This window comes from Lytechinus pictus, chromosome 3, assembly GCF_037042905.1.
Source record: "Lytechinus pictus isolate F3 Inbred chromosome 3, Lp3.0, whole genome shotgun sequence".
NCBI classification, from domain to species: Eukaryota; Metazoa; Echinodermata; class Echinoidea; order Temnopleuroida; family Toxopneustidae; genus Lytechinus; species Lytechinus pictus.
Genome location: NC_087247.1, coordinates 58,197,453 through 58,269,541, shown reverse-complemented (window position 1 = coordinate 58,269,541; position 72,089 = coordinate 58,197,453). Strand labels below are relative to the sequence as shown.

Here is a 72,089-nt window from a genome sequence, read left to right as displayed (position 1 = left end):
GGAGAATGAAACCCTTGAAACCAGCTGAATCCATATCAAAGAGAAAAATCAAAGAAACATATTGTTGAAAGTTTGAGGAAGATTGAATGAATAATAAGAAAGTTATGAGCATTTGAATATTGAGATCACTAATGCCATGTAGATCCTCCCATTGGCAATGCGACCAAGATCTGTGATGTCACACACGTACAACTCCCTCATTACTTAAGCACTTATTTCACTTATATTCCACTTTTATAGAGTCTATCACAAGGTGAGGTGTTCTCTTTATGAGAGGACAAGTACAGAGGTTTCACAACATTATATCATTGATGAATCGTTTGTCATATGATTAGAATGAGCAAAAAGAGACGTTTTGGGGTATATTTTCAGTGTCCAAAAGGGGAGAGTTGTTCATCTGTGACATCATAGATCTTGGTCGCATTGCCAATGGGAGGATTTCCATAGCATTAGTGATCTTGACATTCAAATGCTCATAACTCTTCTATTGCTAGTCCTATTTTACTCAAACTTTTGTTGATCTTATTCTTTGATTTTTCTGCTTTCACAAAAGCTAACTTGCTCCAAGAGTTTCATTCTCCTTTAACTCGGGCAACCATTATTCCAAAATGCTAAGTTTTGGTGGCCCGAATCAGGCAACCAATAACTTTTAAAGTAGCGCAATTTTTCTCCCAATTTTTCACACATTTATCAAGTTTCCACAGTTCAAATTGCAAGCCCGTTCTTCGTGCGACATTTTCTTTGATCTATACGCAAATACACACACACACTAAATTTGCATTGTCAGGACAGTACATACACGACCGCTTTATAGCATACATGTAGATATCCAGTCGGCAGGCGTGAGCTTATATAGCCATTGCAGCTACATGTATCTACGCACTCGTCAGAGAGCTGCGATACGAAATGTTGCTGCTAAGAAATCTTCCACAGAATTTTGAAAATCAAAGTTAATTTCACATTTTACAACAATGAAATGCCCTTCTACAGTGCACATTGCTAAAATCTGGTGTACCCTGATTATTTGCAAGCATTGAGAGGAGGAATTATGACCTCTCTTTTTACTCAAAAAGATAATGTTAAAAATGAATTAATGCACACAAAAACACATAGGTGAGTATATTACAGTCCCACTTGTGCATTTGTATGTGTGTTGATACTTGGTGTGTTTTTTTGAAGCTATGTCTTTTCTACCCAAAAATAAACATATAATTCTTAATACTATTAATTCTATTCTTTCTTTATTGTTTATAAATGACTTTTTAAACCACTCTTGAGAAAGTATATACTTTGGGAAGGCATTTCATTGATATGAAATATGGATTTTTCTGATATTTTGGCAGATATAGGGAAGGAATTTTCTCACACTTATTTTCCAGATAGACAAGGTCTAGGTCTGCCCTGTTTCGTACATGTACTTATTGTTTTAATAATACAAACTAAAGGATATGAAAATAGAAATGCCCCATTCCAAAAGGCAAGTGAAGATCATTTGCTTGGCTTTTATATTCCAACAAAGATACTAGATCGGACAGTACATAGAGCCATAATGAAATGCTCGGGAAGAGCGCCCCACAGCGTTTAGGAAGTAACGAAGTAACGACCTTTTTTACCTATGCGTATCGCAAGATGGTTGTGTACAAAACATTTGAGAGAAATTGATATCAGCAGAATTTATTTACTTTGAGTGTGCGTCTATATGTACATGTTGATCAAAGAAAAAAGTCCACACAACCTGGGGACAATACAATTCATTTAGGCCTAGATCCATTCTCTTTTAATCATTTTATATTTACAATATCATAGGACAGTTTGTATTTTAATGCAAATCAATTTGCATTATATAATAGCAGCAACAAGGATTGTAACACACAAGATGTACATGTACAACGTGAAAGTAACTTATAGTGGTCGTGGCTGCAGAATTAATATTCTAGAAGTTTTAATCATTAATGCTTTTATTTTTTCGGGTCACCAAACTTTAATATCGAGTCACCAAAAAATATTATGATGGTTTTGTCATTTGGCGGCCCGAACGGGCCACAACCAAAATAAGTTAATGTGGAGATGACAGACCACCTAATTCAACCTCATGACCAATTAAAATCTAACGGTGTCATTAGATTGTTAGAATTTCAGTCATGACCATGTGCGGAAATCCCAGGGGGAACAGGGGGACGTGTCTCCCCTACCCCAAAACAGTAGGGGGACACAATATCAAATGTCCCCCTACTATTTTTGGTCTTTTAGCAAATTTAGGATGGAAAGAAATACATCATTCAAAATCTAAATAAAACATTTTGGACGGTATGACTAAGCCTGAGTCATATCGATTATTTTGAAAACCGGTGTTCGACAGCTTTAATTCGATCGAACTTCGATGCATCAAATTTTGAAGGTGGGGAAACCGAGTCATTTTTTGTTTGCTCCGGCCGTCGCGTCGATGCGCTATGCACGCACCGCATGCACTGACGGTATGCGCTGGCCGGGTGAGCGTTGCACAAGCAGATGACGGAGCAAATTTCGTTTGTATTTTCCATCATCACAAAACACAAAAAGGCCGGGTACCAATGCAGAATTCTTCCCAAAATATCTCCAACAATGATATTTGCAGATGACAACATATAAGTTTAAAATGAAACAATATTAAAGACATGAATCACGCAGAGTCGATCCGAATGATTTTCGGTCAACTAGCACTCGCAGTCCAAACTCGCACACACCAGCCCCGGGCCCGTACACTCACCCTCCCGTAACGACAGGCGTGCTTGCCAGCGCCAGCAAACAAGTGCGACCAGCGGAGAGCGCTGTAACTTGCCTGAGATTGTGTAGTTGGATCCAAAATGAGCTCCAAATAAATTGATGGGAATAAATACGTAATTTTCTCTGGACGGTCATTTGAATTGGTATTCAATGCTGATATAATGATTGTGAGGAAATGTTGTGGAATATGAGTTATGACGATGTTCGAGAATTAATCCTGATAATCCATTCTTTATTTTAGAGTCAGACACAAGAGCATGTGATCGAAATAAATACGAATGTCTCGGATCGATCTCTAAATTCATATAAATTATTATTGGATGTTAAATAATTACGATTTAATAAGATTTTATGGCCATACTAAAAATAATGACGATGTCAGCAAAGTATGTTATGTTCATATGGAAGAATTATACTGGCATTATCTTTATTTTTATTCCATCTCTGGACGACGTCTCCGAGCTCCGAGAAAAGAAGCACAATGCGCATGCGCGTTCGATGACGTATGACATATTTTCCATTCATGAAATCAGAGCCCAAAGTTGAGCACAAACTAGCTTCAAATTGATGGGAAAAAATATCAAACGCAATTTTCTCTGTTTTGTCATGTAAAATTTATTATAAGGTGATATTACGATCTTGAAGTTTCTGCATGTTGACAATGTTCGAGAATCAATCCTGACGTGAAAATTATTTTTTTAGACAAGTGCACTCACTCAAGTCGATCGTCATGTGATGTCCGTCATTGAAAATTGATACGAAATACAAACGTTTCACATCAAGCTCTAAATTCATATTAATGATTATCATATGCGAATTATTGTTAATTATTACGATTAAATCGTGTTCTATGGTCATGATATTAATATTGTTCATGAAAGCAAGATTTATTTTACGTTGATCGCGCCAATTTTCCGGCCATTTTCTGGTTTGATTAAAGCACAGTACCGGTACTGCGCATCGCGATCGATGGCGATGACTTCCATTCATGAATTCATCGTGCATAAATTATCTCGGCGCGGCACGAGCAGACGAGTAAGACTCGAACTATGATCGAAATAAACTTCAAATTAATGGTGAATAGGCATCATAATTACACAATCGGTTTCATTTTGGGGGCTACATAAATCAAGTAAGTAGTAGTCAAGTTGGACATTACTGTTATTTTGATTTTTGATGATTGATTGTGTGAACCAAACGAATCGGCCGGCCGACATATTTTTTTTTTTTTTTCGATGCACCGATTTTGCAAAATCTGCACCGGCGCTCGATGACATCGATCGAACACCGATTTTAAAATCGATTCGACTCAGGCTTAGGTATGACCTTACTTTTTGTGTGATAACCTTTTTTTTTTGCTTGTCAAATTTGTCGAAATGACCTTAGGCTTACATTTGGGTAGACAGCTGGCAGCCGTCTGTTTCGATGAGTTTTTTTAAAGAATTTTTTTTTATATTTCTCCTCGTACACAGACGGCTCGCGATCGTGCAGCCACCATTAGGGGATTAACAATGCAAAATCCCCTGTCGAGGCTCACCGATTTTTGTCTTTATTTCATAAAAATATATACAAAGAACTGGACCAAAATAAAGATTATTATTATGTTTTGGCCTGAAATGCACCAAAACGGGGGGAAAAAAAACAGTGACTTACTTCAGCTGTCACGCAACTATGTTCCTGGTTTATCCGAACTTATAAACATATGGCCAGTGAGTCCCTGTACAGATCAAGTTAGAACTTCGGTCTCTGTAATTGGTGAGTGGAGCCCCGCCCCCCCCCCCCCCACTCAGTGTTATTTAGGATACGCCTATGCTCGTTCCCTCCCTTTGAAAGCACCCCCCTATCTCATGTCTGCAAAATTTCTGAACCCCCTTTCACAGGATTTTCCTGCCTTGGAGACCCCCCTAAATCCGGAACACTGCTCAATGTACCCCCCCCCCCCATCTCAGGTGAGCTCTCATTCCAACCCCCTATCTCAGGACAGACACCCCCCCCCCCTTCATGTCAAGTAAGCTGTCATTACAATACAGCATTACAGGTTCCCTGATGTCATGATGGAGGATAAAATAGCAAAACCATGAAAACAATGACTTTTCATACTTATCATAGTCTGATGCACAGGTTTTTATTGTTCGTCCTCCAATATGTCTGCATGTGGGAACTCTCTTTACCTTGGGAAAGATTTTTAAATTTCTCAGGAGTCCAAGAGAGAAAAAAAAACACCCCCTTTGGCCTTTTTAAAGAAATCTGGTCAATTCCAGCGTAACGGACATGACGTTCAGACAAATTTTTGTAATTCAAAGGTTTATACAGTAGAATTAGCAGTCTTTTGATAATTGTTACTAAGCTTATCAGACACATTTAAGTATCAGTTACATACACATAAAATTTCAAATCGTTTCATTGAAGAGTTGCGGAGAAATTGTACTCTTTGTAAGTGTAACGGACATGACAGGAAATGGAAGCATTTTTACCTCCTATTGCTTATAAAAATTCCTGTGAATTCTTAGGTTGCATGCACCTGACATTGGTGTTAATTTAACCTTAAGATCATGCTCTATCCATAAAATGGTCTTTAACAACAGTTTTGCAGTGAATTCTGTATTCATAGCTCAAAATGTAGCGTAACGGACATGACACACGAAGCGTAACGGACATGACAGTTTCGTCCACTTTTTGTAAGCCAATATAATTATTTTATCACAAGATATGGTACAAGTCTAATTGTTTACATGTTAAGGCTAGAGGTTAGAGACACACATCATAACTGGTAATCTGTAATATCTCTTATTATTTTGCAATTTGAGAGGGGGGCTTTTTGTACAATATTTATAAAACATAAAAACATTTTGAAAAATTTCTTTTACACCAGTTAACAACAGTTAATGAGTATTTTCCAGTTACTACCATCTGCCACACCTAATTAAAAGAGAAAAAGTTGATAGTAAAGATTATTTTTTATCATGGCTTACTATTTGATATTATACACTAGCGTAACGGACATGACACCCTTATGAAGTGAACTTCATCAGCACTTCTTAGTTTCAAAATGAAAGAAATATGAATTATGAATGTAATTATGTAACAGCAAAGTACCTTTACTAAAATTCTTAAGAAAAATATGTCGATATTATTGGCAGGTATCATTAATGTAATAGCTATAGCCTACATGATAATTTTGTATAGAATACAATGTTTATCGTACCACTACGGCACACTGAGAAGACCAAATCTCATTTTTTGTGAGAAGAAAACAAAATGTACCAGACCTGTATAAATCTAAGATGAACATATTATGAAATGTATTTTATGATAAATGTACTAGTATTAATGTCAGTTTTAAGATTAAAAAAATGATATTAAAAAGTATTTTAAAATTTAATAGCAGTACCTGGAAGCCAGTCTTTCATTATCGATAATCGATTATGTATGAGTTGAAAGGTAATCAGAATGTTTGTAAATCGCTTCTGTGACTTTTTTTCATTCAAAATAAATATCATCCTGAGTGTAATCATCCTTTCATCAGATCTTGAATGTTTTAAATCTTACAATCTTGTTTGCTGACAAATGTGGCTGTATCTAATTTTGTTGCATTGTCCGCGCTGCTTGGGTACAAATGAAGATCATCATTCAAATCGTGATTATGGCTGACCAAAATACTATGATGACATAATTTATTGATCGCGCCACATTCCTTCCACAGCCCCTTTGCTTTGTGATATTGCAAAGAAGTGCCACTGTAGATTCATAGAGCTACATCATGTAACACAGATATCTGAATCAATACAAACTTGTTTTTAAATGTGAGCCCGTACCATCACTAAAGAAGTAGAGGTTGGTGAAAAGTCAGATAGTTTGAAGCACTATCATCAATGATCTCATGAATTCACGAGTTGGAGTTTTATCATGCTCCAAACTGTCAGTGCAAACACCTACATGTAAGATAATCAATTGTATTGTTCAAACACAAATGATGCAGATTGTGATCTGAGTATGTTGCCAGATCTAGCTGCATCTTATCCTAATATTATGTGGCATATCCGGTAATTCTCAGAAAAATCTACCAGAACAAGAGCTGAACTTTCATAATTCACCAACTTCTAAAAATAGCTTGAATGACATGCAGATTCTAGGAGTTATTACATCCAGCTATCCTCAAGCAATTGAGACTGACCTCAGTCTGTGACACTGAGCCTAATTATTTTGCTTTTGTGAATGCTTCCATTTGTCATATATAAGGCGTCATGTCCGTTACAGGAATTGTCATGTCCGTTACGCCATTTTTATGAATATGAGAAGTGGTAAGGGAAAATGATTGCTACACATGGTAGGGGGTTTAATTCTAACATAGAATCTGAATCGGCAGTACCTTTAGACAAATTTCCTGTAAGCTGTGAAAACTTTAAGTGAAAAACGTAACGGACATGACACTGATAATGGTAAAGAAATCATACAAATGTGAAGACAGATTTCTCTATAATTGATGAATGGCATAAAATTTAACAATGATTTTCTGTTGATTTAAACAATAATCAACTATTCAAAAGTTAAAAGACACCTCTGGGACCTTATTTGCTTTTAGTAGAGACAGGAAAGATGAATTGTTTAAAAATAGCCACATTTTTTAGATTTTGCAATTTACTGTTCTATTTTTTTGATGATGGAAAAAACTACAAAATTTTATCAATACTGCGATTTTTCTATTGGAAATTTAAACTTTATAGATTACTTTTTAAGAAAATTTGACTGCTTAAGTGAAATCTGAAACTTCATTTTTTTCTCTAAAGTGATCATTTTCCATGGAATTGCCCATCTGCGGATGAAAAGTCAAATACACCCCCTTTTTTACAATTCGCAGGCCGGACCGCAAAAAAAGTACCCCTTTACTCACTCACACTATTGTGAGGTTAGTATATGCTATACGAACCTCGCACAACCAACGTGTTTTTGTAGTGGATTTTAGAGTTGTCGTTAACATCGCTTCATAACGTGAATGATGTTAGCCGAAACCCATTCTGCTACTCACCAGGGCTTTTTCTGGTAGAAAGCGTTCCATTATCAATTTTTAACATATTTTTTTAATTTAAAAAGGACACAAAAAAGAGCAAAATCGCTTACCTCCGCCTGGAAGGTGGCTTCGCACGTCTCTTCCACGGAAATAAAAGGAAGGTCGTTGGTGGCGCTAATACAGTTCGCAACCTTAATTCAGCTTGGTGGTATTTTTTAAACTAGATTCATGATTCATTGTATGCGCAATTCCAATAATTGTTTGATAAAATAGAGACCCCAATAAATGCAATAACTTAAAAAACATACTTTTTTATTATTTTTGCTGACGATAATACTTTTTGGAAAATATTCATAACGATGACAAATTAAACAAAAAATATAAAAATTCTATGTACCTTGAACAAAGCCCCGCAAGTGCTACCGTTCGTTTGTCAATTAACGTTCCACCAAAGTCTTTACAGTAAAAAGATTGAACACTTTGCCGACTTCGCGTAACACTTTGCATCGATTTACGTGTAAGATAATTTCTGTGTCTAGTCTTTCAATTGTAGTGTCTTTGATATGAAGATAAATCGCGCGCCCTCTTTCGCTCATTAGATGAAAAATTTGAGAGCTAGAAAGGTAGCTCTCGTATTTTGTCAACGAGAAGAAAAATCAACGCTTAAATGACGCATTTTGAGGGATATTCATCAAATTATGAGGAATTGACTTCACATCGTTTTGTAAGTTTCGTAGGAGGACTTCATTCTGTAAGTCCTCGTATTAATTTTTCGTAAATTAACGTTATTTGTTGAATGCGCCGTGCCTTCAATTATTCTGTAGTCGGCGGCTGAGATGTAGCCGTGGGTGCCCTTTACTGGACATTTTGGGAACACGCATGCGGTCCCGGAGTGGGGGGGCCGGGAGTGGAGCCAATGGAGTTCAGCGGAACATGCAACATAACAGAGACCATAGACCAAAAGTTTCGGTTTCTGTTAAGTGTTATGTTGGTTGTTCCGCTGAACTCTGTTGGCTCCACTGTACGAGGTCGAGGAGAAATTAAAAAAAAAAAAAATGTTAAAAAACTACTCGAAACAAACGGCTGCCAGTTGTCTACAGAGACCAAAGCTTTTGATCTAGTAGAAATTACCTTTATATTCGGGGTGATCACCTCTTTTTTTCAGCCCCTGGACGTGGAGCCAAATGCAATAACATTAACAATGACAATGAATGGTTATCACGCGCACTCGACTCGCGCTCGCAGGTCGTTGCATCGTGAGTCTAACGTTACACTCGCATGAATCCCACCCGAAGTTACGGCACAAGAAAGATTCAGTTACCGCACTTATGACGCTACTTATGGCCACTCATTCAATGAACAATTTGTTTTGAACAAGGTTATGGCTAGCTGCTCATCATTGTCACACTCACACAGTCATGATCTATTCTATTTCTATTACGGTACCGTAACGTAAGCAACTTAGATAAGCGAAGGAAAGAGAAGATTAGATACCATCATACCCGTATAAAAAGTAATCAAAATCAACTACTTACCGTACCGGTACGTCGCTTCTCGTATGAGTCAGGGGCCAAACCGGCCAATTGCACGAAAGGGTCTTTCCAATTCAAGGACAGTCTTTCGTGTCGCCCATCTTTTATGATACGCCATGTGAAACGCATTTCAAATAAATTATCTGCAAATATATTTTATTTGTCCGTTAAAATAAACAAAATATTTGTTTATAAAATGATGTGATATCTCTTGAAATTGTATAAAATTTGATTTAAAAGCAAACTTACGAATTTTATTTGCTTATCATAAATTTCAGAAACACCCCGCTTATAGCGCATCATAAAAGATGGGCGACACGAAAGACGGTCCTTGGAAAGACCCTTTCGTGCAATCGGCCCCAGGTGCGTTGATCTAACGTTTAGTACGGTACCAGCTGTGGGTACCAGTAGTCGAGTTTAGCGCGCGTTTCCGTTTTACACCCTGGCGAAGGCATTTTCCGCAAAAATAGCCACAAAGCGACTAGTGAAGAGTCTACACACGTCGCTGGTTGCAGCGTGCGACACAGGCGAGTCCCACACCACCGCATGCAATCTGCACAGTTACTGATCAGAGCATTTCATGTACAGAGAGCAGTCATATGAGTGAAATCCGAACATGCTTTTGCAGTTAGGTTTTTTTTATGAAAAGTTAAGAATTTTTTTTTTTTCTAAATATAAATTATTAACTAAATGAATAGAATGACAGACAAAATAAACAGATACATACAATAGAAAGAAAATTGAAGTTTGATGGATTGATACACTTAGATGCCGAAAGATAGATATAGAAGACTGATAAATAGATAGAGACATAGATAAATAGATAGAAGTAGAGAGAGAGAGAGAGAAAGACAGAGAGATGGATAGATAGATAGATTGATAGATAGATGGGGGGAGAGAACTTGATAGATGGAGAGATGTTATAGATAGATGGATAGATAGATAGATTGATTGATAGATAGATAGATTGATTGATAGATAGATAGATATATGGACGGATAAAGAGAAATAGAGAGAGAGAAAAAAAGACAGACAGATGGATAGATAGAGAGAGAGAGAGAGAATCTGAGAGATAGATATTAGATAGATAGATAAAGAATGAGAGAGACAGAGAAGATGGGCAAATTAACAGATAGATAGATACTGTAGTTACATAGATAGATAGATAGATCTATATAGATATAATTTGAGAGATAGATATATAGACGGATAGAGAGAAAAAGACAGACAGATGGATAGATAGAGAGAATTTGAGATCAAAGACTGAAATAAGTGAATGTTTACATACAAATAGAATCATAACAAAATATAAAGTAAACATTATAAATAAATATCAAATACAATACAAATTCATACAGATGAAAAAGAAATGTATCATAAATAAATACAAAGGGCCAAAAGTAATACAAAGTGTCACCAAAGAAGAAAAAAGCGGAATGAAAGATTAAGAAGAAAGAGGTGGGAGAAGGGAAAGAAATTGGGATAAGAAAAAGAGAAGGGAAAGCAAGAGGGGGAATTTGAAAGAGAATAGGAGGCAACCTTCAGGAAAAAAAACTCATTATGCAATACAAGACATTTAACAATGGTAACAAGTAAATAAAGTAGTAATTGAATCGAATCGAGCACAAAAAAAGGAAAAGTAGAGCTGAGGAAATAGACTCCCGAAGGAAGTCGAGGCAGTGTTGATATTGCACATGAGTAGATTAATAGATGGATAGAGAGAAATAAAAGAGAGACAGATGGATAGATAGAGAATTTGAGAGATAGATGTTAGATGGATAGATAGATAGACAGATAGATAGGTGGATAGAGAATGAGAGAGACAGAGTAGATAGACAAATTAACAGATAGATATATCATGTAGTTCCATAGATTGATTTATAAGATAGATAGTGGATAGACAGATATGATAGATATAAGGATAGATATAATATGAAAAAAGGTAATTATGTGTTTTATTTTTCAATATTTTAGCTATTATTCGTTTTCATTCATATAAACGATCATGTGCGATAAAGTTAAAAAAAATCATGAAGCCAACGTATATAGTTCAGCGGAACAACCAAAATACAGAGACTGAAGCTTTTGGTCTATAAGCTCAGCTGCATTTGCACGTATGTTCTGCGGATATCTTCGGTGCGGACTTTTGGATCGCGCGCCCAGCTGATTATGTAAACAAACGTAGACGTAGACTCTTCACTAGTCGCTTTCTGGCTATTTTTCCGGAAAATGCCTTCGCCAGGGTGTAAAACGGAAACGCGCATACCGCGCGCCGCCGGTAGCGCATTTTCCGCAAAAATAGCCACAAAGCGACTAGTGAAGAGTCTACACACGTCGTTGCAGCGTGCGACACACCACCGCATGCAATCAGCACAGTTACTGATCAGAGCACAGAGTTCCTCGGCAGTACAGAGAGCAGTCATATGCTTTTGCAGTTACGTTTTTTTTAATGAAAGTTAATGACAGACAAAATCAAAATAAACAGATACCTATAATAGAAAGACAAATTGAAGTTTGATGGATTGATACACATAGATGCCGAAAGATAGATATATAGAAGACTGATAAATAGATAGAGACATAGATAGATAGATAGATAGATAGAAATAGAGAGAGAGAGAAAGACATGCAGAGAGATGGATAAATATAGATAGATGGGGGAGAGAACTTGAGAGAGGGAGGGAGAGATGTTATAGATAGATAGATAGATGTATGGACGGATAAAGAGAGATAGAGAAAGAGAGAAAAAAGACAGATGGATATATAGATAGAGAGAGGGGGAGAGAGAGAGCATTAGAGAGATAGATAGATGTTAGATAGATAGGTAAAGAATGAGAGAGACATAGAAGATAGACAAATTAAAAGATAGATAGATAGATAGATAATGTAGTTACATATATAGATAGATAGATAGATAGATAGAGAGAAATGCAGACAGATAGATAGATAGATAGATAGAGGGGGGAGAGAGAGATAGAGAATTTGAGAGATAGGTAGATGTTAGATAGGTAGATAGATAAAGAGGGAGAGAGACAGAGAAGATAGACAAATTAACAGATAGATAGATACTGTAGTTACATAGATAAATAGAAGATAGATAGATAGATGGGGAGAGAACTTGAGAGATGGAGAGATGTTAAAGATAGATAGATATATATATGGACGGAAAAAGAGAAAGAGAGAAAAAAAAAGACAGACAGATGGATAGATAGATAGATAGAGGGGGAGAGAGAGATATAGATAGATAGATATAAGATAAAGAATGAGAGAGCTCAGAGAAGATAGACAAATTAACAGATAGATAGATACTGTAGTTACATAGATAGATAGATAGAGGGAGAGAGAGAGAGATAGATAATTTGAGAGATAGATAGATAAAGAATGAGAGAGACAGAGAAAAAAGGACAGACAGATTGATAGATAGATAGATACTGAAGTTACATAGATAGATAAATAGATATATATATAGATGGGGGAGAGAACTTGAGAGATGGAGAGATATGTTATAGATAGATAGATATATGGACGGAAAAAAGAGAAATAGAGAAAGAGAGGAGAGAACAAAAGACAGACAGATGGATAGATAGATAGAGGGAGATATCTAGAGAATTTGAGAGATAGATGTTCTGCGGATATCTTCGGTGCGGACTTTTGGATCGCGCGCCCAGCTGATTATGTAAACAAACGTAGACGTAGATTCTTCACTAGTCGCTTTGTGGCTATTTTTGCGGAAAATGCCTTCGCCAGGGTGTAAAACGGAAACTAACGGAAACGCGCTACCCGGTAGGAGCTATAGCTCCGTTAATAAGGCCACCCACCGCACACCTTACGACTGTTCGCGATCCGATTTAGGAACAAATCGCATTTTGCTCAATTTGAATACAGTTTTAAAAGAAAAACATGATCGAGGTGTTCCTCTTATTATTGGGGGGATTTTAATAAGGAATATTGACTTAGACTACATGGGAAATAATACAAAACACTTTCAGTCTTCTTTTCAGAAGAACTTTGATAACTTTGTGTGTGATTTAAATTTAGTTGACATTTGGAGGGAAATTAATGGCGTTAAGAGACATTATACTTTTAGACAAATTAACCCCTTTATGCAAAGCAGGTTAGATTATTGGTTTATTACAGAAAGATTTAGAGAAATCGTTTTAACATGTGATATAATCCCGTCTAGCGCCAGATCACTCGGCGGTTGTATTTCAACTCTTTAATAAACCCTCTCAGCCATTTCAAACATCTAAAGGCACTTATTGAAAATTTAACAATAGTCTATATGTACAGACGGTGATTTCACTCGACAAATTAAAGACGAAATTGTCAATTCGAAAGAACTTTTAAAAAAGAAATCAAAGATAAGAGAATTTTGGGGATTTCTTGAAAATAAAAATCAGCAATTTTCTCGGAAATATTCAAAGGAAAAGGCTAAAAAACGAAGAGAGAAAATTAAAGATTTAGAAAAAGAAATTGATGGTATTCTGACCATATTCAAACGAGATTAACTACAAATTATGAATAAACAAGCAATCGATTTATTAGAGAATAAAAAGACAGAATTAAAGGCATGTTATGATTATGTGAGCGAAGGTCTTAAAATCAGATCGAGAGCTTCTTTTGATGAAAGTGGGGATACCAGGTACTTCACTCAGTTAATGGAATCCAACAAAAATAAAACAAATATTCGTAAATTTTCAATAAGAGGTATAGAATAACTTTTGATCAAAATGAAATAAGGAACTTTTATAGCATATTATATGCAAAGAGAGACGATAAGATCCTTGACGATGATTTTTTCTCCGATGTAACAAAATTATCACACATGTGAAGGGAAAATTACCAAAGGTGAATGTTTAGCTGCTTTAAAAGGAATGAAGTTGAATAAATCACCGGGTAATGACGGGCTTAGCGTAGAATTTTATTTAGTGTTCTGGCCGCTGATTGGGGATGTTTTAGTTGATGCTTTAAATAATGCTTTTATAAGAGGAGAACTTTCACCATCACAAAGACAAGCAACTATTACTTTAATTCATAAAGAAGGAAAGGATCCATTACATATTAACAATTATCGGCCCATCTCACTGTTGAATGTAGAGTACACGATTTTAGCGAAGGTATAACAACAAGAATAAAGGAGGTGGTGCATGAAATAATCAATGTCGACCAAGTAGGATATTTAAAAGGAAGAAATACTGGGGAAGCTATGAGACTTATCGATGACATGATCTTTCACTCGGTAAAAAATGACATATCGGCATATCTATTGGCCATTGATTTCGGAAAGGCATTTGATTCTGTTTCACATTGTTTTTTATTTAAAGTAGGTCCTATTGCAAACTTTTGGTTTTGGACCCTCGTTTTGTAAATGGATAAGTATACTATGTATAAAAAAGCTGAAAGTTGTGTTTTTAATGGCAGTATTTCAACAGGTTACTTTGATATAGGGAGAGGGGTAAGACAAGGAGATCCGTTATCCCCCTATCTCTTTATTTTATGTTTATTGAAATTTTGGCTAACAGAATAAGGCTTGAACCAGAAATTCACGGGAATTAAGTTTGGGAATACAGAAGTTAAGCAAATTCTATACGCAGATGATATGACAATTTTTGTAAAAGACACTCAGTTGATTGAAAAGCTATATAGATATGCTGTTCGAATGTTTTGCCGAAACGTCAGGGTTGAGGATGAATAAAGATAAAACCTTTATCATGTTGACACCATGGAATAATAGATCCAATTTTACCTTTTGGTAAAGTGGAGCAGATGGTTAGGATCTTAGGTATATATTTTTCACTATAGATAGAGAAAGTCAAGTAAGAATAAATTACAAAGAAATACTTAGTAGAATAAAGAAAATTTTGATGTGGTGGAAGCAAAGGGACTTGATATTAATGGGCAAAATTCAGTTAATAAAAACATTTGTAAAATACTTATTACCCCCCAAAACTCCTTTTCTTCTTTATAATGTCTTGTTTCTCCCTCACATATAATATTGCAACATAGTTTGGGGTAACTGTGGTAATACAAAACTTAATTCGATTTTCTAATTACAAAAGAGCAGTTCGTATTTGTACAGGATCACAATATCTCGCTAGATCCAGTCCTTTATTTTTTAAATTAAGAACTTTAAAAATTTCAGATATAAATACATATCAAGCTGCTATCTTCATGTTCAAATACAAAAAGGGAATACTTCCCCCTTCCTTTCAAAATATGTTCACAATCAACAACACCATTCACTCGGATCCAACACGAAACTCTGACAAATTTAATCTCACAAATCCAAAACTATAATAGCACACAAATCAATTAGACATTATTTACGGTGCAGATTTATGGAACAATTTATCACCTGAAATTAAGTTATGCTCTACACTTTATTCATTCAAGGCTATTTTGAAGAGAAATACACTGTTAAATTATAATACCTAAAATTTTTGTGTGTTACGTACCAACCGATATTACAACCCCCCCCCCCCCCTCCCCTGCACTTGCACTCTCGCACACTTGCACTTTAACTTTTATCAACATGATTGTAACTTCCTCATTTTAATTTTTCTTTCCCTATCTACTTTTTTGGTAATATTTCTATTATTTTGTGCAATAAAAGATAAGTCTCTTTTATCGCACTATTTGTCTGATTTTCCTTCCTCTTTCCTTTTGAGGCCTTTATCAATTTCAAGCTCTAAGCTTAAGATGAAGGTCTCCCACATTTCAAAATGTATTATTGTTGATATCTGTATATATATATTTTTTTTCTGCTATTTTTTTTAACAATAAAAAAAGAAGAAATTTATCAGGTATAAGTATATTTCAATTAGATTGTATATTATGCATATGTTATTAATTATATCATTTGCTTATTATGTTATGCTAAGAAAAAAAATGATTACACTTGTATATGCTTTTTTTGGAATGTGGAAATAAATAAATCAAATCAAATCAAATCTTTCAAATGCCATTAAAAAAATAGTTTCGTTCATGCTTGAGCAAACACGGAATGTTTTTGTCCGAGGTTAAAAAGGAGGCTTGCGCCAAAATGGCATAAATAGATAAATATGATGATCGGACTTCTCGCTAATCAGCAGACTTCCTCTTAACATTTTCATTATCTTTGCCACCATTTTCGAATTATGCGGTCAAAATTCATTTTCAAATCTGTTTATTTGCTTGAATTGTTCTGTTGTTGTTTCTTTTATGTTCTCTTTTCGCTTTCAATATTTCTTCTTTAATCAAAAACAAAAAATTTTCAACCAAAGCATGGGAGAGCGTGTATTTTTTTATTTAAAATCCTTTCATTGTGTGCTACAAAAGTTATGGTGCCTTTGAACAGTGGCATACAGATGGGCGGGGGCTCGGGGTGTTCCCCCCAATAAAAAAAAGTGAAAGGGAAATAAAAGGAAAGATAGAAAGTGAAATATGATTTATTTTCTGAATATTATGTCAAAATCTATCAAAAAATTTGATATTCCAACACACGACAGAGGTCACATCCTTGATGTTGTCATGGTTACGGACTCTGATGATCGAGCTCTCTTATCGAAGCCTCGAGTCATACCTGGCATCTCAGACCACTCTGCCATCTTATGGAAGGTCAACTTTCCCAAGCCGAGTCGGTCCCATGCAGTCCACTATAATCAGTCGCGACATCAACAACATCGACAGGGTGGCTTTCGCGAACGACATCACTGAATGTGACATCATTGCTCCTATAGGACAGAGAGTGCAGACTTTTGTGTCGACACCGCCGTACATCGTTATAACTCTGAACTGGGAAGGATTCTCGATATTCATGCACCCCGAAAGAAAGGAAAGTCCGGATTCATGTTGACTCTCCATGGTATAATGACAACATCCGCTCTCGGAAGAAAAAACGAAGAAGGCTGGAGAGGCAATGGCGGCAGTCTTCACTTCATATCCACCGGGAACTCTTCTCTGCCCAGCGTGCACCTTGTCAATTCCCTTGTGAAGAGGGCAAAGCGTTCCTATTATGTGGCTATATATCATTGAAGACTGTCACGACGACTCTAAAAAACTCTTCTCTGTAGCTAATCGGCTACTGAACCGTCGACACCCAGAAGGAAAAACCAGTAAGACCAGTAAGACCAGTAAGAATTTTTACTGGTTTCCAGTAGAATTTTACTGGTTTCCAGTATATTTTTACTGGGCCAGTTGATTTTTAACTGGACCAGTAAAAATCAACTGGAGACCAGTTCCAACAGTTGCATTCCAGTTGAAGCAAAGTAGTAATACCAATTAAATTGTTTTTCATCAAACTGGTGTTACTGGTCCAATAAATAATGACTTTATTTCAAGTCAGATCATTTGACGAATTATGGAAAATGAATTTTGCAATTTAGAGAAAGTTATTATCGTTATCATTGTTATCATCATTCTTCTTATAATCATCATAATTATTATTATTATGATAATTATGATCAAAATTGTTGTCATCATTCTTATTACTGTTATCATTGTTATCGATATTGTAATAATCATTATTAATATTATCATAATTATCAAGTATTAACATTATCATTAAAATAATTATTTCCTTTAATTATGATTAAGATCAAAGCAAGATATATTCCTCTGATATAGTCAACTGGTCTAAAGTAATTCATTGTTTGAAATTAAACTGGTCAAGACCAGTAATACCAGTAATTCTGATGATACTGATCACGTGGTTAACCTCATTTGCATATTTCCTATTTTAAAAAGAAAAATCAGGATTTAGAATGGAATATCCTTGCAATGGCACTCATTGTTGTTTAAAAACTTTCCAAATAAGTGTGTGAACTAATTCACAATGAAAATGTGTAATTTCATATATCACATTTAAAATAACAGCAGAAAAATTAATTTACTAACCATCTTTTCCATCACATTTCACTGACAATGGTATATAACAAACCAAATGCATGTAATAAATTGATCCAGTAAGACCAGTACGAGGACCAGTTCGACCAGTTTGAGGACCAGTAGAAAATACAAGTAAAGACCAGCTTGAATTGGATACCAGTATGAAGACCAGTGAGACCAGTAACAACCACCAGAAACAAGACCAGTATAAAATTCCAGTAATTCAAGACCAGTTTAATTTTTAACTGGACCAGTAAAATTTTAACTGGACCAGTATGACCAGTTAGACCAGTAAACCGATGTTCCAATTTCCAGAGTTACCAGTTAAAATTATACTGGTCTAACTGGTCCAGTGGAACTGGTTTTTCCTTCTGGGCAGTCATCACCTCTTCCTTTGCACTCAGACAGCTCGCAAATGGCGTCTACTTTCCTTCACTTCTTCCAGACCAAAGTCAAGATGATCTGCGATAGTTTAGCACCAGATGAGTCTCCACATAGCCAGCTCACTTCCTCTTCCTTTGAAACTATCCAACCTACCACTCCTGACGAGATCATGTCACTTTTACGTAAACTCCCTCCCAAGTCATGTCAGTCAGATCCCATTCCCACTAAATTACTTAAGGATTGTTCCCCTTCTGTTGCTCCAATTCTTTCACATCTAATTAATATGAGTATAGAACAGGCATACGTTCCTCCCTCTCTGCAAGTTGCTCTCATTACCCCACTGTTAAAAAAACCCTCTCTGGACCAAAACTCCCTCCAAAACTACCGCCCAGTTTCAAACTTACCATTTTTATTCAAGATTCTTGAAAGGATTGTGTTCTCTCAATTGTCTGAATACCTTTCGGATAATGATTTGCTCGATCCTTTCCAGTCAGGTTATAGGTCTAATCATAGTGTAGAAACACTACTTCTTGACACATCTAATTATATCCTACCATGGACCTATTATAGGTCCATGATCCTACAAGGCATGGATAAAGGGAACACCACAGCTCTTTTGCTGTTAGACTTGTCCTCCGCCTTCGACACGGTAAATCACACTATCCTTTTGAACATACTTAGTTCACTCGGTGTTAAGGGTGAGGCTTACAAGTGGTTTGAGTTTTATCTCTCATTCCACTCTCAGATCGTTTGTATTAACGGTTATAAATCTGATGCTTTGCCTCTCTCTTGTGGAGTACCTCAGGGTTCTGTGGGCGGGCCAACTCTCTTTTCGATTTATTTATCTGGATTGCGACAAGTTCTGTTGAAACACGACATAAAATACCATATTTATGCAGACGACATCCAACTCATGATTTCCTTTAATTCGGATCAATTAGCTGCAGAAGGTTCCATCCATCGTCTTGAATGTTGCATGGTTGATGTTCACAATTGGCTGACTTCTCACTCTCTTAAGTTGAATCCAGCCAAATGTGAATTTCTTCTTTTTGGCTCCAAAGTACAACTAAGTAAAATCCACATCGACTCCATCTCATTTTCTGGCCTCATTGTAAATTTGTCAAGTTCTTGTCGCAATCTCGGTATAGTTTTTGATTCTCACATGACAATGTCGAATCACATTTCTTTTATTTGTAGATCAGTTCGCTACCAATTGCGAAATATTGGTTTTATTAGGAAATACTTGTCTCGACCGGCCACAGAAAAATTGGTTCACGCTTTAATTTCGTCCCGTCTCGATTTTGGAAACTCCCTTTTGTTTAATCTACCCCAGAATCAGTTAGTCAAAGTTCAGAAACTTCAAAATGCTGCCGCTCGCATCGTTTCTCTATCCACCAGGCGCACTCACATTACTCCTATTTAAAGATCCTTACATTGGCTCCCTGTAAAACAGCGTATTATGTTCAAGATTTTGTTGTTAACTTTTCATTGTGTTCATGGCTCATCTCCCCAGTACCTTATTTCACTTATCAAAAGTTATACCCCTTCAAGATCCTTACGTTCCTCCTTTTCCAATTCTCTTGTTACCCCCAAAATTTCCAAAACCTGGGGTGAAAGATCATTTGTTTACTCATCCTCTTAGCTATGGAATAGCCCCCCTCATAACATCAAACAGTGCTTGACTTCTGAAACTTTCAAACATTACCTCAAAACATTTCTGTTCAATTCTTCTTAATTTCTTTTATAATTTCCTAAAAAGCGCCTTTATTATTATTATCCCCAAATGAGCCTCGTACATGACTATTCAAATAATTCGCTGGAAAGTCAAGCTGACTTTCCAGCGAATGTGCTTTTATGAAATGCAAAGTTGCTAGCATATAGCAAGTAAAAGCTGCTATTCTACCAGATCATAGCAACTCTTTATGAAATAGGCCCCTGGAGTGACTAGTCTCTTGTCTCTCTCTGGGAGGGGTGTGATTGGGGGCCGGAGTGGCTCTTTTGCATTAATTGAGAGTGAAGTTTCAGGTGCGCAAGTTAGATCATGTTTGCCGTACAGAATGAAGATTGAAATGGAGGGTAGGAAGCAGGCCGCGCTTCCTGGGCTTGGATGAGATGGGGGGGGGGGGGAGTTGGGATGGGAGGATGTTTTACTTTCAATACTTATTCAGTTCAATTGCGTCGCTATAAATTCTTTTTTGTTATATCTGTATTTTTTTATTTTTTCTACAGACTAAGTATTTACTTTGTTCTAAATGATTTGAATGTTATATTCTGCATTTTTTTTTAATTATGAATAATGATTTGATTTTGTGAACAGTGTTTTGTTGGTATACTATTACTTGTATAATTTTGAACTGTATGATAAAAACAAAATAAAAAGTACACATACATAGACCGCGTAGTGAAACGCGAAACTCTCGGGAAGAGCGCTATACAGCGTTCAGTAAGTAATACCTTGGTCACATTATTTTGTTCTACGGCGGCCGTACGGCGAGTCGAAAACAGCCGTTTTATTCATTTTTTTTTCAAACCACATATATGTAGCTGGTACAAAAAAAATGTTAAAACGGCTGTTTCTGACTCGCCGTACGGCCGCCGTAGAACAAATGTGACCAAGGTATAACGACCTTTTTTTACCTTTGCGTATCGCGAAATGGTTATGTACAATAAAAGAAACGGTGGAGGGGTGAAGGAATCGACGATTTTTACATTTTGAAAAAAAAATCTTCAATTTTTTTTACCTTAAATTTGAGATAAATATATTTCAGAGGTTTCTGGGTAATGAAAGGTAGAATTATTCCCATGCGCCGCACTTGTATACCTCTCCAAAATATCATCTCTCATTTCCCCATATACAGAGACCCTTTTCATATGAAACAATGATACAGTCCGAAAACAAAATTAATTAACGCATTTAATGTTGAAAGCATAACAATGTTCTTGTACTATAAAGCTTTGCCTACTGATACTTATAATATAGCTACAGTTTGAGGAAGCAAATATTTAGTAGTATCATGGTATTCGTAATAGGTCCATGGTAGTATCGAGTCTGGAATTGATTTTGATTCGTAATAGGGCCTGCGTAACTATGTATACTAACTAGCAGGCTAGCATCGTCTGCTACGTAACCAAATGAGCGAACATGACCGAAACTAACCATTATGAGTCATCATTTTCATAGTTCTTAGAATGTCCCGGTCCTATATAATGTCAAAACTCAAAGTAATAATAATGAAACATAATGCTCTTTTTTAACTGTGATCCATATCCACCTCACAATTTTCCTACAAAGTGCTCGAAATACAGAGCCTAAGTTGACCCTTTTTCAGATCGGAATATCAAATATTTTAAGCTCGCGCTTCGCGCTCGCTTTATTGAATATCATGATAAAAAATAGGTATTTAGAATCCCCAATTAAGATTCTAAGTCGAAATCTGAAACACGAGCGCGCATGTTTATTCAGATACGAAGCTTGTTTTCGAATCATTATCCAGTTTCAGATCACAACATCAAAAAATTTCTGCTCGCGCTTAGCGCTCGCATTATTAATGTAGGAAGATTTCCAATTACTCATCCTTTTCATGATTTACAAAACATTAATAGAGTGTCCAATTTTTAGGTGTAAATCTCGAACTTTTCCGCTCGCGCTTCGCGTTCGCATCAATTGTTTAGTTAGGCCTATATACATATCCTTTTCACGATTATAAAAAAGTGCTTAGAATTTCCATTCTTCAGAGGTAAAAATATCAAAATGTTCAGCTCGCGTTTCGCCCTCGCATTATTTGATTGTTGAAATATGTAACGTCTTAATGGCTAACTGCAAGCAGCCGTAAACAGATCGATCTTTTTTTATCAGATCAAAAGATATATAAAAAATTTCTGCTCGCGCTTCGCACTCGCAGTAATTATCTAGTTGGATACACATCTCGTTTAGGATCACAAACATTGCCCAGAATGTTTAAATTTTAGGACAAAATACATGGAAAATATATATTCATGACGACTGTTTTTCTTATGTTATTACATAAAATCATATTTTTTCATTATTTCATACTTTTTTTTTCATTATTTCATGCGAATAGTATGTCTCCCTGATAATGAAATATGTTGCAGCAATAAATATCTAATGCACTAAATCAGTTGTCAATCCAATTTTTCTAGTTCTTGGAGGAAAAAATCTGAATAAACCTTATTTCGTATAATAAAATACAAATGAACAAGTGGGAATGTGACATCATCAGCCCACCTAATGAATATTCATGACGACTGTTTTCACCAAATATTGCTAAACTTTAAAATTCAATAACTTTGTTATTTGTTATCCGATTTTGATGAAATTTTCGGCATTTTGCTTAGTGAATTCTATACTCTATTTATTAAGCTATAAATACTTTCAGCCTGGACCATCCCTTTAAGAGGTTGACCTAGGTGAAAGGGATGGTGTGGTTATAACGTCAGAAAATGACGTTGCCCAAGGTTGCCAAAGTAGCCTTCATCAGATTCTTAATCTCCACATCCTCAACATAACTTTAAGCCAAAAATGGACCTACATAAATAATACCCAACTTGTTTGTATTTCAAACATGATATAATATATTTTACATTATACTGTTGCATTACTTACATTTGTGGCCCAATTTGACCTTTTATAACTTAAAATGACCTTTAATAGCCCTGGACACGTTTTGAATGCGTAGCAATTCATATTATGTGGATTTTATTTTGCATTTTGATTTCAAACATGCATAATATGTTTATTCCGCTAAATAGAAAAGCGATATTTAAGAGGAATGTAACCGAAAGTTGGTGTTGCTTAAATACGTCAGAAAACCAAAATTCCTCAAGATGCCAAGGTAGCATCAATCGGATTCTTTCCGAGTGAAATAGAAACTCTTTTTCATTATTTTAGTGTTTTTGACACCCTTATTACGTTACGTACGTGCCCCCCCTGAAAAAATTGGCGGAGCAAAAAAAAAAGAGAAATAAGAAAAGAAAAGAAGGGAAAGACAGAAAGAAAAAGAATTAGAGGAAAATAAGAGGAGGAAGACGAGTGAATGAAATAATGTTGTGGGAAGACTTGCAAAACAAAAAATCTTTCATGTTACTAAATAAAATTTTCGCTCGCGCTTCGCGCTCGAATTTCCTGTTTGATGAGATTCATATCTTGCTTTAATAGGCTGATGTGGTGCTTAAAATTTTATCAATTTTTGAAGTCAATATTCAAAACATATTTCATCTCGGACATCGAGTTTTCATTATTTTTTTCCATTAATGTCCGTTAATATAGTCTACATAACGTTTTAAGCTCACGCTCCGTGGTCGCATTATTTGATTTGCCAAGTTCCTATTGTCTTTGTGTATTCCATAAAGTTCTCAAAATATCCATTTTCAGATGTGACTGTCAAAACGTAGGCCGATAAGTTAGCGCTGCGCACTCGCATTTGATTGGTGAGTACTCTCTCAATTCTATATAAGCAAACAAAAACCCCAAGCCTTTTCATTACATTAATTAATTGAAAATATTCAGCTCGCGATTTGCGCTCGCATTGATTGTTAAAAATGTTTTAACCACTGTAATGCGTATTCATTACAAAGTGCTTGAAATTTCTAGTTTTCAAGCCTTAAAAAAAAATTCCACGCTGTCATTACGCATATTAGATAAACAAATAGGAAAATAACATTTTCATGAATACCTGATAACTAAATTTGGTCTTTTCAGAATGGAATATCGACAAGCTTAGGAATAGTATAGGAAGATAGTCACCTTTTTCATATGATGACAAAAATAATGTTCTTAGAATGTCCCGGTCCTTTGTTAAAATAATAATAAAAATATCAGATCGCGCTTCGCACTCGCATCATTCATTAAGTGTGATCCACATCCAATTCACAGTTTTCCTACACAGTACTTGACCCTTTTCAGATCGTAATTTCAAATGTTTTCAGCTCGCGCTTGCATTATTGCCATCTTCATGATTATAAAAATGAATTCAGAATGCCAAGATTCTAGGTCTAAATCTAAAACATGCGCACGCATGTTTATTGAGATATAGCCTGCATGTTCTTTATTTGAAATTATGCTTATCCATGCAGTTTCAGATCAGAATATCAATAATTACAATCAATGTATCTGCTCGCGCTTCACACTCGCATTATCATTGATACCCAATCATATTTATAATTTACAAAATATGAATAGAGTGTCCCGCTTTTAGGTCTAAAATCTCAAGTTTCTTCCGCTCGCGCTTCGCACTCGCATCAATTGTTTAGTTACATACCTATCCCATTTATGATCACAAAAAGTGCTTAGAATGTCCATTTTTTTAGGTCGAAATGTCAAAAAGTTTTAGCTCGCGCTTCGCGCTCCCATTATTGAAATATGTACCGTATTCGTGGGTAGTTGTAAACAGTCCTTAACAGGTCTGTTTCCGATCATGCTAGAACATTTATTAAAAATATCTGCTCGCGCTTCGCGTTTGCAGTAATTATCTAGTTACATACGCATCTTGTTTAGGATCATAAACAGTGCCCAGAATGTTCAATTTTCAGGACAAAATAAATGAAAGATTTAAAAAAAAATTGCTCGCGCTTCGCGCTCGCACTTTTTATATAGGGCTTATGAGATTATTTTATATTTATGTTGTTTTATAAGAATAAAGCTAAGAAGTGACTGATCGGGGGAAATATAGGTGAAGATAATTTCGGGCTCCACCCCCAGTCGGATCTGCCCTTGTGACATAGCATATACACACACACAGAAAAAAAAATGATCATCATCATCATCATCGTCCGGGATCTTCATCCGTGCATCATCATCATCGTCATCATCATTGCCACCAGTGATTTACGGTTAGAATCACCCCCCCCCCCCGGGAATTCCTCAATCGAGCGCCTCCTCCCTTTCCTATCCCCTTTGGCTGGCTGATCCTGCGTTAATAAAGCTACAGAAATTGTGATGTAAATACTAACAAAGAGATACACGATTAGAATCTAGCTGGAAGCCGAAAAGGGTCTTCCTGTGCCTGCATGCCCAATTGAGAGGGCCACGTGCGAGCATTATAATCTCCGCGAAAGCGCGAATTCTTTTGATACTTACCGTGTTTACACTTAATCGGCTTTTGAATCGGCTCGCGGTTCTGAACCGCGAGCCGATGCAGCATCGGCTTTTTCATATCGTGTAATCGCGATTAACTTGCATCGGCTCGCGGTTCAGAACCGGCAATTTGCACCACCAAAGCAGCAGGTTCTGAACCGCGAGCCGATGCAGAATCGGCTTTTTTACTACGTGTAAACAGAAAGCCGATTCTGCATCGGCAATTTGTGCGCATTTCATTTACTTTAACATATACCGTGTTTACACTTAATCGGCATTTGGTTCTGAACCAATTGCCGATGCAGAATCGCCATTTGGATTGCGTTTACACGTTGTTACAGCTCGCGGTTCAGAACCGCGAGCCGATGCAAAAACCTAAAATGATACGCATACCTACAATATACGTCATAATAAAGACAACCCTGGATCAGTGCGCTTACAATTACGTCACAATGGTAAAGTAAATGAAATGCGCACAAATTGCCGGTGCAGAATCGGCTTTCTGTTTACACGTAGTAAAAAAGCCGATTCTGCATTGGCTCGCGGTTCAGAACCTACTACTTTGGTGGTGCAAATTGCCGGTTCTGAACCGCGAGCCGATTCAAGTTGCTCGCGTTTACACGCTATGAAAAAGCCGATGCTGAATCGGCTCGCGGTTCTGAACCGCGAGCCGATTCAAATGCCGATTAAGTGTAAACACGGTAATTGTAAGCACACTGATCCAGCGTTGTCTTTATTATGACGTATATTGTTGGTGTGCGTATCATTTCGCGGTTTTGCATCAGCTCGCGGTTCTGAACCGCGAGCTGTAACAACGTGTAAACGCAAACCAAAAGCCGATTCTGCATCCGCGGCTTTTGGTTCTGAACCAAAAGCCGATCAAGTGTAAACACGGTATTTATTACCGTGTTTACACTTGATCGGATTTTGAATCGGCTCGCGGTTCTGAACCGTGAGCCGATGCAGCAATTTGCACCACCAAAGTAGTAGGTTCTGAACCGCGAGCTGATGCAGAATCTGCTTTTTTACTCCGTGTGAACAGAAAGCCGATTCTGCATCGGCAATTTGTGCGCATTTCATTTACCTTACCATTGTGACGTAATTGTAAGCGCACTGATCCAGCGTTGTCTTTATTATGACGTATATTGTTGGTGTGCGTATCATTTCAGGTTTTGCATCGGCTCGCGGTTCTGAACCGCGAGCTGTAACAACGTGTAAACGCAAACCAAAAGCCTATTCTGCATCCGCGGCTTTTGGTTCTGAACCAAAAGCTGATCAAGTGTAAACACGGTATTTATTACCGTGTTTACACTTGATCGGCTTTTGAATCGGCTCGCGGTTCTGAACCGTGAGCCGATGCAGCATCGGCTTTTTTATAGCGTGTAAACGCTATTAACTTGCATCTCGCGGTTCAGAACCGGCAATTTGCACCACCAAAGTAATAGGTTCTGAACCGCGAGCCGATGCAGAATCTGCTTTTTTACTACGTGTGAACAGAAAGCCCATTCTGCATCGGCAATTTGTGCGCATTTCATTTACTTTACCATTGTGACGTAATTGTAAGCGCACTGATCCAGCGTTGTCTTTATTATGACGTATATCGTTGGTGTGCGTACTACCATTTCAGGTTTTTGCATCGGCTCGCGGTTCTGAACGCGGTTCTGAACTGCGAGCTGTAACAACGTGTAAACACAAACCAAAAGCCGATTCTGCATCGGCTTTTGGTTCTGAACCAAAAGCCGATCAAGTGTAAACACGGTATATATCGATTAGCGCTAGTTAGCGCGCATTAAATGCATGCATAGCGCATGGTACCGGTACTGAAGTCAAGATGATATGAAACTTTGAAAGTTCTCGGCCTGTATGCACGGAGTTGAGAAGTTAGAGATCAAGACAAGGCCAAATTATACTTTGAGTTTGACGGGAGTTTGAATTCATCAAGCCAAGCCAGAAAGCCAGGTACCGGTAAGCCTGCGCGAATGAATATTTTTGTGTGTTATCAAAATGAACAAAACACAAAGATACTTACCGTACTCACTGCCATACCGGTACTGCCTGGTAATGGTGGTATACTATAGGGCCTAGGCCAACCCAGTTGTTGTGCATGTGTGTCCGGACAGGTTGTGTGTTCGGACGATCAATTTTAGAAAGTCATTTGGAAAAATTTACAAGGGAAGTTTTATCAATTTTTAGTACAAAATGTCAGAAAATATTATAGAGAACAAAATAGAAGATTACAACTAACGTTAGGCCCTATTGAATTCGTATTTTTAGTGTAATCCAAAGACAAAAGAAGGCTTTAAAATTATCAAGTGTCCGGACACCCGACCCCCCATCCTACCTAACCCAGGCCAGGGAGCTCCGGCCCGGAAGCGGGCCGGAGCCCAGGACTCGTCCGTTTAATATTAGGCAGACATGGGTACTCTCCAAAATAGGGTAGAATGGGGTCGCAACAGCACTTCAAATACCGGTAAAAGGGGAAAATAAATTATACACTTGATTATAATGGATGAAGGTCTAGTATCGTGACACAGAATCCTGACATCGAGGCACCAACTGGACCCTCAAAAAAAGGAAAAGTTAGACCTCCATGTCGCGTTCGTTCTCGGTATCGATTGGCCATTTTGTTTTCAATTTTGAAAGAAGGTGAACGAACGTGACAGAACTTTTCCTTTTTTTGAGGGTCCAGTTTGTGCCTCGATGTCAGGATTCTGTGTCACGATAGACTTTCATCCATATAATCGAGGTAGATCTAACTTCAAAGTGCATAATTAATTTTTTCCCATTTTATTTGGGGTGCTATTGCGACCCCATTCTACCCCATTTTGGAAATTGGAGAGTACCCTCTGCCTAATATTACATGGACAAGATTTGTACCCATTACCCATTAAAGTCTGATATTGTTTTCAAAATATGCCATTCTGACATTAGTAATACTAATAGTATGGCAAGTTCCCCCAAGTCTGCGCAGTCCCCCTTGTCGTATCTGCGCGATTCTAGTAAAAGAAGATACGCAACGAGCACGAACTCTACACATGCAATACATAGACAGGTATTCATTAAATAAATCCGACTCAAAATGATGGAAAAATAATGAATTTAGGGCATTTCATGTGAAGGCCTCAGAATGCAGCCTTTCTCATCAAAATCCCTGAATCGTGTGCAACGTGAATGAGTGCGCAGACATGGCATGGAGTACCATTTTTTTTTTAATCTGAAAATGACAGCCTGAGGTTTTTCAAGAAAATCCTATATTTTCTTTCATTATTTTAATGAGAAATTTGGTACACTTACTAATAATAATATAAGGAACATTATTAACTGAAAGATTTTGTGAAATAAGAAGAAATCCATGTTAAATTTTAAATCAAATTGTTAGGTGCGCAGACTTGGGGCCCACCATCATAAGGCCTACAGTACAGAGTTTTCAATTCATATTCAAACAGCAATGTCGAGGCTTTTCATCCATATTGGATCATTACCACTTTGTCTACAGCCAGTTGGTCTAATAGACACTTTGTCTAGCATTATTTGGTCTATCATCAATTGGTCTAATAACCAGTAGGACTAGTTATCATTTCGTCCAATTACTATTTGATCTAGCCTAAATCTAATCCTTATTTGGCGTAATTAGGTCTATAGTCCATTCTTTTAATAGCCATTTTTAATTATTTGTTCCAATAGCGATTTGGTCTATTATTTCATTTATTTGGGCATTTTCACCACAGACCACAGATGGACACAGGCAAAACAATCAAATAGATATTCATGTCAAATGCTTTATGTTTTTTAATATTAAGAACTGAAGTTTCTGGGACAATTTTTTTTTCTGACTCTGGCATGCCATTTTCTATTTCAAAATGGCCGCCAAAGTATGGATACAAATTAGTGTTGAAAATTGTTTATTGATACATATTTTGTTTTGAGAGATTTTTTAAGAACAGGTTTGATCATGATGCTTTCCCCTGTGATTTAGCTTGCTACAATAACACTTTATAAAATCCCATAGAAAGAAATGCCAGTAATTCATTATCTGATAAAAAAATATTGATGAAGTATGTAATATGGTATGTAACGTCAGTTACCAAAAACATGAACTTTTTCCCCCATTTCCCAGAAAAGAGGATATATTATATGAAACTTGGTAGATTTCCTCCTTAGTTAACACCCCTCCCTTCTACACCAAAATTAGAATTAATCAATGAACAATCAAGCCATAGGGTACCATTGAATATATGTGTAATGTCAGTTACCAAGTGGAAAATGTAAAATCAGTTACCGAGATGTACTGTCAGTTACCATGATAAAACGTTGGTTACCAATAGTGAAATGCAAATGTCAATTTTATGGTGAAGAAATATTGTGTACTTGTCATTTAAAGGAGAATGAAACCCTTGAAACCAGCTGAATCCATATCAAAGAGAAAAATCAAAGAAACATATTGTTGAAAGTTTGAGGAAGATTGAATGAATAATAAGAAAGTTATGAGCATTCGAATATTGAGATCACTAGTGCCATGTAGATCCTCCCAACGGCAATGCGACCAAGATCTGTGATATCACACATGTACAACTCCCTCATTACTTTAGTACTTATTTCACTTATATTCTCTATCTATCACAAGGTGAGGTGTTCTCTTTATGAGATGACAAGTACAGAGGTTTCACAACATTATATCATTGATGAATCGTTTGTCATATGATTAGAATGAGCAAAAACAGATGTTTTGGGGTATATTTTCAATGTCCAAATGGGAGAGTTGTACGTGTGTGACATCACAGATCTTGGTCGCATTGCCAATGGGAGGATCTCCATAGCATTAGTGATCTCGACATTCAAATGCTCATAACTCTTTTATTGCTAGTCCTATTTTTCTCAAAGTTTTGTTGATCTTATTCTTTGATTTTTCTGCTTTCACAAAAGCTAACTTGCTCCAAGAGTTTCATTCTCCTTTAAGTCTTTCACTTAGTTAAATCACACTAGACGTAGCTTGTTATTGATTTTTAAAAGATATAGTTCACAAGGAATATTATTATGAAGGAAGTTGCATTTCCATCGTGCAAAAAAATTACTGTGAAATTGCATATGTACATGTACTTACCAATTACCTAATTGTTTGTATCAGACAAATATATATATATTTTTTTTTTTCGGGTGAGGGGGTACTTTTTCCAACCTATTTTCTAAATCTGCAACATTTGATAATCTTAACACTGATGAATGGGTGTTTCCAGGGCCCCTTTTTAGTTTCTAGGATTCTTTTGAGCATTGCCGGGCTAAAAGTAAATTCCTGTTTTTTATACCTGGTAGTAGTGTAAATGTGTGATACAATTTTTTGTTTTTGGTTTACAAGTATAGATGAAGGTTGAAATTTGACAGTTCTGATCAATGTTGCATGGATCTAATAAAACTGTGTCTTTTTTTTCTAATTTACAAATAGTTCAGTTTCAGTTTAGAAGCTGGATTTTATTTTTTGTTGACAGCTTAAAAAAGAAATTAGCAAAGAGAATGATTAAACAAATTATTAAGAAAATTTGAATCCGACAGATATGAACAAGCATTACTTGCACTGACCAGAATATAAATCAATAAAACTGCATGGCTACATGAGATTCGGGGGAGGGGTAGCCCAGGGGAGGAGACCCTTATTCATTTTGCCTTTTTTGAGGGGAGGGGGAGGTTGGAGAAGGAAAAGGTTTAAAAAGTCAATATAAAACTATATGTAAATGGGTGTAAAGTCAGAAAATTCCATACATGTGTACAGTCAGTGCAATATTAAATTACTATAGGAATACATAACTGCTATGACCCCCCCCCCACCAGTAAATAAAACATACATTTCTTATCTTTTGATGATTTAAAATGTGAAATATTATGAAACTTTTATGATTTTAAAAAGCCTTACATATAAGTACCAAGAAAATTATGCCTTTGGAAATCATATGACACTGGTAAATGTTAATGTGTAATGTCAGTTACTGACAAGTAATAATAAAATGTTCAAATCAAAGAAAAGGAATTAGGATTCTATTTTTTTTTTTTTTTTCATTGAAATGTTCCCAGAAACTCAGGTATACTTCCACATCAAGCTCACTTTCATGTGAAACCCTGCACAGAAGATACAATGCAATCATTCCACACATTTGACTTCCATGTGCTATCTCTATGGCAAATTAAGTGTACATAACGTCAGTTACCGTAATGTCAGTTACCAGCTTTGTCATGGAGAAATTATCATAGCCCCCAAAAGACGAAAACAAATTATTTAATTTTTTGACACATCTTAACCTAGTAATGAAGGGATATTTACATATTCAAATTATTACTCTATCTACTCAGGGACATGAGATATTTCAATTTTACTGAATACCCTGAAATTACATGACCTTTTTGCGTAATGTCATTTACCGACACATTTTTGCTTGCTGATGCGTAACAAATGTGGTTACATTGAAAAACTTAGTATCAGAGTATACAGCAAAGTTCACTTTATCAACTCTATCAAAAGCAAACTCCCATTATTTGTTGTTTCAGAGATGCACACAATGAAAGGTGCGTAAAATTGTGCCGTGTAACGTCAGTTACCGTGGAAATACCCATTACCATTTTGTCTTTTAAAACCCAGTTTCTGTTGGTCTATCACCCAAAATGTCTAATCACTTAATTACCATTATGTTAAAATCATACTATGGTCTAATTCTCATTTAATAGGAATAACCATTTGGTCTAATGTTAATTTGGTATAATATATATTTGGTCTAATATCCATTTTTCTTTCTTAACTTATAAATCAGTGGCTAATCTAAGTCCAGCTGCTGGGGGAACTGACACAATTGGGGAGGGTCAAGGAACTCTAAATTTTACCCTAATATGAACATCTGTTTTCTCCCTCAATTCAATGGTTAGAGGGTAGTCCAAAGTCATAGAAAAATTAAGGGCAAACCAAAATAGTTGGTCAGTTTAGATGAAACAATGATGAGACCAGGCCTCGAATTTCATGACATTTGGTTCAAGGCCATTTTTCAGGGGGGGGGGGGGGGGCAAATCTACTCTTTTTGGTTGCTCTGTATCCAATCATAAATCCAATTTCCAACCATTTAAAACAAATGACAATACTCCCATCATTTTTTTATGTCAATATTGCATTTCAAATACAATATTAGTCAAGAAAAAGCTCATGAAATAATTCCTAATTCTACAGGAATAATGTTAGGGTCTTACTCCCAATAACAATACAAATTTTTTTCATTTACATTCCAATATTTTGAGCTTATTCACCTAGCAATATTGTGATCCTGGCCGCCGTTTGTGCGATGGTGCTGCAATTTGGCACTCGCATTTCTTACCACACAAACTACAAGCCAGTAAAAAAAAATCCTAAAATAATTTTTTTGTACTTTATTATGAATGAAATATGCAAATTTATTCTTGAAAAATATTATTTAAGAAAAATTGCAAAAGCCAAATTTTCCTTATGTATTTCGTTGAGTTCAGAATTTCTGATTTTTTCTTCCATCTTTTGTTCTTCATTGTTGTCTCGCCTGCGTAGCGGAGCGAGACATAAGTATCACTATTTCCGGCGTCGTCGTCGTCAACAATTGTGTTGTACACCCAATAACTTTCTATAGCTTCGAGGTGGGATCACCAAATTCATACCAGAGGTCCATCTCCTGAAGGCACAGGTCAAGTTCGAATATGAGTCAAATTGGAATAAGGTCAAAGGTCAATGAACTTTCCATGACTGGCACTGTGCTGTGTTGTACACATAATAACTTTGTACACCCAATAACTTTCTATAGCTTCGAGGTGGGATCACCAAATTCATAACACAGGTCCATCTCCTGAAGGCACAGGTCAAGTTCGAATATGAGTCAAATTGGAAGAAGGTCAAAGGTCAATGAACTTTCCATGACTGGCACTGTGCTGTGTTGTACACATAATAACTTTCTATATCTTCGAGGTGGGATCACCAAATTCATACCAGAGGTCCATCTCCTAAAGGCACAGGTCAAGTTCGAATATGAGTCGAATTTGAATAAGGTCAAAGGTCAATGAACTTTCCATGACTGGCACTGTGCTGTGTTGTACACATAATAACTTTCTATATCTTCGAGGTGGGATCACCAAATTCATACCAGAGGTCCATCTCCTGAAGGCACAGGTCAAGTTCGAATATGAGTCGAATTTGAATAAGGTCAAAGGTCAATGAACTTTCCATGACTGGCAATGTGCTGTGTTGTACACATAATAACTTTCTATATCTTCGAGGTGGGATCACCAAATTCATACCAGAGGTCCATCTCCTGAAGGCACAGGTCAAGTTCGAATATGAGTCGAATTTGAATAAGGTCAAAGGTCAATGAACTTTCCATGAATGGCACTGTGCTGTGTTGTACACATAACTTTCTATATCTTCGAGGTGGGATCACCAAATTCATACCAGAGGTCCATCTCCTGAAGGCACAGGTCAAGTTCGAATATGAGTCGAATTTGAATAAGGTCAAAGGTCAATGAACTTTCCATGACTGGCACTGTGCTGTGTTGTACACATAACTTTCTATATCTTCGAGGTGGGATCACCAAATTCATACCAGAGGTCCATCTCCTGAAGGCACAGGTCAAGTTCGAATATGAGTCGAATTTGAATAAGGTCAAAGGTCAATGAACTTTCCATGACTGGCACTGTGCTGTGTTGTACACATAATAACTTTGTACACCCAATAACTTTCTATAGCTTCGAGGTGGGATCACCAAATTCATACCAGAGGTCCATCTCCTGAAGGTACAGGTCAAGTTCGAATATGAGTCGAAATTGAATAAGGTCAAAGGTCAATGAACTTTCCATGACTGGCACTGTGCTGTGTTGTACACACAATAACTTTCTATAGCTTCGAGTTAGGATTGCCAAATTCATACAAGAGGTCCATCTTTTGAAGGTGCAGGTCAAGTTCAAATGTGAGTTGAATTTGATTAAGGTCAAAGGTCAATGAACTTTCCATGACTGGCACTGTGCTTTGTTGTACACATAATAACTTTTTATATCTTCGAGTTAGGATTGCCAAATTCATACAAGAGGTCCATCTTTTGAAGGTGCAGGTCAAGTTCAAATGTGAGTTGAATTTGATTAAGGTCAAAGGTCAATGAACTTTCCATGACTGGCACTGCTGTGTTGTACACACAATAACTTTCTATAGCTTCGAGGTGGGATCGCCAAACTCGTAACAGAGGTCCATCTAAGTCATATAGCATACATGTAGTTTTGACATGCAGTCTCTTCATGACTGCAATATGCAGGCGAGACAACGCTTGGCGTTTGCCTTGTTTTTTAATGGATATTATTACAGACCATTTGCAAACTAACTTCAACCCTTGATTAATTAAGCAGACTAATTACGAAAAATAATCATCCTTTTCTGAAATTCATCTCCCATAGACTTTGTACACAAAGTATAAAAATGAGCCAATTTTGGCACGATATTGTCTCATAAAAAGTCTTTTGGTGTCACGATGCTTTACCCGTATATTGCAAATTTTGGACTTAAAAAGGTTGTACAATTTTGCGAGGCTATCTTTCTGCATTTCGGAAATATCACGCAAAGTTTTGAGGGGGGCCATCCTGGCCCCCTCCCCCAGTCCTATTAAGGTTTAAAGCAGCTGGATCTTAAGCTTGGTAATTTATATTGCGCCATTAAGTAGGCAACAACGTGAAGATAATGTATGCTATATTATTACATGTAGGTTGTGGAATCAGAAATATTCTCAGCATAACAAACAGCAACATGAAAAAGCCTATATATACAGCGCGTCCCCCAAAAAATGTCCCTCTGACATACGGCTGAAGTAATTCCAAAATATAGTATCATATTCAATTAAATGAACAGAACTAGAAAGCTCATTTCATAACCTAACTTCTATAAAAATTTCATCTGTCTCGCTTCAGCGGTTTTGAATACACATTCTGTTATGTAACAGTGGTAAATTTCAGCCCATTCCAAGTTTGCAGCAATGCAGTATTTATGCACTGCCTCTAGCATGTTAACCCCCATTTAACATCCAGGATCTAAGCAGGGACAATTCCCTGATCTGACCAGGCTGATCAAATCACAAACATGAGCATGTTCAGAAGGGAATGAAATATCTATCATGAAGATTTTTTTATGATTGATATGGGGAATAGATGTATCAACCTGAAAAAAATGGATGAGTACAATAAGCTGAACAATGACAGACAAATCACAAGTGTAACTTTGCAAATTCGAACATTACCAGTGGAAATTGACTTTTTTAATCAAATAGGTAAATTAACTTGACCTCAGTAACTTAATAACAAATTATTAATGCAACAAGAATGCAGTACATGTAGTTGAAATGAGTGAAACATTGAACAAGGCCTGAAACAGGCATGACCTATTGTCTCCACCAGTGTTGCATTTAACATTATCAAACTTGCAATGGACTGTCCAGCATTGGTGTTACATTTCTTGACCTACTAAACATGCTCAAGGTTGCGATTTGATGAGCTAGGTTTGATCATGGGGTTCATGGGGACTTCCCTGGTCAGATTAGGGAATTCCTTTGTCAGATTTTTGGAGGATCAAAGGGAGTTGATATGCTAGACAGTGCAGAACATACAGCATTGCTGCATGCAAACTTGGAATGGGCTGAAAAGCACGACTGTTACATAATAGATTGTGTATTCAAGACCGCTGAAGCGAAACCAATGAAATTTTTACAGAAGTTAGAATATGAAATGAACTTTCTAGTTCTGCACATTTAATTCAGAATAATACGTAATTTTAGAATTAATTCAGCCGTTTGTCAGAGGGACATTTTTTTGGGGACGCGCTATATATATATGTATACATCCATTGTAAAAAGTGAAATTTTACTTTTATGTATTTTGTTTTAGATTACCGCAGGATATAACACAATGGCAGAAAGGGGAGATTTCACCTTCCAACCATGGGGGCAAGAGAATACCAAGAGGAGAGGAAGGGGAAGAGGAAGAGGGCAATGCTGGGCTGGAAGCAGAGGTGGTTATCGCTATCGACCTAAACATAATCCAAACAAGGTCGGGCAACCACCACAAAGACCAAGAACTTTTGATTGCATGAATTTAGAGGGCAGAATAACTAATCACCAAGAAGGAATCCACCTGCTACCCAAGCTTGAGTTGGGAATAGGTTCTAAGCCATGCATAAAAGAAGAGGTATTGAGTCCAGGATCCAGCTCATCATCAAAGAGAAGTTGCACAGAAATGGAAGAAAATGAGGAGAATGAATCAAAAGTACACATTAAGAAAAGATGCAAGAAAAACCTTGCTGGTACTTTCCCCTGTTCTCAAGAAGATAATGACATATCTATGGTAAATTTGAATGGAAATAAAGTAAGATCTGAAGTAAAAATAACTGCAGTGGATAGAGAGGACTGGGATGAAGAAATACGGATTGCTAAGTTAAATTCTAAGCAGAATACTCTATGTGAAGCAGTGGATATGGTCAAAGAGAAAGATGATGGTGAAAAAACAACTGCAGGGAAAATTGATGGATTGATGTTATTACAGGGGTCATACACATCTTCTAGTAGTACTGGTACTCAGCAGTCCATGAACCTGGATTGGGAAGTTGGGCTACCAAGTGATGGTGAGGTCAAACTGACGTCACCAAGGAAATTTGTCAGAGATAAAGTGGTTGACTGTCTTTCAAGTGCTGTTACTGAGAACTGTACTTGCACATCAGATGAAGATTCATTCAAGATAAAAGAAGGGAAGCAGGACCATGCTTTGTGTAATCCTAAAGGAGGGAGAAGCTTCAGCAGTCCAACAGCTGGTTCACTAAAAGGGCCCTTGATACCAAATAAATCAAAGTCAGATTCTTGGACCGGTTCTGTTTTTTCTCAAGGGAGTGCAAAGAAAAAGGGTAAACTTAAAAAGAAGCAAAGGGCAGCAACAATTCCAGAATATCAAGGCAGTACTGATGATGACACTGATGAAAATATGCAGGGAACACTTCTTAAAGGTGAGAGGTCCAAAAGCTGTAGACAAAAGAAAGGATATAATTCTGCTTCTAAATCCTTGAAAGATGCTGAAAGGAAATTTGGCTTCGCCACAGCTGAGGTAGAAAAGAGTGATGAGACCCAAGTCAAACAAAAAACTAAGGATAAACTTAGTGCCGAAGATGATGACGGTTGTCAAGCTGATGATTCATTATCAGATGATGAAAACTGGAAGAAGGTTGTCAAAAAACTTTCCGCTGATGGTGTGGATGCAGAGGAAATCCAAGATAGGCGCCCACTTCCACCAGATTTACCAACAGATAAAAGTCACACTGATGAAAGCACATCAATGGATGCCCCCTTGTCCTTTAGGCAAGATTACAGAGCTAGATTTACTTATCCCCCACCCGCATACATGCCTTACAATCATGCTTATCCTTCAATGAGACCGCCTATCCCCTATTGCCCTCCTATGTGGCCAATGATGCAAGATCCTTATTTCTATGGACCAGCTATGATGAGAGGTTTTCATCCAGATGCCATTGCCAGATACCCTATCATTCATCGATTTCCTCAATGTGTTCAACAAGCAGCTGAGACAGTTTCTCCTACCCACATTGCTCAATCTCCTGGCAGTGAATGTCAGGACAGGTTCTACACAGTAAACGAGTCGGGACCAGAAAGGGAAGGTTACCTGCACAATATGAATCAAACTTGCGGTATGAATGCATTTGATGGCACAGATTATACCTTCCAAGAAAATACAGTGGAGGAAGATGAGACATATAGTGAAAATGTCTTTGATTCCTCTGGAAGTCAAATATATATTTCCCAGGAACTGAATTGTGAGACTTCAAAAAGAGAACCAAATGTATCATTTGATGAAAATGTACCTTTTCTTCAGACTACCCTACCAGACATCTGTGAACACCATAAGAGCTTTGATAACCAGAGTGATTTCATATCTACTGAAGATGAGGATTACTTCTATCCCAGAGTTTGTGAACCACCATCACCCAAATGTACTGATTCTAGTGTATCAGTTCAGATAGAGAGGGGGTCGCGGGATCAGCCAAACTATAACTGGTATCAAACCCCTCCGACTGGTGTTGGTCCTACTCGTACGAAAAGCAAAGTGTGGGGACTGAATTTCAAGCAGATGAAATATGACAGTTCTGGGCAGAAGAAAGAGGAAACAAGTTTTTCAATCCCAAGTAATTCAAATGATTCCAGCCAACAGCCACCGTCGTATGCTGCTGCAGTGTGTGCTGGTAGACAAGAGCCACCCGGTGGTCAGAATAGAGTAACTTACATTTCAAGTGCCCATCTTGAAGAGAGGAGGAGGAAGTCGTATTCTGGGGTGATAGCTCCTCACAGTGGATGGGCATCTGGTCATCCTCTTGTAAAATTTGTCAGTCCACAAAATAATAAAGGGCCAGCCAAAGAAAAGCCTCAAGAAAGTCCTTTCTGGCAGTCAACTCCTCGTCCTGAAGCATTCAATGCTGATACTAGTAGCAAATTCAAGAGTTGGTCTGCAGGATCTCAAGGATGGGGTAGCTACAATATCACACGAGTTCCCCGTCCAGTCTCGGCACCTCCTAAACCAAAGATGTTTGCAGAAATTCTGCAGCGACCAAGACGACTGACCCTTGAAGATGAGGTGAGAGGGGAGACAATACCAACGATTAACTCATGGCGATCATCAACAGAGATTGAAGACTCTGCAGAAATCCAATACCCAACCAGTGATATAGACTATCTGGACACTCATGCCCACATTGACCTACTCTTTCAACGGCACATGTTCAAGGGAACCTTTGCAAAGTTCTGCTTGGTAAATAATTTCCCAACCAATTTTGCTGGATGTGTGGCCATCTTCTGTTATCCTGTCAACTTTTCAAATAGTTACTCTCTTGCTGATAACCTACTGAAAGAAAGTAACATCTGGGGATCATTTGGATGTCATCCACACCAGGTGAAGCACTATGATGGCATCATGGAACAGAAGATTAAAGACTGGATGAATCATCCAAAGACTGTTGCACTTGGAGAAATTGGATTAGATTACTCTGACAGGTGAATAAAAGACTTTAATAATTTTTTTTTATAATGTGAAGACTTGAATGTTCTGGGTTTTTTTCCAAGATAGTTTGTTTTTATAGAGATTCATCATAGGGGCAATTCCATAGGTTGGTGGACATGAGCTCAATGTGTCTTTGTACTGTATAGCCCATCTAAACCGTAACGTGAGTAACCACTCTATCTGCACCCCTAGTAAAAACCATGTGTTCTTTATTTTTGAATTATATACAAAGTTTGTCTCCCTAATATACTTCTTTGAAATGAAAATAATCAACTTTCATAAAAGCCTTGTATGAGGACACTTTTCACTTATGTCAACTTTTCATTTTATGCATGTCCAAATCATGTAACATGAGTAACCGACAAATTTCAAAGATTTGCCAGGAGCATAATAAGATTTCCCAAGTTTTGTTTTTATACAAAGGATAGTCAGACTGCGTATTTTGTTGTGATAAAGAGATGTTTAGTTCCTATCAATAATAATGGAGTTACAGCTCCAAGTATGAGTCAAGGTGTCTCCTAATGTAACGTGAGTAACCGTGGAATAGCCCATAGGCAGTTTAAAAAATATTGTAAGAGATTTGGAAAGATGTGTGATTTTGAAAATTTATCAGTTGTGGTTGGTTCAGTTTGCTTTGCTAAAAATGTCTTCATGTGCAGCACTTGTACCAAAATGTAGTTTGAGAGACAAGCAAATCCATGATGTAATAACTAGATTTATTCAACTTTGTATTGCATAGCTGTGCAAAGAAAATTACATAACTTAGGTTTCAGGAAATAATGTTTGTGTGAAGTTAATGACATGTTTGTATATCTTGAACAATTGTTTTCTGTTTTTAGGCCAGCAGAGATCACATCAGATCATGAGCTTCAGAAGGTGATCTTCCAACGTCAATTGCAGATTGCCCTGGAAACAAAGAAGCCCTTAGTCATCCATTGCAGGGATGCAGAAGAAGACACCCTCAGCATCATGTCCAAGATGGTGCCCAGAAATCACAAGATACACCGTCACTGTTTCACAGGACCTCCCCAGGATGCCATGTAAGAGTGTTTTCTTAATTTTAAACATATTAATTTCTTTATAGTGATACTTGTTTGTCATCCTCAGTCACTATTCTATCCTCCCAAGTTCATCCTTTCAAATTGTTCCAAATACTATATCATATCCTTTATGATAAATTCCTAATGCATGCCAGTACCGTTTATCAGGAAATATCATTCTAAAGAGAATATTTTGGGTAGAGAAATTTCCATTACTAATACCAGGCTAAATGTACCTGGAGAGAAACTGTTAATCATCTGGTTTTATTCTTCCATATTGTTTATACTTTTGTATATTGTGAAAGAATATATACATGTACATGTAAGAGGAGACTTTATATTTGGTGTAATGTATCTTACAATATGACCTCACTTAACCAGATGTTTTGGGATTATATGGACTGCTGTCTGTCATGATTTATACCTCGGTTGCTGCATGCGTGTAAATTTGTTTGACTATTTTTTTGTGTGTGACTATCTTAACTGGGCTATTTCAGACCATACAGGGGGGTCAATTTGACCCCCCTCAGATCTCTGCTGCTGATTGTGTGATCGCCACAAAATTTTGCACGCGCATAGAGCCGGATGTTAACTACAAGACTATAGTGAAATTTTCAAAAATTATTTGTTTATGTTTTTTTATTAATTAATTATGCAAATAAGCATATGAAATTTGCCCTAAATTTTTTTTTTTTTTATGTGTTGTTGCCTTTAACTCAATTTATATAGCTAGTAGAGTGCTAGTTTTTGGTGAGAGTATCAATTTTTACATTTCTAAGAAATCAAAAAAAAAATTGCAAAAATGAAATTAATTTCTTATGTATTTTATTGTTTTTAAAATTCTTATGTATTTCTTTGTTTTTAATTGTTTTTTCTGATGAAATTTGTCAGGGACCCTTTCGCGATCACGAATAGCATAAAATAAGTCAATTTAAACCAAACAATCATACATTTATGATTTTTGGGTGAAAAACACAATTTGCATTGACAGAATCACGTTTTTGAGCAATTTTGGGTCTGACATGCACTTACGAAATGTTACGTAATTTCTGAACCGTGTACCCAGGCATCGCAAATTTGATCTCAAAAGATGAGCAAGACTTGAAAGTAAAAAGTCAGCGAGCGGCGAGGTCAAACAAATTTGCGCAACGGCGTAGTGATGAAATTTTTTTGCAGTTTAATAAGGGTTAAACTGGATGAAGAATTGAAGAGGGACACTGGCTGGGAAATGCAGTCAGTTGATAAAAATCCAGACGAGTGATATGACTAGCGACTCTTATTTTTGTATATTTCTCATGGCCAGTACACCCTTTGTCTAATATGAGGAGTGAGGGTGCAGTTGTGTTTGTATGATTTTTTGTTGTTGAAAACCTTGATAAGTTATATTCTCTATTTTCTGCTTGAATTTAGAAAATTTCTGAGGGCTTTTCCGAACTCCTTCATCGGTCTGACAGCTCTAGTGACCTTCCCTACGGCTACCAACACCCATCAGACTGCCCGGGCTATCCCGCTCAATAGACTTCTGTTGGAAACAGATACTCCCTACTTTCTTCCAAGGAAGGTTTGTTTATGTTATTGTTCATTTAGAATGGTCATTTATAGAAAAAAGGTTGGGTCTACAATAAAAAAACAAGGTTCAATATGATGAATACCGGGTGGGTGTTTCATAAAGCTGTTCATAAGTTATTTAAGAGCGACTTCAAGAAGGACTGGTGATCCTTTCTTGTGGTTAATGGTATTTTCATTGGCAATGCTCTAGCGTGTAAGAAAGGATCACCAGTCGTTCTTAAAGTCGCTCTTAACTTACAAACAGCTTTATGAAACGGCCCCCGGTAATGTATTCTTATGTCATGTGGAGCAGTAGCAAAATTTTGTTGTACTTCTTTCTCTTGTTTTTTTTATTTTTTATATAGTTTCCATAGGTTTTTTAAATTCTTTATGAAACATATTTTATTAAAGAAACAACCTAATGTAATACTAATAAATCTTAATTTTGATATTTTTTACTGTTAAGTTCCCTTGTATTCATGTCTAATATACGCCAACATGTGAAGTTATTCATTGTGAATAGCATATTTAAGAATATGTTAAATAGACCAATGTGGATTTCTATCCAAAATCTATCAAGGAGGTGGACAAAGAGCCATGAAATGTATTTGATCTTTCTTCATTATTTTTTGCTTTATGTTTTTCTATCTCATTAGGTTAGGTGTCAAAAATGGTCTCACCCAGGCATGGCCCTCCTGGTTGCAGAACGCATTTCCCAGCTGAGAGGAACCACTCTTGATGATGTCCTTTCCAATGTAAGAGCCAATACAATGACAATGTATGGAATTTAGTAAATACCGTCATCGTGCTTTCCAATCTGAGATTTAATACATGGCAAGTATGGATTTACAAGTGAATGGTTGACCTTAATACCACACGTGATGAGTTTCTTTCAAAAGTAAGATCCTAAGCAAGAAATCAATCAAATTTTGTAAATTCTCGCTTCCACCGTTGATAATGTACTTTTTTTTATATAATATGATATTAAAGGGGAATGAAATCTTTGGAACAAGTAGGCTTGCCTCAAAACAGAAAAATCAAAGAATAAGAACAAAGAAAGTTTGAGAAAAATCTGGTAAATAATGAGAAAGTTATGAGCATTTGAATATTGCAATCATGAATGCCATGGAGATCCTCCCATTGGCAATGCGACAAGGATGTGTGATGTCACATGTGAACAACTTTCCGTTTGATGGACTATAAAATACCCCAAAAATGTCTATTTTTGCTTTTTCTTATGGTGATACAAACTCTTTATCCATGATGTATTCTTTGAAAGTCTGCATTACAAGCCCTCCTATAGAAAGAACACATGATCTACTGATAGATGTGATAAAAGAGGCAGTTTAAGTGAAATATATACTAAAGTAATGGGGAGAGTTGTTCACAAGTGACATCACACATCTTTGTCGCATTGCCGATGTAAGGATCTCCATAGTATTAGTGATCGCAATATTCAAATGCTCATAACTTTCTCATTATTTGTCCTATTTTTCTCAAACTTTCGTTTATCTGTTTCTTTGATTTTTTTGTTTTCACACAAGCTATCTTGTTCCAAAGGTTTCATTCTCCTTTAATAACATTTTGGGGGCTTTAGAAAATATAATTGGTGGCAGGCTTTTCAATGTCAAATTCAAATGCATTTACAAGTATGACATTGACTTTTGTGGTTGGTTGAATCACTCTTCATTACTTTCTTTCCCATGTAAGATCTAGAAGAATGACAATTCAGATGATTTGGTCAATTCAGTGATGAATCAATGTATTTTCTGATATTGGTATCAATATAATGGCAATGTATGAAATCAAGTTTGATATTCTCGCATTCTAGCACCCATCATTGATATGCTTTCTAATACGAAATCCAATATAATGACAATGTATAAAAATTGAAATCTACTTTAATGTTCTCGCATTCTAGCACCCATCATTGATATACTTTCTGATATGAGATCCAATGTAATGACAATGTTTGGAATCTAGTTTGATGTTCTAACTTTTCTAGCACCCATCATTGATATGCTTTCTAATGTGAGATCCAATATAATGACGTATGAAATCAAGTTTGATGTTCTAACTTTTCTAGCACCCATCATTGATATGCTTTCTAATGTGAGATCCAATATAATGACGTATGAAATCAAGTTTGATGTTCTCACATTCTGGTACTCATCAATGATGTGCTTTCTAATAAGAGATCCAATATTATGACAATTTATGTAATTCAGGATTGGTAGTTTATTTTAATTGATAAATCACTATTGATAATTACTTTCTAGTATGAAGTCAAATACTAGGTAAATTGAGTCAACAAATGACTCACTGTTCCCTTATCTTTTTTTCACTTAATACTGCTTGAATAGTTTGTTAGCTTGTCTAAGCATGTATTGTATCACTGAAAGATGTTAAGAAGTAGATTTTTGTTGGGTAGATGTGAAAGAAATTGTTCAGTATTTTTGCCTTAAGTAGTCCTTAATAATTATCAGACACTTTTCGATTACTTGGGTTTTTTTTTTACTAAAAAAGAATGATTTGAAAGTTCAAAGAAGTTGCATTGATTTTAAGCCAGTAGTTGTAATATCTGAGCATGCATTCAAGAATCCTCTCCTCTTGATTATATTTGTCCATATGCATAACCACTGGTTAACCGAGTCTGATAATTTTCGAAAAGCTTGTATACCCAGTTTTTGTCTCACCTGCATAGACTATAGGGGCCGCTTTTCCGACGGCGGCGGTGGTGTCAACACCAAATCTTAACCTAAGGTTACGTTTTTGAAATGACAGCATAACTTAGAAAGTATATGGACCTAGTTCATGAAACGTGGCCATAAGATTAATCTAGTATTACTGAACATCCTGCCTGAGTTTCAGGTCACATGACCAAGGTCAAAGGTTATTCAGGGTCAATGAACTTACCCATGTTGGGGGAATCAACATCAAAATCTTAAACTAAGGTTAAGTTTTTGAAATGTCATTATAACTTAGATATAGGCCTAGTTCATGAAACTTGGACATAAGGTTAATCAAGTATTACTGAACATCCTGCCTGAGTTTCAATTCACATGACCAAGATCAAAGATCATTTAGGGTCAATGAACTTTGGCGAAGTTGGGGGTATCTGTTGAATTAGCATCATAACTTTGATAGTTTATGGATCTGATTCATGAAACTTGGACATAACAGTAATCAAGTATCACTGAACATCCTGTGCGAGTTTCATGTCTCATGATCAAGGTCAAAGGTTATTTAAGGTCAATGAAACTTTGGCCACGTTGGGGGTATTTGTTGAATTACCATCATAACTTTGAAAGTTTATTGGTCTAGTTCATAAAACTTGGACATAGAGTAATCAAGTATCACTGAACATCCTGTATGAGTTTCAGGTCACATAACCAAGGTTTAAGGTCAATGAACTTTGGCCATGTTGGGGGTATTTGTTGAATTACCATCATAACTCTGTAAGTGTATTGGTCTAGTTCATAAAACTTGGACATAAGAGTAATCAAGTATCACTGAACATCCTGTGCGAGTTTCAGGTCACATGAGCAAGGTCAAGGTCAATGGACTTTGGTCATGTTAGGGGTATTTGTTGAATAACCATCATAACTCTGAAAGTGTATGGATCTAGTTCATAAAACTTGGACATAAGAGTAATCAAGTATAACTGAACATCTCATGCTAGTTTCAGGTCACATGATCAAAGTCAAAGCTCATTTAAGGTCACTGAAATTTGGCCATTTTGGAGGTAATTATTAGATTGCTGTCATAACTTTCAAAGTTTATAGATATAGTTTATAAAATGTGGATAAAGGGGTAATCAAGTATCACTGACAATTCTTAGGTCGCATGATCAAGGTCAAATGTATTTTCTTGTCAATGAACGCAGTATTGTATCATTATATGAATGGTGTTTTTTGTGAATAATTATTTTATAGTAGTTTTCAAAGTCAGCACTGCTGCTATATTGAATCGCGTGATGCAGGTGAGACTGCCAGAGGCGCTCCACTTGTTTTACATTAATATTTTTGTCGCTTTAATGGTTGTGAAATTTGTGCCAGATTTGGCCACTGAAAGATAAACCACCTACACCACAATTTAAAGTTAAATGTGAGTTATATACATGCATATTGAGTGTTTTTGGTTGTAAAATTAGTGTTAGGTACATGTTATACCATACTTGCTCTTTTTTTCATCCCACATTCAAGCCCAGCTATTCTGATTTGCAACAGCAGCAAGTTAATATTCATCCAAAATATTTAATTTTGCCTCTCCATGGTATGCTTTTGTATTTTGATAGATGAATCCAATTTTGGGGCGTTGATGACCGTTTGTCGAACACAGCATTGCCATTAAAAAGGCCTTAAAAGTTAAAAGATGCTCATTTATGTAAAGTTCCCTTAATTTTTTGGCATCATTAATGAGCTAAATATTGGTAATTTGAAGGAAATTTTCATTTTGATTAGAATACAAGAAGTGTATTAAAAAAAAATCATTGTCCTTTCCTTAAAAAGTAAAGACAAAAATGATTCTCTTATCTGCAATGCATGATAACCCTTTTACCATGTTAGTCTTGTATCTATATTGTTGGTTAGATTTTATAGAGATGGCTGAGGAGGTTGTAGTTGTCTCTTGAGGTTACTAGTAGCTGTTATAAAGGATTATTTAGTCTGTAATTCAGTTCATAATCAGATGTTTTTTTTATAATAAGCCCGCCCATCTACGGAACATGGCGGGACATGTTATGGTATCATGCCTGGTGTCTGTCTTTCCGTCCGTTAACCTTTTCCTTGTTAACGTGATAACTTTTGTTTAACTTAACCTAGGCTCATATAATTTGGTGTGTATGATACTAGCATGAATCCCAGGAAGCCTATTGATTTTGAGGTCAAAAGGTCAAGGTCACAGTGACATGTTTTCATCTTACCCCTCTGAAGTCCTTGTAAATGCGATAATTTTAGTTTAACCTAACTTAGGCTCATATAGCTCCATGGTATGATACTAGCATGGATCCCAGATTTTGAGGTCCAAAGGTCAAGGTCACAGTGACATGTTTTTATCTTACCCTTCTGAAGTCATAGTAAACGCGATAACCTTAGTTTAACTTAACCTAGGGTCATATAATTTGGTGTGTATAATACTAGCATGAATCCCAGGAAGCTTATTGATTTTGAGGTAAAAAGATCAAAGGTCAAGTAGCCACCTTCCACTTTCTTTTCTTGCTTGACCAATAACTCCATTTTCCACATTACAGGCAGGCTCATTATGTGCTCGCCCCAGCGACACTCTTGTTTCATTTACCAACTGCGTGTTCAACTTTTATGTAAATCTCATGTTGGAAGATACTTTGAATTGCAGTTTCCCATTTTGTAATTATCTCAAGATTTATCGCAAATTACCTTTCCTTTCTTTCAGTTAGATAGGTAAACAAATAATAATTGTAATTTTTTAAAAGAAGATGTTGCCTGGTATATACATAAACTCTAATATTAATGAACCACTGCATAAACCAGGTGACATGACTTCTAGGTTAAGTTAATTTACAATTTATTGGAAAAACTTCTATTCTATTGTCTGCTTTAAACTAGATGGCTATCATTTGACCCATTGCCAAAAACATAAATGAACAGTTGTAAGGCATAAATGAAATGTTTAAAATAACATGAATAATCATGCTCATGACAGTTTTTTTAAAAGCACTATAGAGCGTTCTCAGATGACGTCACAGACTCACAGTGGAGGGTATAACATAGAGAAACTGTATCAGACCTCAAAAACAATAATTTATCATGGTTTGATGCACAGGTTTTTGTCTCGCCTGCATAGCAGAGCGAAACTATAGGCGCCGCTTTTCCGACGGCGGCGTCAACATCAAATCTTAACCTAAGGTTAAGTTTTTGAAATGACATCATAACTTAGAAAGTATATGGACCTAGTTCATGAAACTTGTACATAAGGTTAATCAAGTATTACTGAACATCCTGCCTGAGTTTCAAGTCACATGACCAAGGTCAAAGGTCATTTAGGGTCAATGAACTTAGACCATGTTGGGAAAACTATTTTCAAAATCTTAACCGAAGGTTAAGTTTTTGAAATGACATCATAACTTAAAAATTATATGGACCTAGTTCATGAAACTTGGGCATAAGGTTAATTAAGTATTAGTGAACATCCTGCCCAAGTTTCAGGTCACATGACCAAGGTCAAAGGTCATTTAGGGTCAATGAACTTTGGCCAAGTTGGGGGTATTTGTTGAATTACCATCATAACTTTGAAAATTTATGGATTTAGTTCATGAAACTTGGACATTAGGTTAATCAAGTATCACTGAATATCCTGTGCGAGTTTCAGGTCACATGACCATGGTCAATGGTCATTTAAGGTCAATGAACTTTGGCCGTGTTGGGGGTATATGTTAAATTACCATCCTAACTCTGAAAGTTTATGGATCTAGTTCATAAAACTTGGGATATAAGAGTAATCAAGCATCACTGAACATCCCATGTGAGTTTCAGGTCACAAAACCAAGTCAAAGGTCAGTTAAGGTCAATAAACTTAGGCCATGTTGGAGTAATTGTTGAAGTGCCATCATAACTTTGAAAGTTTATGGATAGAGTGAATGAAATGTGGACATGGGTGTAGTTGACAGTCTTAAGTCTCCGTTCAAATGTCATTTATGGTCAATGAACGTGGTATTATGTCATTATATGAATGATGTTTTTGTGAATGATTATTTTATAGTAGTTTTCAAAGTTAGCACTGCTGCTATATTAAATTGCATAATGCAGGCGAGACTGCCAGAGGCGTTCCACTTGTTATTGTTTGTCCTAAAAAATGACTGCCTCTGGATACGTTCCATTCCGGGTTTATTGTCAATGTCCTTCATCTGTTCATGTAATTGTAATTACAGATCGGCTAATCAGAGCTGTGCAATTTATTGCTTTGAATTATTGAAAAAAAAAAAAAAAAAATTCTTTATTTGGTTGAGACATTATTTCATTTTTTTATAGAGAAGTCCAGATGAAATCGACTGATTCAAGAGAGACTATAGTGTAATTCTTTCTAATGATTGAATTGTTATTTAGTATGATTTGATGTAAAGAAAGAAAAAAAAGTCTGAATTAGAAGTAAAATTTCAGTCAGGTTTACATGAGTTTTAAAATGACACTAATATAAGATGTTGGATTTTATTAGTCAACAAGGCAGCTTTTTATCATTGTTGTTACTTTAAAGCTATTTGGAATTTTAATGGAACATAGGAAAGACATATTTTACAATATACATTATTTCCATGAATTTTGTTTTCACAGGATGATTTTATTATTTTTTTTACTTGCAAAATTGAAGCATATGAAAAATTGAATACACCAAATGAATTCATACAATAAATAAGAACAATTAGGACCAAGCCTATGAAGTTGGGGAAAATTTATGAGCCAAATAAAAGGCAAATTATTTGAGATTTGGATGAGAGAAAATGCATTTATGACAAAGTGTGATTAGTATTATTTCTCCACCACACATTTCAAGCTGCTCTCCAAACTCCAATTGCACAATGAAATCACATTGAAATTAAATGTGATTTTGTTATCAAGATGTTATGTAGACTTGAGTTGAGTAGTCCCGAGTGGAATATACTGTATACTGAATGAACTTCTTTTACTACTTCACCCAAGTAGAATCACAAGCTAATATTGAATAAATGACATGTTGTGTTTGAATGTTTCCAATGGTTGGATCAAAAGATGGCAAGGGTCAAATAGATGTGTGTGATATGGAGTTCAGTACCGTATTTGGAAATGTTAATGAACATTGACTTGTTTACTTTAGATCCTAGTGTGTAATACAAGACAAGCAACTTCCAAGAAATTTCTTCTTAGACTTCCTTCATTTTATGTCCTTAATTGTATTTGTTTAATTTCAAAAAGTACACATGCTTTCTGGGTGACACATTATTTGCAAAATTGAAGCATATGAAAAATTGAATACACCAAATGAATTCATACAATAAATAAGAACAATTAGGACCAAGCCTATGAAGTTGGGGAAAATTTATGAGCCAAATAAAAGGCAAATTATTTGAGATTTGGATGAGAGAAAATGCATTTATGACAAAGTGTGATTAGTATTATTTCTCCACCACACATTTCAAGCTGCTCTCCAAACTCCAATTGCACAATGAAATCACATTGAAATTAAATGTGATTTTGTTATCAAGATGTTATGTAGACTTGAGTTGAGTAGTCCCGAGTGGAATATACTGTATACTGAATGAACTTCTTTTACTACTTCACCCAAGTAGAATCACAAGCTAATATTGAATAAATGACATGTTGTGTTTGAATGTTTCCAATGGTTGGATCAAAAGATGGCAAGGGTCAAATAGATGTGTGTGATATGGAGTTCAGTACCGTATTTGGAAATGTTAATGAACATTGACTTGTTTACTTTAGATCCTAGTGTGTAATACAAGACAAGCAACTTCCAAGAAATTTCTTCTTAGACTTCCTTCATTTTATGTCCTTAATTGTATTTGTTTAATTTCAAAAAGTACACATGCTTTCTGGGTGACACATTATTTGCAAAATTGAAGCATATGAAAAATTGAATACACCAAATGAATTCATACAATAAATAAGAACAATTATGTGGATCTCATTCGGCATCTCGCAACAAAATTTAACACAATTTTTAATTTCAGCCCAGTTGACTTTGTAGTGAATTATATTGGTGACATAAATTGAGGAATTAGAATTGACATTGATGAAGAAATGACAGAAAAGAAGCATATTTTTGTGATTTATCAATAAATTTTGTATAAACTAGCATAAATAATTTTGTAGTCAAAATTTATAAATTCTGTGTAGAACCTTGGGGAACCTCATGAGGCTCTCAGATGGAAGAAAAAAATCAAAATCAGTCAACAAATAAACAAGAAGCATTTTCTGTGAGTTTTGAAAAATATGCATAAATTAGCATATTTAATGAGTTTCAAAATTCTGTGTAGAAATTTAGTTTCCCCACCTAGAGCTATATCATATAAAGCAAACAAAATTGAAATTGATCAACAAATGAAGCAGAAAAAGTATTCTTTGTGATTTATGAATAAATTTTGCATAAATTAGCATAAATAATTTATCTAGTTAAAATGTCAGAATTCTGTGTACAAGTTTGGTGAACCTCATGCAGCTCTACCAGATGGAAGAAAAAATCAAAATCAGACAACAAATAAAGAAGAAGAGGCATTTTCTGTGATTTATGAATAATTTCACATAAATTAGCATAAATAATTTTCTATTCGAAATTTCAAAATTCTGTGTAGGAGTTTGGTGAACCTCATGAAGCTCTACCAGATGGAAGGAAAAAAATCAAAATCGGTCAACAAATGAAGAAGCATTTTATGTGAATTTAAAAAAAAATATGCATAAATTAGCCTTAAAATTTTTCTAGTAAAAATTTCAAAAATTCTGTGTAGAAGATTTGTGAATCTCATGAAGCAAAAAAAATCAAAATCGGTCAACAAATAAAGATGGAGATGCACTTTATGTGAATTTTGAAAAATGCGCATAAATTAACATATTTAATGAGTATCAAAATTCTGTGTATATGTTTTGAATCCCCCACCTAGTGCTATCATATAAAGCAAACAGAATTAAAATCGGACTTGAAATGACGAAAAAGAAGCATTTTGAAATTGTGGACGGACGACAAACGATGGATGCCACACCACAGCATAAGCTCATCTGGCCCTTCAGGCCTGATGAGCTAAAAATGGAATGACAACTGATTTCATGTATTAAATAGTCATTGCTGCAAATTATTTTATTGTAAGTGACACATACCAAACACACTTGTATGAAAATATGAAATTATTATTTCATGTAATGAAATGAGAAAAGGGAAATTGGGATTATGACATCATCAGCCCACCTAATGAATATCCATGATGACATGAATATAACTTTTCACAAAATATTCCTAAAGTACAATAACTTTGTTATTTATATATTTTGATGAAAATTTTCAGCGTTTAGCTTGATGAATTTTACCCTATTTATATAGAGTACCCCTATAAGTGAACATTAACCAAAACAACCAGTACACCTAAACAATTTTTTAGTGAATTAGACTGCAAGTACATGAATTACTTTTACATGTCAAATCATACAATACATGTGCATCATGTAGCCATTTCATCATGATTTGATATGGAAAGAAAACAAGGTCTACTTTTATATTATAGATGGGATTTTATGCTATCTTCTGATACATTACAAGATTGACAAGATAAATGCTTCATATTGATTGGCGAAGGATTCTTACTTTTATGCTAATTATATCTTATGAAATAAAGCCCGGAGCAATTGTCGCAGGAGCAAATGTTGTGTCACCACAAGGACAGGGGAAGACAACAATTCAAACAAACAGATTATATTTTTGCATATAAAATTTAATTCAGCTCTGAATTTGTTCCAGTACACTATGACACATATTTCAAAAGATATCACAGGCATACTTGTATAAAATCATGTGTATGAAGAATGACCAAACATTTTATTCATACACTTGGCAATGATTGTTGGCAAATTTTCACACAAATTTTGAAGATGTTGGTGATAAAAAGAATTTACATGTATATTTCATCTCTGCATGTGTATGAACAACAACATTGTTTCTTGGATATTTTCATATGCAGTAAGAGAATAATATTGATGACAAAATTGCACTAGAAGTGTAATTTACTTCCCATCAGTCAATGGAAATGGCATTCTGTGGTCTTAAAAAAATTAACTTTGGCAGAATTCAAAAACATCTCTTAAAAAAAAATACAATACATTGAGAACAAAAAAGATTTCTGAATAACATGCATGTATTAGAAATAAGAATCAAATACACCCTGTGCATTACCACCTTAGAGGCTGAAGACATTGCCTTGCATGCATTGGTGATATGCAGCTGGCACATCTTTGACAACTCTCTTTACACGTATTCCTATATCCTCTGATGGAGGGCGCTATGGATAATGATGTTATGGGCATTTTCACGGTAACTGACGTTACAGGGCACAATTTTACACACTTTTCAATGTGTGTATGATTATCTCTAAAACAAATGATGGGAGTAACTCCCATCATTTGTTGTTTTAGAGATACTCATACACACAATGAAAAGTGTGTAAATTGTGCCGTGTAACGTCAGTTACCGTGAAAATGCCCTCATATGCATAGTAACGTCTATACAAAATATAAAATTACAAGAAGCAATGAAGTGGATGTGAGGGAGTAGCAAAAAAAAAATCCATTGAATTATCATGGCTACTTCTTTAATCATAAATTGAAATGTTCAATCAACATTTTGGATTGCAAAACACTACATAAAATGACAAAAATCAAATTACTTGTATATGAATGTAATACTGGGTATAAAAAAACAATTTCATCATTCACAGCATTATTGAAATAAATTGAAATGTTCAATCAACATTTTGGATTGCAAAACACCAAAAAATGACAAAAATAAAATTAGTTGTATATGAATGTAATACTGGGTATGAAAAACAATTTCATCATTCACAGAATTATTTCTTGTAATTCCAACTTTTGAGAGAAAAAATTTCTTAATTATGAGATGTGTTTAAAAGTACATACGGTAACTATGGTATATCAGTTCTTAATCTTGTTAAGGATACTACCAGCGAGACATAGTGTTTTGCTATTGCTTACACGTTACCTCATAACTTTAAGAAGAATAAGTTTATGCAATTTTACAAGATATGGTGTATTATGAAAAGCAACATATATACCAACTTTATACATTGTTAGACATAATTGCTGAAGTTGTTACGTTTGGCAATTGGTCACTGATTATAATTAACATTGGCTAAGGCTTGAATGAGTGATTCATAGATGCTGATTCCCCTGAGAAAGATATCTTCATTGAGGTATTCATTATCATCATGGGCTAGCATTGGAGTATAGGGAATGGGTGAGAAACCCAAAACGGGAATTCCTAAAGGACGGATGTAACAGGCATCGGTGGCTCCTTGGCACACCATTGGATCCAATTCCAGCTTTCTGTATGACACAAGAATGAAAATAAATGGTGCTGATACAGGTGAATCTACCTCGGTCTCTCCTCAGTCATGTGACTGTCTGTTCGACTTGGGCAAAATTCAACTTGGAAGATATGCTTTACATATCCTAGTCTGAAAAACATGATTATGTCACTAATAAAAGGTCAACTTCTACTGACTCTAGTTTCCTAACACAATTTGTAACATCTATTGCCATAAGCTTATGTTGTTAAGAACTACATTCAATTATTTATCTTTCTTGTAAAAAAAAAAAACTCTTTGTTTAGGTTCACCTTGTAGGTTTTCATCTGTCAAAAGTATAACTTAATTTAACTGCTCACTTCAAAGCCAATGCTAGTCAAAGAGTTAAGCTTTGTAACAAACTGCATGAGAGAAATCAGTTTGGGCTTGCTTAGATAGAGTACCCGTACCGTATGACAAACCCTTACATATTTCAGTATACAATTCAATAGGATATAAAGCCAATAGAAGAGACATTAGTTTGCCTCCTGGCTGCTAAAAAGATATGCACTAATCATTTCGTCAAAATTTAGCACAATATATGATGAGTTTGTTAAACAAATTATCATTTTTTGTTCATTTATTGTAAGATGGATAGCTCCATGGTTATACCATTATAATCAACACGTCAGTATTGCAAAAATTTGTAGTGTCTGAATTTAGTCATTTGAAGGTGCTCTTGAATAGTTTACTCTGGTGCATTAAGTTTCACATAACAAATTCTAGGAAACTTTTATTATGCTGATGTAACGTTAGAAAATGTTAGTGTGAAAAGATCTTTTCTGTTGTTAATGTCCAGATACGGCTTATTAAAGTAGCTCACAGTAGTAATATACATTTTTTCCAACTATATCACTCTGTGAGTACTATTCTACTGCTTCTTGTTGTACACTTGTGCAACCAGCTGTTATGGTCAAGATTCAATGTACACATGGTTCGGTTAGGATATCAAAATTTTCACCAATTTTAAAAAGGGTATATTATTTCTTGTTGACTAAAAGAGACAACAAATTAAAAAGAGGACATGTTTCAGGAGTATATCGTGTTTAGGGCATAAGAATACTAAAAAATTATTGCAGTATCGTAATTAGTTAAAAAGGTAGATATATATTCCAGATATAATGTAATGGATGATAAATGGCTAGCATGGGCAAGGAAGCATATACTACTGGGGCACATTGGCTATAGCTGCAATGATAGATTCATAAATATCAATGCCTCGTAAGAAGACGTCCTCATTCAGGAATTCATTATGATCATGAAGAAGTATAGGTGTATTATTGATGGGAGAGAAACCTAAAACGGGGATTCCCAAGGCACGTATATAGCAACTATCGGTTGCTGCTTGAAACACTTCAAGCTCCAATTCAAGCTTCCTGTAATAAAAACAATAGAAAAAGAAAAGCTTTGTATATGCAGGATATGATCAGAATTTAATCATACTGTAAATAAGCATATAAGGCATAGTATACTTTATTTGAAGGGCATTAATTGGCGTAAAAAATATTTAAATTCTTTTACATCGATTGGTAATTTAGATGGATTATTTTGATCACCTACATAAGCTACATGATCGATTATTAGAATATCCTGAAAAAAGGGAATATATTTGCGAGTAAAAAATGAATTTTAAAAGCACATGTAACTAACAAAAAGCCAAAGGACTGATTTATAAAAAAGAAAAGATAGAAAAGACGGAACGAAACAACTAGAGAGATAAGATACCATTTTTTTTTAATGCACACCTGAAAGATAACATGGAGAATGACAACAATCAAATGTTGTCGCTGTCCAATTCAATGTTTGAACTTGGAAAAAACCTGAAGTAGCTGTATTTCCATATAAAACCTACACTTGATACTTGATGTAGTAATCCTTTTGGCAGCTTATACGGGAAGCAATACTTGGATGATGAAAAAAGTGATGAATAATTGGAATAGATTTGGAAAGTCTATCGAAGAATAGTCAATACACTTCATTTGTAATAATACTTACAAATTATGGCACACGTGTGGGTTTTGGTTACTGATCATTTTCTGTTATATTCTATTTTTGCTAGGAATATATAGAGTAATGTGCTGATACAATATGAATGTATAAATACTTCCATGCTCCTTTACTATATGTCTGAATACACCAAAATGTTTTGATACTAACCTGTTATCACAAACTTGTTTGAAGGTTTGCCACCATACATTTTTATCATCAAGGGGAGTTGTGTAGCACACCCCTTTCTATAAACCAACAAAGAAAATTTCATTTATGTACTACTTATTATTAGTACAAAATCATGAAATCAATGCACATCAGTAAGGATATTAACATTTTATATCTGTCTTGTTGAACCTCCTCTAATGTACAACCACTAACAGAAACAGAGAACTAACAACTTCATAATTGATATGACCATGAATTGTCATTACTTGCATAGTTATAGTATTATGTTCACCACATATTTCTAGTAATGTGCGGATGTTTCATAAAGCTGTTTGTAAAGTTACCTACAACCTTACGCACAACTGGAACATGTTCTTATGTCCTAAATAAATGACATAGAGATGTATCACTTAGCACAAGAAGGGGCCACCAGTTGTGAGTAAAGTCATTCATATTTTACGAACAGCTTTATGAAACACGCATCTGTCTGTTATTAATGATGTAACTCTAGACTTTGATGTAGCCATCCAAATGTTTTTTTTTTCATTTAACTAAACATTATTAAATTATTGCCCATGTTAGATAGAAAATGTCCAATCTAGCTTTGACTAAAATCATTATGTCTGTTAGATTATCAGAAGCAGGATATTTAAAAGAAGTTCATTTGAAGTGTTTAGGGAGCAGTCATCGTAATAGGAAGGTCTCCCTGATGTTAAGTGGTTTTCATAAATGCAGCAAAACAAGGGAAACTTCCATTAAGGTTTTAGCAAAACTCATAAAAGAATAATGTATTTGATAATTTTATAAGCCTTATTTCATATTGCTAGCTAGCAGCTATCCATGATCATGAAATATCAATTCATTATTTATCATACACTCGGCAAAAAAAGTTCTTGGACACTTATAAAAGTTAAAATATTCCATATAGATATTTGATTAAAGGCAAATTATTGTATGTCAATATGACCAGACAATATTCCTCTTCCAGTATGACATGACATTTTCATGTGAACAGTCATGCATGGGTGGTTAAATGCTTTTAACAATAGCAATGTCAGCAAAAGAAAATTGCAAGAAATGGATCAGTCAGTGCGTGGCTGCTTACAGGCATTAAGCAATCGCAATGTCAGTAAAAGAAAATTGCAAGAAAATGATCAGTCATTCTTTCAGTTGTGAAAGTTTATGTGGCATAAATATTCATTAAACGTTAAAAGTAAATTTAAAGTCAAATACCACTCTAAAAGAGAAGAGAAAGTTATCCACCTTGGATGCATCACTATTCCACTGGAATTTTAAGTCAAAGTTAGTCGATGAATTTCAGATCCGATAGTTGGTGCAGTGGCAAATCGCCTTCTCAACGCAAGCATCCTTATCCTTCTATCTTCTGCAGGGGTGGTGGCCCATGGTCGACCACTCCTAGGGCAGTCTCTAACTTCATCAGTAGCCAAATACCGCTGGTTCAAATTTGAAAATGTTGTTGGTGAAACTTGGAAATATCGAGCCACTTGTCTAAATGACTGCCCAGACTGCAACATTCCTATTGCTCTTGCATGCTCTTGGTTGGAAAGCTTCATCTTGAAAGTGAGTGTCCAAATGATCCATCTCATGATGCATCTCATGATGCATCCGTAAGCATTCAATTCAAATGATAACCACCCGTTGAAATTGTGGAATGTATGCCTACAGGATGGCCATGATCATTAGCATTTGAATGGTCCATTTCTTGCAATTTTCTTTTACTGACATTGCTATCGTAAAAAGCATTTAACCACCCATGCATGACTGTTCACATGAAAATGTCATGTCATACTGGAAGAGGAATATTGTCTGGTCATGTTGACATACAATAATTTGCCTTTAATCAAATATTTATATGGAATATTTTAACTTTTATAAGTGTCCAAGAACTTTTTTTGCCAAGTGTATTTTAATGGTTCCTTTTTATTTACAGAAGCAATGTATATTGTATGCACAATTGGTTAAATTTGCAATTTTCTACTAAATTGTCTTTGAATGGTATGAAGGAGCTAAGCACTGCCAAATGTGACATCACCAAACTAAAATTGGAGAAAAAAAAATTGTAACTACTATTCTTTGATGGATTTTTTGCCAAACCTCTATGGACACACCCACTCTAATTCTTATGTTTTTTTTTACCAACTAGATGATTGGGTAAACTTTTTCAATCATTATAGCCACAGCAGCATGATTGACACCATAACAAATGTAAATAATACCAGCTCTCACCCTAATCCATTCAAAGCTCACACCCTCTCCTGCTGATGCTATCATCTCCTTTATCTTGTTCTCAAGAAACTAAAATGGATGAAATCAAATAAACAATGAAAATTAGAAAAAAATAAAGCGATTTAGTGAAATACATTGGATATTAAGGTATGTGCAATATTTCCAGAATTCAAAATAATAATGGTAACAACAACGATTTATTAAGTTTTACACTATTATGTTTACCATTATTAGGTTTTGTATCTCATCACTCAATTATGAATAGTTATATATAATAATTGAAATACGTATCAAATGTTATACCTAAGATGATTAAATAAATGTCCAAAATGAACAATCCATTTTAAAACAATGTGATAATGGTATGAAACAAATATTTCCCTGATAAATTTGCCTTCATATCTACAAAATGGTAGAAGCTTGATCAATTTATTATGGGATCATCTCTAACTGATAGTTTTTCTATATTGGACAAAAGATTTTTTCACTGTGGACTGAATAAGATCCAAGTAAACTGTTGAGCTATCAGCCATAGTAAGCTTTCCTGACTTTTCCTTTGCAGAGGGGAAAAATCAACAGAATCTTTGTTGAAGCATTTGTCTCTGTATTTATCAAAGTTTCACAGCTAGTATGTGACTTTTTCTACCTTTATAGTGAAGATAAAGATAAAACACAATTTTTTCTTGTTCTTAAACAAATCTGGAAAAAAAATGAGGGTGAAAGTTTTTTCAACATGGAACTTAATTTTTTTAAGTAAATGGGTACCTGCCATGAAGAGTGAAAATGAGTGTGATGAGTGAATAAATATAAAGCCATTACCTCAGGTGTTTGTTTTGGGCTAAGTCGAAGATCAAAACGCAGTCTCAGTTCAATAGGTACAATGTTGTTGGCTACTCCTCCCTATGAAAAGATTTCATAAATTATTATTCACACTTGGATACAGCAATTATTGGGGAGATTTACTAAAATACCATATTTGAAAGATTACCAGATTTTTTATTCTTTTTTTTTTCTTGTGTTGGGGATGCAAAATTTGCAACAACCTTTCAGCTTATTGAAATACAGGGTTATCAAACTGGTTGCAGACCCTCAGGTTCAAAAATTTGATTGAGAAATGGCTAGATGATGAAGTAGTAATTGCTATAAGAATAGTGAGGGTATCGTCAACTTTGTACCTGGAAAAGGATTGCAATCTAAGAAATTTCTTGTACATGTGATTCAAAACAATACTTAAAGCATGTCAGAAATAATGGAATTGACAATCCAATATACTAATGCATGCACGTAATGTTTGTGTGAGAAAACAGGATCTTAATGGGGTTGCAAATAAGTAATATTCTTGGACACAAACAAATGAATTCCATTTGATAAAATACAAAAGAGTTTACTCCTGGAACTTACTGACATCCGCACCAAGTTGACTGTCTGAATATCTCCCAGTTTCTCAGTACTCAACCTGTTGAAAAAGACAGAAAACATGCTTATTATTAAAAAGGACAATGTAACCATAGTGACCAAGAGTGGGACCTACACATTTACAACACACTAACATACAAAGACAGAATAGATATGATCAATATCTTGCATCAGTAGTTTATTTCTTATATGCGCAACTTCCATAATACTAATTAACCTTTATTAAATGATGAATACAAATTTGCCCAAGGATTTGTAAGTGTATTGTTATTTACATACTCATTTACCTTTTTTAAATTAAGATAGATACATCCATAATTTACTGGAATCCTGTTTTCATACAGTCATATTTTACAAAATGTTCAAATTGAATTGAAATGACAATAATTCATTACTCACCATAACAAAGGATTTTTAGCAAACAATTTTTTAATCAAATGATTCATTAAGATTTACCTTTTTATTTCTTCATCTCTGTAGCCAAGGAATGAATTCATGACTTTTCTCTGAATGACAACAGAAAAATATGTAATAGCTGGTTAATATCCCTCCACTAATTATGTCATATCTGTTTTCATACTGCTCTCTTTGTAAACACATCTGCATTTCATGGATACAACTTTTATCACTGATGATGTAATACATAACACAAGAAAAATCAATGCTTCAACATTTTCACAATTCATTGTTATACATTTTATATCATGTGTGCATTTATGGCAGCATGCGCATTTAAATATTATTGCTTGAATTGTATCATAACTGGAACTGGATCTTGAATATAGTAAGAAATATTAGAAGTATACCATAAAAATAGACAAGAAAAGTTTTGCCAGATTTGTTGCATAGATGAAGGTCAACAGAAGCCCACTCAGCTGGCTGTGCGCGCTGGTCTAGTCCGGTAGGAGGGACAATCCCTTATCAAAATGGTGGCGCAGGTTAGGCTGATAATGACGTTGATGCGCATGTTAATCGCGACAGCCGAACACATAGTGCAGTAAAAGTCTTGCCTCATCCAAACAGGTTTTCTATTAAAAAAAAACTGAGGAAAATTTTGAATTAAATTAAGAAAATAGTCACAAGATGTACTTTACCAGGCCCAAAAGTTTTCCATAGACAGTGCCAATCATTTTATTAAATGGTATCTTCCAATCACACCATCTACTTTCAAACAAATTTGAACCAATAAAAAAAAAACCTTGTCATTGTGCATCTAGGTTTATTTCCATAGAAACATGTGCCAACACAGTGCTTTAATTTGTGTTTAACATCAATAAAGAGGTTGTTTCCAAACAAATTATTGACCAGAATAAAAAAAAAGTAGATAAAGTTTCATGTACAGTACATTTGGGGGTTTTCTACTCTTATTATTATTATTTTTTTTTAAATTTAACCATTTGAAACTAAAAATTGACATGGGTTTATATGTTTTTGTGACATGGTTATATGGTGTTGGATGATGCACACGCTTGGACAGTTGGACTCGCGATAAACTCAACCAATACAACACACTCTTTTGATATAAAAAATAGTCATACATTCTATATAATTTATTTTTTTTTTTTAACTTACTGCTTTTTCTGCAGCTGTATCTTCTACAAACTTAGAGGCATGACCTGGATCTCCTGTGCAAATTACATCAATCCCTTTGAAATAATGAAAATAGTAGAATTGGTGTTGGAAAGGGTGCAGTATTGCATGGTAAGGAAAAATACTCCTCCAAAAACATCCCCAAATTAAATCAAATATAATGATAATAATAATGATGATGAGAATAATAATGATAACAACAACAATAATAATAATAAATTATTATCATTATTATGTGAATTAAAGGAAAGAAGTCAATTCATTTTACTTTTTTAGATGCTCAAAAGGTAGGAGCCAAAAAGAGCTGAGAATACCCATTGTCAGGATAAAACAGAGATCATATTGTATTTCTGTATTGATAGTGTCTTTAAGACTATTTGTGGGACAGTTACCAGAAAATACTTTATTGAATATTGAGCTTGGCATGTAAAGATTTGGCATTTAGGCCACAGTTCACACCAGTGATCTACAGACCTATGGACTCGGTTTACTTTTGATAGGCTTGATCACTTTATAATATAGGCACTGTATAAAAGTGGTGTATAGGAATGTATAAACACAAATAATATCAAGAATACTTACACCATGTTGCTCTTTCTCCATAGAATAAGGTAAACTTCTCTGTTGGGTTACAAAGACCTAAATATATATAAAAAATCAATCAAATATAAAGAAATAATATCTTTGATTATGGATTTGCTGTCTTACTCATTTCAACATCCCAGATATTAAGTATTCATAGAAATAAATGTATACAGTAACAAGTTCATGGGAATTAATCCTTATAGATTAATAAACCACTTAACAGGCTCCTATGTTCTGAGCTCACAGCATTCAATTCCCATTAAAGCTTAATATCAAACACTGACAGCCAAAGGACTTTTCAACTGCTCATAAGGCTCCTTTAATACACAGTGATTTATCCCCTTTTCAGACATAGCTGATTGAAGAATATTCCAAGGAGTTCATATTCTTAACTGAGGTAGAAATAATAAATGCAACAAAAAACTTTACCTTCATCTAGTCCAAAACCCATGTTGAGTTTCTTAAATTCAGGAGTGTGAACAAATAACTTCATGCCTTTAAATCCTCCAAGTTCTTCATCTGTTAATAGAATGATAATATATATATATATATATATATATATATTTACTGGAATACTCTTTAGCAAGAATATTGTATAAATCATCTAAGGTAAAAACTATCAATAGATGATAAGAAATAGTTTGGATAATTAGGGGGGGTAAGTAAAACTAAACATTTGCTTTGCATGTAATATTTCAAAATTCTCTTTCATTTTAATGATATCAATATACTTTTTACATAAATTTTTTTTTCAAGACTAATTAAAATATAGAGTCTTAATTTACCTGGTACAAAGAGCATGTGAACTGTGCGAAGTAATCTTTCTCCTTTCTTGATTAGTCTTCGGATTGCCTCTAAGTATCTGTGATATCAGAAAAAAAGATGAAAATAATTGTGCTGTTTTTCTACTGTTCTGGGTATATTTTTTCTTCAAAGATTAATGTAAGGGGTAACTGAAGAGAAAACCCACAAGACATTTTGGTTAAAACATGTGAAAATGAGCAGGGTTCTCAAGTTTGTTATGATTTCTGTGGTGGGGCTTTGAAATCAGGGGTCATGTTTATAATAAAATTCAGGAAGTCACCTTTCTGTCAATGCAGATGCATTTTGATTGAGGTATACATGCTATTAAAATAGGCTATCCAATCTGAGGGATATAAATGTACTACAAGCCAACTATTTATCTCTATTATATTGGCATTCTGAATTTGTATTTATACTTAATAGTATCCAATAAAGATGAAATGATTTGAGATGAGATGTAGAGCATATCAAAGCAAAAAAAAGTCACATTGAAGAGCTAGCTGTATACTTTAATTACCAAAGGTGGCCTATAAACACTAATCATCAACTGTTGAGGTCAGTTAGGACCTGGTTATCATTATACAAACAATATACCACCATAGAAAATATAATCAGGTGATTTAAAGCTAACAAATATACCACCCCAAGGGCAAGGACATATTGTCATATAGTAAAACAATCAGCTTCACAAGATATGAACCAGCAGGTATTTTTGAAAAGGGAGAAGGCTTGGACAAAATGCTGTTCATTTATTCATCTACACATTGATTATGCAGTCTTTAAAAATCTTAAGCTCAGAAATTTGAAACTTGATCAAGGATTATAACACATTTAAAAAATATATATAGCCTAATGATAGCATGGCCCTATAACATTATCAATAACCTTAAGTTTGTTTAATAATGAAGGGGGGGGGGGTATATATCCTCAGACAATGCAAATACCTCAGAATAATTAGTGTAGCATGTAAATAGAAGTCTGACTATTTAAATTTGATAGAAATTAAAGAAGATATTTAATGCTTACTGAATTCCAACACTCTTCATGTCCTAGAAGAAATAGAATAAAATTAAACAGAAAAGGTTGATATTAGAATTTTATTCAGAGTTTTCTCTTTTCAATGAATCAATGATAAATACTCAAAGTAAAGTGAAATTATGAGCCTTCCTTCTCTGCACTAAACAACTCAAGTTGTTGAAAGAAATATAATTTTAGTTTCTAAATCTTTCTTTCTGAGTCCTAAAAAATTCCAATACATTTTTAATAGCATAGATTATTTTGATAAAATTCATTAAAAGTAGCACTTTATGTGGCATAAACTGAGATTTATATAATAAAAAGTATGACACTTACTTGGGTGCCTCTTGCATAAATATCACCATTTTCCATTTTCTTGGCTTCAAATGGATCACATTTCCAATGGTCCTATCAGGTAAAAATATTGTAAATACATTACCAAAATATTACAAGTATTGTTACTCTATGGTCAGCCAAAAGTCTGTAAAATGACTAAATACAATCTTACTCAAAGTGAGAAAAAAATAATGATAACAATAATGAATTGGACATTTATCATGCCAAATCTACACTGTACACTCTCGAGAGTGCTCAAGGTGCCTTTCCAGACATACAAAAGAACATTTGTGATACCTTATGTTAAAAGGAAATAAAATAAGTAATCACTTATTAAAAATAAATAGAATTTAATATGAATAAAATTGCTAAATAACATTACCCCCTTAACACTATGAGACTAGACCCCCTCCTTTTTCTCAATAATTATGTAATAATGCATATACAAATATATCTATAAATTTGGCTAGTATACATGCATGATTGTTTTCATTCATAGGTCTTTTGTTTCAAATAATGATAAGAAATATTTGCAGCAAACCAAGCATAATAGTGATTATGCTTTTTATACAATGATTGCACCTGTAGCTACTTTAACTTGTCAGTACTCCAATCTCATTTATACTTACTGCAAATGCTGGAACAACATCTATATGTGAATTCAACACTATACTCTTCAGGGTAGGGTCTGTTCCTTCCCATGTTATGATGACAATAATCTTCCCAGGATGCACCTGCAAGGGAATATGGTCACAAAATTGTTTTAAACTAAAATTTATATTAATAAAACATGAAAGTTTCTACATATTCATGGGGGTAAGATTATACTTACTGGTACAAAGTTTGTAAGAGTTTGTTTTTTGTCAGATATAAAGATGTACTTTTATATTCAGATATATATTTTGTTCTTGAAAACCAACAGAAAATGGACTTCAGAGCATTGTAAAGGGCAGTTTACAAACATCATTTGGTCCAACAAGCATCCTTTTGTGATTTTTAATTTAACAAATTTATTCTTGTCTGGCTGTTTTCTACATATGGTTTAACTCCAACCTCTTTAAAGAGTTCTAAATAAACAAGTTATTTATTACTTGTTTTAAGTTATTAAAATACCCAAGAAAAATGAATACATTGTATATGTTGCATTTTGTACATCTTTGGTATACATGTCTGCTCTTCTTGTTTTTTGTCATAAACAATTAAACAAACAAACCTCAACACATTGCACTGGCAATCCCATTTCTCCAGCCATCTCTTTCAAAAATATTATTGCTCCATCTAAAAAAAAAAAACAATGCAAAGCAAACTGTGTAATAGAAGATAACTTTTACTGAATTTTCTTTAACAACAACAGCAAAATATCAAACCTTTCACACAAAAAATACCTGTTTTATTCAACATTCATTATTTGCTATTCCGTGAACATAACTATCCCTCATTCTCTGCCCTCTCCCTTCATGTTTCATTCATACATTAACCACCCCCTTATGCATGTTTTCTCTCCCTTCCTCTTTTTCTTTCTTTCTTTCTATTTTCTCCCCCTTTCTTTTAGCCATATTATTTTTTTTCCAATAAACTCATATTTCTTACTTTCATTGAAGTTATTAGGCTATTAAAAAGACAATCAATAGGCCAAATGTTGGTCATTGTTAAGGGTGTGTGTTTTTTACATATAGGCCCCATAAAGGGGCTGCAGAACGGTTTTCAAAGTGGGGGGGGGGGGTGGGCGCTGACCATGCAAAAAATCACAATCATATTTAATAAGTAATTTTTACGTTTTTGTACATGGTTTTGGAAAAGAGTGGGGGGGGGGGCTTCAGCCCCCGCTTCCGCGGCCCCTGCCATATCTAATTTTCAAAAAATGAAAGATCAAGAAATTATAATCAAGGTTCACAAAGATATGCACAATTGGTATATGTTTCATATCTTACTATTTTTAAGTAATATTTTAAACTTCTCCCCTGCTATATACTAGCTCAGCCCCACCAGCAGTAAAATTGATACATATTTTAATAATGCATGATAATCTCACCATAGTCTGGCTCAGGTTCAACTGTCTTAATGCGAAGATATCGTCTGAAGTTAGTCACGGCAGGATCTTCAACCCGTTGATCTTGCTGTTCGGCCATGTTCTTGATGTCAGCGTTATAATTCTGCAAATCGTCACACTATGCAGCTTTACGAACAGAAATGCAGTATTTATATGATACCTTAATGCTTCTGCACTCCATTATTATTGCGTTGTATGCTCTGTTCAAAGTCCATAGACCAGGGACACAAAAACCCAGGTCAAGGCCAAGGCGAAAATCACAAGCGTGCTATTTCTGAGCCAAATGATACCACACGGGAGTGAGTCAATGACCCAGATAATATAGAGTGAGATTACTGACATTATCAAGAGTTTAAAGGCTACATCCGGGGCTACATGCCCCTGCATGCACACAATATTTTCATTAAAGCAATTTCATATTTTAAATCCAAATACAGTTGTGCTTAAAAAGACAGATTTCCTCTAATGTCCTAACTTGAAGATAATAATATATGTTATATTGGGTTATAATGACTATTCTTTTTTGCTGAGAAGAAAGTCAGATGTTCAACAAAATTACATATTTTGTAAAGAATTACAAACATTTTATAATCAAATGGACAGAAGGCCCTATTATTATTGCAGAAATGCGTTGATCCTTAAGTGGTATAATAATGGTGCAAAATTAGTTCCCTGTCATGTAAACTTGCGTAGAATATATTCATTAAAGACCTGCATGTATCGAGTAGGCCTATGTATATGACACCAAAATTTGATATAAGGTAACCTACTTGTCTTGTGTTATCGGCAATAAGGTTATACGAAACGTGTCGAGGTCAATTGATAATCGTATCAAAATAACAAAGAGCAGTGTTATAAAGAGATCAAGTTTGTATCTCTTAATCCAATGTGGTTATGCGTGTTTATAAAATCACTGAAAAAAATCAGAATGACGAAAAACTGTAAAGCAAGGAACATAATGCGAAATTATGAAACAAGAAGAGTAAAAACAGACATTTACAACAAAATAAACGATAAAATGGAGACTGGCAGATAGGAGGTAAAATGAAACAATAACATATTATCACAAAATACATGGATTCAGTTTCAAAGGAAGAGCGATACTGACAAAGAAAATCAGATGTCGAAATGTCATTAGAAGATTTTTTTTTTATTTTTTTTTTCATTCTTGATTTCTTTTCTTTATTATTGTTTATCATTCTTCCATCATGCTTGTTTTCCGGATTCCTATTTGTGTGTGTTCTTTCTCTTTAATTCTGTCTATCACTTTCAGCGTGTTCAGTGGATATGGGAGCCCAATGATGTTATGTGTTTATTTCATAATCTTTTGTTTTGTTTTTGTTTTTAATTCCATTCTTCCTTCTGTCCGTTGTTTCATCACCATGTTATTTTTGGATTTGCTCATTGCCTGGTTGTTGTTATTTGCATTGTATACATGACAAAGAAAGAAATATCCATAATCCTCGATGTTTTTTTCTCTTTATTGTTATTCTCTTACTTTCCATCCTATTGTTGTGTGTGTGTGTGTGGGGGGGGGGCACTGGCATTGGTTTCATATTTTTCTTCTTTCGTCTCCCCAAATTCCAATTCTTATGGATTCTTTTTGCAAAATACAAAATATTGTCACTGGTTTTCAAAGTTTAAACTAAAAAATGATGGTATAAGTATATAAATACAGATTATAATGCTAGCTAAACAAATATTACAACCATGAACACATATAATCGGAGGACTGTATCTATGACCTCTGAAATAGTCCTGAAAACTTGATTATCCTTTTTTCTAACAAAACTTTTTTATATTGTAACGCTCCCCACACTCAAATCTCGCCAAATCTATCTTCTCCGTGTGCTCCAATGTAGCTCTCACTGAACTCACGTATACGTCAATCACACACCATTGATTCACGCTAAAATAAGAATCCTTCTGTGACCAGTTTTCATTCACAATAACACAATTTATTTAGTAAGTATTCAACAATCCAATCATGAACAATAATAACTGATTATATAGGGCAATTTACCGATTAATCTGGATTACAATTATTGTATCTCTCCCGATCTTCTATCTATCTTCCGTTCGTTTCCTCTTCGTCTTATCCTTTTTTCTGCGCCCTCTACGTTAGAACCTTCAGGCGCTACACTACCCTCTTCTTAGAATGAAACGTCCTCGTTTCGAATTAAAACAAAACCAAGGTTCAATATTTGCAAAACACATCTAGAGCAAGGTTATATTTACATTTAAAAAAACAACAACAAATTTCGCTTTAAAAGACTTCAATAAAAACGCAATGGCGTCTTTCGTAGGCGTTTACTACGGCGTGGTAGCATCTGGTTGCCGGTTCTCTGCGCCTTCGCACGAGGTGGTTCCTGGTCAAGTGTGGATGTTTCTTTGCTATTGGATGTAGCAGCCACTTCTGAGTAGAGTCGCTTCTTCCTTCTTGTTCCCGCCTCTGCAGTACGATCTGTGTCTGTTGGACAGTCATGCTCTTGGCCAGAAATGTCTACTCTAGCTCCGGTTTCTACAGAACTTTCTTCCTGTGATTGAGAATCCTGCTGTGGCTGCAGGTGTTCCTCTGGGGATACGTCGACTTTGGCTGAAGATAAAGACTTGTCATTGATCTTCTTCAAAGCCCAGTTCGACACGGGGGCTCCAACATACGTCTTTAACCGGTTGAAATGAACAACCTTTGGCTTTGATTTAGACGTTTCCTGAATCCGATAGGTCACATCACTAAGAGCATCAATGACATAGAATGGGCCAGTCCAATTCCTCTGTAGCTTGGGAGAAATTCCTTTCTTCCGCCTTTTAGTGTGAAGCCACACCGCATCTCCTTGTTGATGACCTTCCCCTGCCTTGTGAGTGTCGTAAGTACGCTTGTTCCGGTCTGTGTTAACCCTCAAGCGCTCTCTTGTCAACTGGTGGGTGTAATTCATGCGGTCCTGCAGTTGCTCTGTGAACTCAGGGTAACTAGATTCTGGAGACCCAGAGCTTCCAATCAGCAGATCCACTGGAAGAATCATCTGCCTACCCATCATCAGCTCACTAGGAGTGTAACCAGTAGCTTCATGTTGAGACGAGCGGTATGCCATCATGACCAGAGGTAAACATTCGTCCCAGTCCTTCTGATGATCAGCAACAGCCTTAGCCAATAAATCCTCCAAGGTCCGGTTGAAACGTTCAACCATTCCATTACTCTGAGGATGAAATGCTGTAGTTCTGGTCTTTGAACATCCCAAGATCTCACAAACACTTTGGAAAAGAGCTGCCTCGAAATTCCGACCCTGATCAGTATGAAGTTCCAATGGCACACCGTATCTGCAGACAAATTCTTCCACGAAGATTCGTGCAACTGTTGCTGCTTCTTGGTTCGGCATTGCAAAAGACTCAGTCCACTTGGTGAAGTAGTCACAGATTACGAGCACGTATTTGTTGCCTCGGTCTGACTGTGGAAGGGGTCCCATGACGTCCATTGATACACGTTCCATTGGAGCACCGACGTTGTATACCTGGAGTGGGGCTCGAGGGCGCCGAGATGGGTTCTTCCTGGACTCACATGTGCGGCAAAGTTTGCACCAAAGTTCAACATCCATACTAAGTTGAGGCCAATAGCAACGCCGTCGAATTCTTTCAATTGTCCGTTTGCTACCCATATGACCTGCAACCTTGGATTCATGGCACTCTGCAAAGACTTTCTTTCGCAGTGCAACAGGTAGAACCAATTGAAGAGAGACTTCCTTTCCGTTGAGGGATTCCCATCGACGATACAGGACGTCCTCTTTCAACTGTAGCCTTTCCCACTGACTCCAAAGAGACTTTATTTTGGGGCTAAGGGGTGCTACCTCTCGCCATGAGGGACGTGTCCCCTTTTTCTTCCATTGGATGATTTGATCTAACTCGGGGTCCTGGCTCTGTACATCTCTCAAATAGGACTTTGTCCACAAGGGATCTTCCTGTTCATTTGATGGGGCGTCAATGCTACCATTTGTCAGCTGAACTGCCTCCTGGGTTCCTAAGGTAGCGACGTGGATCATTCCAGCTTCAGGACAGTCATCTTCGGTATTAGTGCCGACAGATAAGACTTCCTTCAAGATAGATGTTTTTATGGTGTCGTTTTCTTCCAGTCTTTGACAATGTGAACAGTCCTGACAGGGTCTCCTCGAAAGCGCATCTGCATTTCCATGAATGCGACCTGCCCTGTGTTGAATGTCCATGTCATAGGTACCAAGAAGCTCCAACCACCGAGCTACCTGACCAACAGGATTGCGGAAGTTTAACAGCCACTTCAACGCTCCATGATCTGACCGCACTGTGAATTTCCTTTCATAGAGGTAGTGATGAAATTGTTTCACTCCTTCCACAACAGCAAGTAATTCCTTCCTTGTGACACAATAACGCCTCTCTGCCTTGGACATAGACTTGCTGTAGTATGCTATGACATTCTCTGTACCATGTTGCACCTGGGTGAGGACTGCTCCGAGTCCGTTTGCACTTGCATCAGTGTCAAGGATAAATGGATCGTCAGCAGTAGGGTATGCCAGGACTGGGGAGTTAGTCAGCTCATGTTTTAGTCTCCTGAAAGCTTCCTCACACTCTTCTGTCCAGTGGAATACTCGTCCCTTCTCTGTAAGCTGGTGGAGCGGTCTTGCAATGTCTCCAAAACCCTTCACAAATTTTCTGTAGTAGGAGCATAGTCCAAGGAAACATCTGACATGGTGTACAGTCTGCGGGGTGGGCCATTCCTTGACACTACTTATCTTTTTGGGATCAGCTGAAACTCCTGCTGCTGATACCACGTGACCCAAGAATGCCACTTCTTTCTGTAACAGGACACATTTATTTGGATTAAGTTTTAATCCAAAGCTCTTCAGCCTGTCAAATATGGTGTCCAGTCGGTCGAGCTGCTCCAGTACAGACGAACTGTATACAATGACGTCATCGAGATATACCAGGCAGATGTTGTTAATCAACTCATCCAGGACTTTTGTCATCAGCCGCTCGAAAGTTGCAGGGGCATTGCAGAGCCCAAACGGCATCACACGAAACTGATAAAGGCCATACGCTGTGATGAATGCAGTCTTCTCCCGATCTTGTTCTGACATCTCTACTTGCCAGTAACCACTTTGCAGATCGAGAGTTGAGAACCATTTAGATCCAGACAATCTGTCCAATGAATCATCAATACGTGGGAGTGGAAACGCATCTTTGGTGGTCACATCATTCAGCTTCCTGAAGTCAACGCAGAACCGGGTAGAACCGTCCTTCTTCTTGACTAACACGATTGGTGAAGCCCATGGGCTTTCAGACGGTTCAATCACACCACGTCTTGTCATATCTTCAATTTGTGCCGATTCTTCATGTCTTTGATGGACAGGTAATCTCCTTGCTCTCTGTCGAATAGGAGGAAATGTCCCCGTTTCAATCTGGTGCTTCACTACATCTGTTCTCCCCAGGTCATCTTTACCTCTCGAGAAAACCTCCGAGTG

The 72,089-nt window shown here is 35.7% G+C and overlaps 2 protein-coding genes across 3 annotated transcripts; one reads left to right on the top strand and one right to left on the bottom strand.

Moving 5' to 3' along the window:
• The first annotated feature begins 27,431 nt into the window (after nt 1–27,431).
• Nucleotides 27,432–43,358, top strand: LOC129256909 (uncharacterized). Of its 2 annotated transcripts, none has more exons than XM_064097450.1 (5): nt 27,432–27,610; nt 36,555–39,715; nt 40,562–40,762; nt 42,173–42,323; nt 42,967–43,358. In XM_064097450.1, exons 2-5 carry the CDS (start codon nt 36,576–36,578, stop codon nt 43,099–43,101), a joined length of 3,627 nt encoding a protein of 1,208 aa, XP_063953520.1. In that variant the 5' UTR covers nt 27,432–27,610; nt 36,555–36,575; the 3' UTR covers nt 43,102–43,358. The 2 variants fall into 2 exon arrangements, with proteins under 2 accessions (XP_063953520.1, XP_054751102.2); XM_054895127.2 differs by having other exon boundaries at nt 27,484–27,604; nt 42,967–43,340.
• Nucleotides 43,359–52,736: 9,378 nt separating this feature from the next.
• On the bottom strand, nt 52,737–66,912 carry LOC129256910 (aminoacylase-1-like). The gene is made up of 15 exons (XM_064097451.1): nt 66,586–66,912; nt 65,767–65,831; nt 65,183–65,287; nt 64,554–64,625; nt 64,227–64,249; nt 63,182–63,258; nt 62,826–62,915; nt 62,394–62,450; nt 61,794–61,867; nt 60,678–60,727; nt 60,207–60,261; nt 59,625–59,705; nt 58,806–58,874; nt 56,559–56,635; nt 52,737–55,777 (listed from the first exon to the last, which is right to left on the bottom strand). Exons 1-15 carry the CDS (start codon nt 66,680–66,682, stop codon nt 55,567–55,569), a joined length of 1,203 nt encoding a protein of 400 aa, XP_063953521.1. The 5' UTR covers nt 66,683–66,912; the 3' UTR covers nt 52,737–55,566.
• Between the last annotated feature and the right edge of the window lie 5,177 nt (nt 66,913–72,089).

Excerpts from the sequence above, each read along its gene's own strand:
- LOC129256910 (XM_064097451.1), bottom strand. The coding sequence starts at position 66,682 with ATGGCCGAACAGCAAGATCAACGGGTTGAAGATCCTGCCGTGACTAAC. Across the intron at positions 65,832-66,585 it reads TGAACCTGAGCCAGACTATG|ATGGAGCAATAATATTTTTG; the intron begins GTGAGATTATCA and ends TTTTTTTTTTAG. Across the intron at positions 62,916-63,181 it reads TCACATGCTCTTTGTACCAG|ATGAAGAACTTGGAGGATTT; the intron begins GTAAATTAAGAC and ends TTCTATTAACAG.
- LOC129256909 (XM_064097450.1), top strand. The coding sequence starts at position 36,576 with ATGGCAGAAAGGGGAGATTTCACCTTCCAACCATGGGGGCAAGAGAAT. Across the intron at positions 39,716-40,561 it reads GGATTAGATTACTCTGACAG|GCCAGCAGAGATCACATCAG; the intron begins GTGAATAAAAGA and ends TTCTGTTTTTAG. Across the intron at positions 40,763-42,172 it reads GGACCTCCCCAGGATGCCAT|AAAATTTCTGAGGGCTTTTC; the intron begins GTAAGAGTGTTT and ends GCTTGAATTTAG.